This window comes from Cetorhinus maximus, chromosome 9 (genome assembly GCF_964194155.1).
Source record: "Cetorhinus maximus chromosome 9, sCetMax3.hap1.1, whole genome shotgun sequence".
Taxonomy (NCBI): Eukaryota; Metazoa; Chordata; class Chondrichthyes; order Lamniformes; family Cetorhinidae; genus Cetorhinus; species Cetorhinus maximus.
In genome coordinates this window covers 113,521,037-113,593,125 of record NC_135887.1, presented here as the reverse complement: position 1 = coordinate 113,593,125, position 72,089 = coordinate 113,521,037, and the positions used below count along the sequence as shown (strand labels likewise).

The window sequence follows — 72,089 nt, the reverse complement described above, 5'->3', positions numbered from 1 at the left end:
TATTTTTCCAACTGACTACTAATTCTATCCTGAATAATTGTTTCTAGAATCTTGCCCACCACTGAAGTTAAACTGACTGGTTTGTAATTGCTGGGCTTATCCTTACAACGTTTTTTGAACAAGGGCGTAATGTTTGCAATTCTCCAGTCCTCTGGCACCACCCCTGAGTCCAGGGAAGACTGAAAGATTATGGCCAGTGCCCCTACAATTTCTACTCTCACTTCCTTCAATATTCTCGGCTGCATCTCATCCAATCCCGGTGCTTTGTCAACTTTAGGTACCGACAGTCTATTCAACACTTCCTCCTTAACAGCAACTGAGAGGTGAGAGTGCTGAGTTTATCTTTTACTGGAAGAATTGTAATTCAATTTCAACAAGCCCATTTTTTTTGTTTCATGGAGAAAATAAATGGCAGGTTGATTAAATTCCAAAGCATCATTAAATAAAAAACATTCTCACATCTTCTGTGTTCACAAAATGATTCCAAAAGCTGTAAAAGTTGCAACATTTTTAAAATATTGTCCCATAAAATTGAGATATTAAATTAATAGCATCACACAGCAGATTCCTTCTGTAGAATATCAACCTTCTCAACTGTTAAATTCCAGTGCATTCAATATTTGTTCAGTCTTGGGACCAATAATTTTCTTTTTATTAAATTTACACTAATTTACATTAATTTGCCTGCTTCTGAGGTCTAACATTTGCAGGTTGATGGGCCATAGGATGAGTGCAGCTCCAAAGAGTTTGTGTGATGGCCTGTTTAATCAAGCTGCAGTCACAACCAGAAGATTTCAATAGGCACACTATGGCCAGAAAAAGATAAGTACGAAACAGGGTACCTGAGTGGCCTAGGATAATATTTCCAAGATGTTGCTGTGACAAATTTTCACTCGAGTAAAAAATGCTAGCTATTTCTAATGAATTGCACTTAGTTGTTCAGTGAGTAGCACTCTGGCCTTTGAGGCAGAAGGTTGTGGGTTCAAGCCCCATTCCAAAGACTAAAACATACACTGTATAATGTAGACTGACATTCCCAGTGCAGTACTGAGGGAGTGCTGCACTGTTGAAGGTGCTGTCTATCACTCTACAGCCATCCAAAGACTCTCTGTTCCTCCAATTCTGGCCTCTTGTGTATTTCTAGTTTTCATGGCTGCATCCTTGCTGGAATTCCCGTCTAAGTCCCTCTCTTCCTTCAGAAATTCCCTAAAACCCAATTCTTTGATGAAACTTTTAGGCACCTGTCATAATATCTCCTTACATGGCTTGGTATCAACTTCTCTCTGATAACGCTCCTGTAAAGCAGCTTAGGACATTTTATTATATTAAAGGTGCTTTATAAATTCAAGCTGTTGTTGTCTTTTGGATGATACATTGAACTAAGACAGCATCGAACTCTCAGGTAGATGTAAAAGATCCCATAATGCTATTTTAAAGATTAGCAGGGGAGTTCTCTCTGGTGTCTAGGCCAATATTTATCACTGCAACAAATTTACCTAAAAAAACAGCTTATCTATTTATTTCAAACAATCACAGAATCACACAGTGCAGAAGAGGCCCTTCGGCCCATTGGGTCTGCACCGACCCTTGAGAAACACCTGATCTATTTACCTAATCCCATTTACCAGCACTTGGCCCATAGCCTTGAATGTTATGATGTGCCAAGTGCTCATCCAGGTACTTTTTAAAGGATGTGAGGCAACCTGCCTCCACCACCCTCCCAGGCAGTGCATTCCAGACCGTCACCACCCTCTGGGTAAAAAAGTTTTTCCTCACATCCCCCCTAAACCTCCTGCCCCTCACCTGGAACTTATGTCCCCTCGTGACTGACCTTTCAATTAAGGGGAACAGCTGCTCCCTATCCTCCCTCTCCATGCCCCTCAAAATCTTGTACACCTCGATCAGGTCGCCCCTTAGTCTTCTCTGCTCCAATGAAAACAACCCAGGTCTATCCAACCTCTTTTCATAACTTAAATGTTTAATCCCAGGCAACATCCTGGTAAATCTCCTCTGCACCCTCTCCAGTGTAATCACATCCTTCCTATAATGTGGCGACCAGAACTGTGCACAGTTCAAGCTGTGGCCTCACCAAGGTTCTATACAACTCCAACATGATCTCCCTGCTTTTGTAATCTATGCCTCGATTGATAAAGGCAAGTGTCCAATATGCCTTTTTCACCACCCCACTAACATGCTCCTCTGCCTTCAGAGATCTATGGACATACACGCCAAGGTCCCTTTGTTCCTCAGAACTTCCTAGTGTCATGCCATTCATTGAATACTTCCTTGTCAAATTACTCCTGGTGTCCAAATCACCTCACACTTTTCTGGGTTAAATTCCATCTGCCACTTATCTGCCCATTTGACCATCCCGTCTATATCTTCCTGTAGCCCAAGTCACTCAACCTCACTGTTAACCACCCAGCCAATCTTTGTGTCATCCACAAACTTACTAATCCTACCCCCCACATAGTCACCTATGTGATTTCTATAAAAGACGAATAATAGGGGACCCAGCACAGATCCCTGTGGTACGCCACTGGACACTGGCTTCCAGTCACTAAAGCATCCTTCTGTCATCACCCTCTGTTTCCTACAACTAAGCCAATTTTGAATCCACCTTATCAAATTACCCTGTATCCCATGTGCATTTGCCTTCTTTATAAATCTCCCATGTGGGACCTTGTCAAAGGCTTTGCTGAAATCCATATAAACTACATTAACTGCACTACCCTTATCTACACACCTGGTCACCTCCTCAAAAAATTCAAACAAATTTGTTAGGCATGGCCTCCCTCTGACAAAGATATGCTGACTTTCCCTGATCAAACCTTGCCTCTCCAAGTGGAGATAGATTCTCTCTTCAGAATTTTCTCCAATAGTTTCCCTACCACTGACATGAGACTCACTGGCCTGTAGTTCCCTGGCTTATCTCTACAACCCTTCTTAAATAGCGGAACCACATTAGCTGTTCTCCAGTCCTCTGGCACCTCCCCCGTGGCCAGAGAGGGATTAAAAATTTGGGTCAGAGCCCCTGAGATCTCCTCCCTTGCCTCCTTCAGCAGTCTGGGACACAAATCATCCAGACCTGGAGATTTGTCCACTTTTAAGCCTGCCAACACCTCCAATACCTTGTCACTCCCTATATCGATTTGCTCAAGAACCTCGCAGTCTCTCTCCCTGAGTACGATACCTTCATTCTCATTCTCTTGGGTGAAGATGGATGTGAAGTATTCGTTCAACACTCTACCTATGTCCTCTGGCTCCACCCATAGATTGCCCCCTTGGTCCCTAATGGGCCCTACTCTTCTTCTGGTTATCCTCTTCCCATTGATATACTTATAGAATATCTTGGGATTTTCCCTACTTTTACCAGCCAGAGATTTCTCATATCCCCTTTTTGCTCTCCTAATTGCTTTCTTAAGCTCCACCCTGCACTTTCTGTACTCCACTAATGCCTCCACTGATTTGTTTCCCTTGCACCTGCTAAAAGCCTCTCTTTACTTCTCATCGTATCCTGAATATCTCTGGTCATCCATGGTTCTCTGGGCTTGTTACTCCTTCCTATCACCCTAGAGGGAACATGTTGAGCCTGTACCGTCCCCATTTCCTTTTTGAACACCCCTCACTGGCGTTATCTTATTTATCTTAATCCTGTTTGTGGGACCTTGCTGTGCACAAGTTGGCTGCTCCGTTTCTACAAGTGGCCACATTTCAAAAATGCTTCACTGGCTTTAAAGGGTTTTGGGACGTCCTGAGGTCGTGAAAGTCGCTCGAGAAATATAAGTTCTTTCTTTCTATTTGGTACCCCACCTAAACAGCCATTTTTCAACTGTAAACCCTAACAGTTAACATGAGCAGGCTACCCAATTATAATGGGCAGAACAGTCAACCCCATTCATGTTCTCACTCAAAGTGGAAGTTCCTGGGAAAGCAATCAGGTGTCGCAAGACTGCATGATTCCTCACTCTTACTTTCTCCATCCTGCACCTTCTCGACCTGGCCTCCAACTGCCTTGTATCCTTCTATGTTGCATTCATTCTCCGGCAATGTACTGCTGAGCTTTCAGTAAAAATCTTTCTTCGCACCGTCGGGGAGCTGTCAAAGCTTTGGGAGCTTTCCAAAAAAGTTAAGTCCGATATAAAAGGTGAGAAACAACATTTCTGAGTGTGGCTGATACTTTAAGAAGAGCGTGGTTGTTTTGTTAACGCGTGGGAGAAAGGAACATTTACCCGATTTTGCCAGATAGCAGCTAATAATGAACAAATTACAGCTGGCTAACTGGCACCACAGAGTCACACACTGACTGCAACACATGGACATGATAAGTATTAATGAAGTAAACAGCCTTCTGCTTCCGTGGCATATTGATGTGTTATATATATATTATATATATATATGTTAACGGTTTGGAGATAGGGATATTTGACAAGAACATCTTATTAAAATACAGTTATAAATAAATGCTTGGCCAACAGCCACAGATACTTACTGAGGGTGCGTGAAAGCCATTATATAACAACTCACATTTGTCTGGTTTTAGAAATATCTGATTGCCTTGGCAGTGGAGATCTCTTTCTGTACAGTTCTCATGATCCATGCGAAAGCACATTGTTACCAAATTGTGTTGGACTGCTTTTTTGATCTAATTCATCTTGTTACTTCAAACAGCAGAGTGCTCACACATCAAGTTATAACAATGTAGAATCAGGTCTTTAATGAGACATAATATTACATGACCCAGTATCTATACTGAGGTCTCACACTTCAAAATTCCAGTATGACTATTGTTACACCACACTCCACTATCCAGTAGGAGTACAATAGATGAAACCAAATTCATTTTTTTAATGTTAATGTTACTAGTTCTGCTTGATATAACATACGTTTCACCTTTTCTTCTACTGTTGCCACTTTCAATTAGTTTCAGCATCTGAAATAAAATGAAAACATATTACCACAAGATTATCACTAAAAAACCTTTATGAATTATGCTATTTATAGTTGCTTCTATGAATTCTTGTGGTACAATGGTAGTGTCCCTACCTCTAGACCTGAAGCTCTGGGTTCAAGTCTCACTTTAGAGCTTGATGGCTTGAAAGGCATGTTCATAATGTGACTAAACAGGTTGATTGTCAATCTGTAAATCCCTCTGATGTGCCGATGGCAGGCGGTAAGAGCAGGAGAGTTTCCTGGTCAGCTATCTGCAGAAGGCAATGGCAAAGGGGAGGCGATGGCGTAGTGGTATTGTTGCTGGACTAGTAATCCAGAGACCCAAGGTAATGCTCAGGGGACCCAGGTTCAGATGGTGGAATTTGGGGGAGAATTTTCCCTCCATTGGAGGGGTTGTGTGGGGGCGGGTGCAGACCCAATTGGGCCCGTGCCACCACTTTACGTGGGGGGGCCAATTAAGGCCTGCCCAGCGTGACGTGCGCCCTGAAGTGCTGAACTGAGTCGGGGCCTGTGAAAGTGCGCAGAAATCTCCCTGAGGGCACAGAGGTGCTTCAGGGAGATTAGTTTAAGTTTTAAAAATCTAAATAAAGAAAAGAAAAAAATTTAAGACATGTCTCCTCATGTGACAGTGTCACATGAGCTTGGACATGTCAATGAATTTTTCTAAAAATTTTTATTCAATTTATAAACACTTTATGAAACCTCACCCCGCCCGTGGATGAGGTTCCATGAAAATGCAAAGGCCGCCTGGGCTCTTCGCCTGCCCCCCCGCCAACCTTAAGGTTGGATGGGCAGCTCAGTTTATTAGTTTAATTAGTTTTTAAATGGGCTTAATAGGCCTTTGACAGTTCACCGAACTGAAAATCTAAATGACGCGGGGTGATGTCGGGACGCACGCCTGACGTCACCCCGTGTCATTTTGCGCCTCGGTGAACGGGCCCCGCCCCCGCTCGCCAAGCCAAAAATTCTGGCCTTGAATTCAATAAAAATCTGGAATGATCATGGAACCATCGTCGATTGTTGTAAAATGTCCTATAGGGCAGGAAATCTGTCGTCCTTACCTAGTCTGGCCTACATGTGACTCCAGACCCACAGCAATGCGTGGTCGACTCTAAAATGGCCTAGCAAGCCACTCGGTTGCAACAAACTGCTACATAGTCATAAAAAAGGAATGAAACCGGCATCAACCTGGGCACCGGAAACGACAACGGCAATCTCAGCCCAGTCGAGCCTGCAAAGTCCCCCTTACTAACATCTGGGTACTAGTGCCAAAATTGGGAGAGCTGTCTCACACTAGTCAAGAAACAACCTGACACAGTCATCCTCACGGAACCATACCTTACAGATAATGTCCCAGGCCACCATCACCATCCCTGGGTATGTTTTGTCCCACTGGTGGTGGCACAGTGGTACACACTCAGGAGGGAGTTGCCCTGGGAGTCCTCAACATTGACTCCAGACCTCATGAAGTCTCTTGGCATCAGGTCATGCTGATTACTACATACCGCCCTCCCTCAGCTGATGGATCAGTGCTCCTCCATGTTGAACACCACTTGGAGGAAGCACTGAGGGTGGCAAGGGCGCAAAATGCACTCTTGGTGGGGGATTTCAATGTCCATCACCAAGAGTGGCTCAGTAGCACCACTACTGACCGAGCTGGCTGAGTTCTAAAGGTAGCTAGACATAGCTGTTAGAGTGGGTCTGCAGCAGGTGGTGAGGGAACCAACAGGAGAGAAAAACATCCCTGACCTCATCCTCACCAACCTCCCTGCTGCAGATGCATCTGTCCATGACAGTATCAGTAGGAGTGACCACCGCACAATCTTTGTGGAGACGAAGTCCCACCTTCACATTGAGGGTACCCTCCATCGTGTTCTGTGGCACTACCTCCATGCTAAATGGGATAGATTTTGAACAGATCTAGCAACTCAAGACTGGGCGTCCATGAGGTGCTGTGGGCCATCAGCAGCAGTAGAATTGTACTCAAACACAATCTGTAACCTCATGGACCTGTATATCCCCGACTCTGCCATTACAATCAAGCCAGGGGATCAACCCTAGCTGAATGAAGAGTACAGGAGGGCATGCCAGGAGCAGCATCAAGCATGCCTAAAAATGAGGTGTCAACCTGGTGAAGCTATAACACAGGACTACTTGCGTGACAAACAGCATAAGCAGCAAGTGATAGACAGTGCTAAGCAATCCCACAGCCAATGGATCAGATCTAAGCTCTGCAGTCCTGCCACATCCAGTCGTGAATGGTGGTGGACAATTAAACAACTCACTGCAGGACGAGGCTCCACAAATATCCCCAGCCTCAATTAGGGAGGAGCCTAGCACATCAGTGCAAAAGATAAGGCTGAAACATTTGATGCAATCTTCAGCCAGAAGTGCCGAGTGGGTGATCCATCTCGGCCTCCTCCAGAGGTGTCCAGCATCACAGATGCCAGTCTTCAGCCAATTTGATTCACTCCATGTGATATCAAGAAACGGCTGAAGGCACTGGATACTGCAAAGGCTATGGGCCCTGACAATATTCTGGCAATAGTACTGAAGACTTGTGCTCCAGAACTTGCCAAGCCCCTAGCCAAGCTGTTCCAGTACAGCTACAACATTGGCATCTACCCAGCTATGTGGAAAATTGCCCAGCTATGTCCTGTACACAAAAAGCAGGACAAATCAGACCAGACCAATTACTGCCCTATCAGTCTACTCTCGATCATCAGTAAAGTAATGGAAGGGGTCATCAACAGTGCTATCAAGTGGCACATGCTTAGCTGCTTGCTGATGTCCAGTTTGTGTTTTGCCTGGGCCACTCAGCTCCTGACCTCATTACAGCCTTGATTCAAACATGGACAAAAGAGCTGAACTCCCGAGGTGAGGTGAGAGTGGCTGCTCTTGACATCAAGGCAGCATTTGACCAAGAGTGGCACCAAGGAGCCCTAGCAAAACTGGAGTAAATGGAAGTCAGGGGGAAAACTCTCCGCTGGTTGGAGTCATACCCAGCACACAAGAGGATGGCTGTGGTTGTTGGAGGTCAGTCATCTCAGCTCCAGGACATCACTGCAGGAGTTCCTCAAGGTAGTGTCCTCAGCCCAAACATCTTCAGCTGCTTCATCAATGACCTTCCTTCCATCATAACAAGTGTGGATGTTCACTGATGATTGCACAATGTTCAGCACCATTCTCGACTCCTCACATACTGAAGCTGTCCATGTCTAAATGCAACAAGATCTGGACAATATCCAGGCTTGGGCTGACAGGTGGCAAGTAACATTCGTGCCACACAAGTGTCAGGCAATGACCATCTCCAACAAGAGAGAATCCAATCATCGCCCCTTGGTGTTCAATGGCATTACCATCACTGAATTCCCCACTATCAACATCCTGGGGGTTACCATTGACCAGAAACTGAACTGGACTAGCCATATCAATGCTGTGGCTACAAGAGCAGGTCAGAAGCTAGGAATTGTGCAACGAGTAACTCACCTCCTGACTCCTCAAAGCTTTTCCACCATTTACAAGGCACAAGTCAAGAGTATGATGGAATACTTCACACTTGCCTGGATGAGTGCAGCTCCCACAACACTCAAGAAGCTTGACACCATCTAGGACAAAGCAGCCCACTTGATTGGCACATCCACAAACATTCAATCCCTCCACCACCGACACACAATAGCAGCAGTGCGTCCCATCTACAAGATGCACTGCAGGAATTCACCAAGGCTCCTTCGGCAGCACCTTCCAAACTCACGACCACTACTATCAAGGGCAGCAGATAGATGGGAACACCACCACCTAGAAGTTCCCCTCCAAATCACTCACCATCCTGACTTGGAAATATATTACCGTTCCTTAACTATCATTGGGTCAAAATCCTGGAACTCCCTTCCTAACAGCACTGTGGGTGTACCTACACCACATGGACTGCAGCGGTTCAAGAAGACAGCTCACCACCACCTTCTCAAGGGCAAGTAGGGATGGGCAATAAATGTTGGCCCAGCCAGTGAAGCCCACATCCCGTGAATGAATTTTTAAAAACCACGGAAGTATCTTGCCAAGCATAACCATGGACCAATCACAGAAGTCCATGGCTGCCAATGGCATGATGCCTGAAGAGAGAGAATTGGCTTCTGAAAGGCAGCAGGAGCAAGGGAACACCACTACCTCCAAGTTATACACCATCCTCAACCTCCTTCGCTCTTGCTGGGTCAAAATCCTTCCCGAACATCATGAATGCTGTATGGACTGCAGTGGTTCAACAAGATGGCTTACCACCACCTTCTCAAGAGCAATTAGAGTTGGGCAATAAATGCTGGCTTTGCCACTGATGCCCACATCCCATGAATGAATCTAAAAAAACAAGGACTTTATAAACACTTTGCACAGTTTTCACTCACAACTCTTACACTATTTCTCTCTTTGATCTCTACATTCCATGCATATGACCTTAAGCTCCCTGGTTCTACTGCCCTCACAAACTCTTCAGATAATTTTATTACTATCAACACAAGCAACCAGATTAACATCTACCAGATCATCAAAGACATGAATAAGTCAATTTCACACAGTCCATCAGTTTCTTTATCTGAGAGGACACCCCTGTCTTCCACAATGCATTTCATACTCAGCAGGAAGATATTTTAACTCTTTGTGTTGTGTGTTGATCCCACAAACAGCTCAGTGTATGTGCCAAAATTAGATTTATACAGGGAAGATTAGCATGACCACTGTGAAAGAATGAGTCACAGCATTCCACATTTTTATGTTCAAAACAGAGGCTGATAGGTTTTTGAGTACAGAGGAAATGAATGGATAGGGAGATGGAAGATATAGATGTAGAGTAGAGGAAAATGGGGTTTAGGTTGAAAATCAGTCATGATGGTATCGAATGGTGGAGCAGAATCAAATGAACAAATGATCTACTCCTATTTCTACTTCTTATGTTCTTATGACATCACGATATGCACCTCAAGAGCATTTATTGATAAACTGTAAATCTTTCCACTCTCTTTCCTCCTTTCAGATATTCATTAAAACCTACCTCTTTGACCAAGCTTTTGGTCACGTGTCCTAATATCACCTTACGTTCCTCAGCTTCAGCTTTTGTCTGATAATCACTCATGTGGAGTGCCTTCGGACAATTTGTTGCATGATAGGTACCATATAAATGCAAGTTGTTGTTGTAAATTACCTCCAAAGAAAAGAGGATGATTAGCAAAGCATTACAACACTTTCTGGGTTTCTGGGTCCATAACTGATGTCACTTCTGAGGTGATGATGTTACTACCTCCCAAAAATGTCAACTTTCATGAGCTCATTGCTTAGCTGCTTTTAAGAATCTGGGCGTTGGCTGCACACTTTACGTCCTGGCCAACATTTATCCCTCATTGAATATCACTAAAAACAGATTAGCTGGCTATTACTACATGACTGTTTGTGGGATCTTGCTTCTTTTTTTCATTTGCATGATGCAGGGCATCACTGATAAGGTCAGCATTTATTTCACTTGGACATGTGGTGATCATACAGCTATTACAGCACAAAAGAAAGTCATTCAACCCATCTTCTTAACTGACTAGCTCGTTGTTGCAGAGGATAATTAAGAGTGAACCACACTGCTATTGGGTTGGAGTCACATATAGGTCAGTCCAGGTAAGGATATCAATAAACCGAAGGACTTATATAACAATCCAGTAGTTTCATGGTCACCATTACTGATTCAAACCTTTTCCTCTAGCTGCTGTGATGGGTTATGAACTTGTAATCACTGGATCATTAGTCCAGGTACCAGATTACTGACCTAGTAACATAACGATCATGCTACCATACCTGTGCTGTGCACAAGTTGGCTAAAGCCTCTATCTTTTTTTAATTCATTCACAGGATGTGGGCCTTGAAGGAAAATTTCCCCTTCAAGCATTTATCCAATCCCCTTTAGAAAATTGCGATTGAATCTGCTTCCACTGCTCTTTCAGCCAGCCCATCCCTAGTTGCCCCCTACATTATAACAGTGCCTACACTGCAGAATTGACTGTTAAGTGCTTTGGGATGTTCTGAGATTGTGAAAGGTGCTGTGTGAATTCAAGTCTTCCTTTTTCTTTCCTTCAAATAAAATTAGTTCTGCACCCCATGTAGACAAGATAATCTAGTGATAAATGTATTGATAAATTACTTTTTTTTTAAAAAAATCATACGCCATAAGCAGCCAAAAATCACAAATCATCCTTGGCCAAGAGAGTGGGCAGTAGGCATGCAGCTCTGCAACTAACCACTAGGAGGCAGCAAGCATGGATCAGGATGACAAGCACAAAATTGGCTTTTCTCCTTTACAGGACCCGGTCACCTAGCATGACAGTCAAGCTCTACTCAAGAATGAAATGTATAGTGAGATGTTCACATAAACATGCCATGGTGCACTCAGCCACTAAGAGTGGTTATGATACAGGGTCAGTGTTCTAGTTACCTGGATTAACATTACTCAGCTAACATCACTAAAAACGCATTCTGCACCCACTTTACACTAATTTGAGTAATTTAAACTAGTCAAAGTATACAGAGACCTGGATTAATCATATGCACAACTTGCATTTATATAGCACCTTTAATAGAATTAAATGCCCCAAGGTGGTTCACAACAGTAATTATTAAGCAGAGTTTGACACCAAGCCAAATAAGGAGATATTAGACACTTAAACAAAAAGCTGGGTCAGAGAAGTAGATTTTAAGGAGTATCATAAGAGGAGAAGGGTAGGGAGAGGGAATTCCAGAGCCTAGGTTTTAGGTAGCTGAAAACTTGCGCCCAACTGGCGCCCCAGAGAATGTGAGTTCAAAACCTGCTGTGGGCAGTCTCAGGGTTCAAATTCAATTTTAAAAACTTGGAAATTAAAACCCGGTATCATAAAAGAGACCATGAAGTTGTAAAGGCCAACAAGTTCAGTAATGGTCTTTAGGGAAGGAAACCTGCCATCCTTACCTGATCTGGATTATACGTAACTCCTATCTCACACCAAAGTACTTGACCGTTTCGTGGCTGAGCGAGCATCTCAATTATATCAAACTGCTGCCTAGAAGTTGCTGCACCACCACCTTCTTTGGATAAATAGAAATGGGTAATAAATGCTGACCATTCCCAAGCCATGAGAATGTATTAAAAAAAAACATATTGCTTGCACCTATTGAACAGCTCATCCAAATGACTACATTAATGTTCTCAGAGCCAAATGAAATAGGTTGTTTCACAAGAGTCCCACTGCACCTTTGGCAGGAACCCAGCAGATTGGTTCAGAAGCTGCTTTAAGTCATTGCATTCCTAATCTAACGTGAGGAATCTCGCGGACCCTGTTAGAGGCAGTGCCTCCTGGCACCACTTAAATCCATGATGGAGGGGGGCAGGACAATGGGCGGAGACTCTGTACACAGGGAATGGCCACCTCCTCAGCCCTTGAAGATCCAGTAAGGAAATCCAGCCCAATAAGGAGCGTGGAGGTTGTCCACATTAAGGAGGGGCGAGATGTGATGGGGTGGTGGGTGGGTCGAGGTGAGGTCCGTGCGAGTGGTGATAGACTAGACAAATTGTCATTCTCACAGGGCCTGGCATTTCAAGCCACATGTTGCTTTGGCAGAATATCACTTGGAATCAAGGCATTTGCAGCCCATTCTGGGGGCTGAGCTTCCTCGCAACTTCTCGCAATCCTCCGCCATAACTTTGCCGTAAATATTACCTGTGTGAATCTGCTCCTGTGGCAGCTCACTGGCTTGTGGGACTAGGCTTTCTTTTTAAAAGGCTTCTACATCCACGGCTTCTTGCAATCCGTACACCCTTCATAGTAACTTGGGTAATTGAAATCATTCAAAGTATACTTGATCCTATGTTGCTAAGGCAGTTGATGAGTGGGTACCCTTAATTTGTCCCTCTGCAGAAGCTTCACGATCTTGTAGAAAGAAAGACGTGCATTTATATTGCGCTTTCTAGACTTCAGGATGACGCTTCACAGCTAACGCAGAGACACAGGGCAGCTAATTTGCACACAGCAAGATCTCACAAATGGCAATGGGATAAATTATCAATTAAATTGCTTTAATGGCGTTGGTCAAGGAATAAATATTGTTCAGGATACTGGGAAGAACTCCTCTGCTGTTCTCTGAAATAAATCCACTTTACATACGCCAGAGAGGGTGGACAAGGCCTCAGTTTAACATTTCATCCAAAAGGCAGTATCTCTGAGAGTGCAGCGCTCACTCAGTACTGCACTGAAGATTTTTTTTACTCATTTACAGGATGTGGGTGATGATGGCTAGGCCAGCATTTATTGCCCATCTCTAATTGCCCTTGAGAAGGTGCCAAACTGATATGTGCTCAATCTCTGGAGTTGGACTTAAACCCATGATCTTTTGACTCAGAACACTAGTCTCTGAGTCAATCCTGACAGCTAAAAAAAAATCAATACATGGGAATTGAGGGTACTAAGAAATATGGAGGTAAGACAGATATTGGTTAGCCCTCAGCTGCAGTATTGAGTCTAATTCTGAGCAACACACTTGAGGAAGACCTTGGAGATAGTGCACAGGAGATATACTAGAATTTACAAGGGATGGGGGACTTTAGTTATGCAGGGCGACTAGAGAAGCTGGGATTGTTCTTCAACAGAGAGGGTTAAAGGGAGATTTAACAATTGTGTTCAAAATTATGAAGGGTTTTGATAAAGTAGATGTGGAGAAACAGCTTCAACCATCAGGAGGGTCAGTAAATACAGGATACAGATTTAAGATAATTGGCATTAGAACTGTGGGAGGAGGGAGGTGGGCAGGGCACATAAGGAGAATTTATTTTATGCTGTGAGTTGTTGTGATCTGGAATGTGCTGACTGAAAGAGCAGTGGAAGCAGATTCAATCGCAATTTTCTAAAGGGGATTGGATAAATGCTTGAAGGGGAAATTTGCAGGGCAATGGGAAAGGACAGGGGGAGTGGGACTAATTGGAAAGCTCTTTCAAAGAGCTAGCATAGGTACAATGGGCCAAATGTCCTCTTGCTGTTCTGTATGGTTCTACAATTCAACTTGGGAAAGGGACCAGGGGTCCTCTGGACTATGCCAATATTTACAGGAGGTGCCCCACACAGAAAGCTTTGAAAACCATTGCCCAAGATATCCTCTGCCACAGATACAGAGCCTGATTGCTATCACTCATGAGCAGTGATCACATAATTTGAGATGTAATGCAGGCCAGACAAAAACTCCCCTTCTATTTAATAAGACTTTTAACATTCTAATCTGTACAGCTACAACTTGCATTTATATAATACATTTAACTTAGAAAAAGCCTCAAGACACTTCACAGGAGTAATTATCAAACAAAATTTGACACTGAGGCTCAACAGTTTTGATCTCCTTACTTAAAAAAGGATATAATTGCATTAGAAACCGTTCAGAGCACACAACTAATTGCTGGGATTGTGATTATTTTACCAGGAAAGGTTGAACAGGTGGGGCTTATACACTTGGGCCAGGGTTTTATGGCCCCTCCCACCCAACGGGATATTACAGTCCCACCAAACTAAATGGAGATTTAAATTGCTCGCTGCATCCTCTGGGGGAGACAAGCCACGACCAGGCTATAAAATCCTGGCCTAGGAGTTTAGAAGAATGAGAGGTGGATCTTGTTGAAACACGTTAAGATCCTGAGGAGATTTGACAGGGTGGATGCTGAGATGATGCTTCCCCGTGTCAGGGAGTCTAGAACTAGGGGACACGGTTTAAAAATTAGGGGTCACCCAATTGAGACTGAGATAAGGAGAATTGTTTCTCTCGGAGGGCAGTTAGTCTGTAGAATTCCCTTCCCCAGCGAGCAGTGGAGGCTGCATCATTGAATATATTCAAGGCTGAGTTAGACAGATTTTTGACCTACAAGGGAGTCAAGGGTTATGGGGGACAATTAGGAAAGTGGAGCTGAGGCCACAGTCAGATCAGCCATGATCTTATTGGATGGGGGAGCAGGCTTGAGGGGCCTACTCCTGCTCCTAATTCTTGTGTTCTTGTAAGGAGATATTAGGACAGGTAACTGAAAACTTGGTCAAAGAGGTAGAGCGTAAGGAGCATCTTAAAGGAGGAGAGAGAGGCAGAAAGGTTTACGGCGGGAATTCCAGAGTGTAGGGCCCAGGCAGCTAAAGGCATAGCTACCAGTGGCAAAGCAATTAAAATTGGGATGGGGACAAGAGGCCTGAATGGGAGGAGCGCAGATATCTCAGATTGTTGTGGGTCTGGAGGAGGTTACAAACGTGTGCAGTCAGGAACCATGGGTGATCTTAATTATTAGTCAAATTCAATTTGCAGGGTGCAGTTATAATACATGACTCGTAATATGTTGAACTGATGTGATAGGTCAGTTTACATGAAAGAAAATGGAACAGAAAGATATGCTTGAAAGGCTGAGACAGGGTAGATGGAATGGGAGGAGACTCGTTTGGAGTATAGACACTAGAACAGACCAGTGGGACCAAATTATTTTTTTCTGTGCTGTCTCTTCTATGTAACTGTATCCTATCATATTCATGTGTTTCAATTGCTGGAGGGAGTGCTGTGAGACTGCAGGTCCAACTTCTGGAATCATCTTTCCAATCCTACTGGGCTCATTTTCTTGAACTTGGCAGACTTGACTGTTCAGAAACTGTAATGATGTTTTACAGATTACCATGTTCCCCTGCAGAGAGAGAGTGAGTCACCAGAGCCTAGCAAACTTCTTTTTAACTCATTCTCAGGCTCTGGGCATCATTACCAATTTACTGTCTGTCACTGGTTGCCCCGAGAAGGTGGTGGTGGGCCTTCTTCTTGAACTGCCGCAGTTGTAATGGTTTGATCCAACTAAGAGGCTCGCTAGTCCACTTTCAAGGGCAGTCGCTGGACTGAAGTAACGCATGGGGAAGAGCAGGTAAGGAAGGCAGGTTTTCCTCTCTCATAGAAATAGGTTTCTAGAATAGTCTGACAGCTTTGTGGTCACTTACTGATGCCAGGCTTTTTTTTAAAAAATAATAAATTCGGATTCATAAACTGCCATGGTGCAATTTTTAATCACCTACTCTGGATTACCAGTCCAGTTACGTAACCAACATGAGCTTATGACTTTGACACCTAAGCTTAGCGTGGCCTATGACGGGCTATTTCTACCGCCAATCTACCCGATTTATGGGATCTTTTACATCCACCTGAAAGGGCAGACAGGATCTCAGTTTAACATCTCATCCGAAAGACGGCACCGCTGACAGTGCAGCACTCCCTCAGTGGTCTTCTAACTTCTAGCTGAAGATGACAGAGCCACCCACTGAGCTGCATCTGTCAACTTTTCCAAGAGCAGTCACTTGAACGAGGTACCAAAAAATGGGGCTGGGTTTAACGGGTTAACGGGGCACCATAGTCAACGTGACCCCCAACCCCCGTCCCACCCGCCCCCCACCCCCGACCCCGGCTAAAAGGTTGGGGAAGGGGTGGAGCACATCCACCATCCTGACAACTGCCCTGCCGCCATTTAATGCCGGGAGCTGGGGTTAGGTGGTTGGAGGCAGTAGTCCCACCCCTCCCTCAGGAGGAAGTCCTGCCTTAGAGAGATGCTGTCCAATCAATTGGTCAGCAGCTCTGTAGCCTCCGCAGTGCCACCGGGAGCAGTGGCCACTGTTGGGGCTACAGGCAGTCCCAACAAAGAGGATCCCAGGTAAACCTGAGGTATGGGGTCTCACCAGGGACAGGATGACAGGCCCCGGTGAGGGGTGGATGAGGGGTTTGAGGGGGCTAGATTCAAGAGGTCGGGGAGGGGAGGGTTAAGGGGTCATGATGATCTAGAAAGGGGGGTGCATTTGATGGGCCCACAAGGAGGGCTCCCCTTTGCCCAACACCAGCCTGCACAGCCAAAGCCAGAGGCCTCCCACATAACGAGTGTCTTCCACAGTGCCAGGATGGGGCTCTTAAGTGTCCATTAATTGGCCAGCTTAGGGCCTCAATAGGCCCAATGACTCCACTGTCTAATTGCAGTAGGGTTAGGGGCAGAAGCACGGTGGCCACTGGGTGTCGCATTCCCATTCTGTCTTCGAACCCACCGGCGGAGGAGCAAATAATCCAGCCCATGGAGTGAGATTTGAATTCACAACCTTCTGACTCAATGGGTTGCAATTTTACCAGCCCCTGGGTGGTGGGAGTGGAGGCAGGGGGGGTGGGGGGGACGCCAGCAAAATAGCGGGGAGCTTCGTCAGGATGGCTCCCCATTGCTGTCCCACCGCTGGAGAGGTTTCCCAGGGGGAGGGATAGGGATGGAAGGAGACAGGGTGTGAGGCAGATCGGCCGCACACACTGCAGAAGTGAACAGACGAGTCGAATAATTAAGAGCCCAGTTACAGGCCATATTAAAAACTTGAATAATTAAGGGTCCATTTACAGGCCATTTTACAAGCCCGATTTTGCCAATGGCGGAATGGCTTTGCCAGCTTCTTGAAGATGGCCTCACAGTGGCAGCCCAGCTGGGCAAGCAGATTCATAGCCCAAAGAAAGGGGCCACAGGAAAGGAAGGCATCATCAATAATCACCTGTTTCACCTCTGTCCCATGGGTCCCATCTCCCTCAGCCATCTGAATTTTAATTTCAAAACACCTAGCCTCCATTTTGTGGCGCTCTGAGGTCACCGCCCTGCCCCAACTTCTCCTGGTGGCACTGCGGAGGCTTCAGAGCTGCTGGGCCTGTGATTGGGTCTGCAGCATCAGGAACCTGCCCACCATCCTTAATTGGACGCTGAGCCACCATGCAGACAATTAGGAGACTAGCTGCTGTAAAATCATCAAGCCAGTCCTGCTGCTGGCAAATGGAAGCTTGGGACCGGCTTTTCAGCCCAATGTCAAGGTCCCAAAGCCCATGGTAAAATTCAGCCCAATAGGTGAGTATATTACCCAACGAGCTGAGGCTGACACTGAAGAAACCAGGACTCCTTTGCTTCACTGCTTCATCAAAACAAGGAGAGTATTGGTTTCGCACAGACATCAGCAGGCAGTCCGACAAGGAGCCAACTCTGTGTCTAGCTTAGCTTCCTAATTTAAAAAAAATGTTGATGTCAACGCCATAAGTATGTTTGGTTGTGAGATATGAGAATTGTGGCTCCCTATGTTACAACCCCCATTGGTACATACTCCTGTTAATCCGCTTTGCTTTTACACACAGGTGCTGTTTGGACATCCATAAAAGTCTTTGGGAGAAGGTAACACAGGATGGCTGAGTTTTTGCCCTCAAGTTCCTAGTTGTTTGAAATAATTGTACACCGTGAGCACAGACAGATTCAAAACTTGATGGCTCATTAGCTTGATGTGAACTCTTACACAATTCAAATTAAACAACATCGGCTTCTGTTTCACATTACCACCGCTTGGAATTTTTAAGGTTTGGTGAAATAAAAGCGCACGTGTTGTTAATTGAGAACTTATCAACAGGAGCTTGTTTTGTCTCAGCTCTTACCCTAATTAATGCTTTGGGATCAGATTGAAACGGCAACAACAGCAAAGAGGGCACAATCCAGCAGAACAGGGTGTTAGTGCATGACGGTACAGAAAGAGTATGAGCAATATCCACTTTGCGTTACTGTCCAAAACAAACGTTGCATCCAATAAGTTAATGATTTGCATTTCTATAAGGTACAACAATTCTTTAATCTTAGTTGAAAGTGGAGCTTGCTACCACAAGGAGTGGTTGAGGTGAATAGCATATTTAAGGGGAAGCTTGATAAATACATGAGGGAGAAATGAATAGAAGAATACGTTGACAAGATCAGATCAAATAGGAGGCGGGAAGGCTGAAGTGGAGCATAAACACCAGCACAGACCAGTTGTACCAAATGGCCTGTTCTGTGCTGTAGACCTATCTAATCCTACATAACTAATAAATATTTAACTTTATTCACAGTTCATCAGGAGGAAACAAAGGGCAGAAGTTTCCGTGCCCGTTGGTGGTGGGCATGTTTGGCAGCGTGAGCGGACAATATGGCGAGAAGGTCAAAAATTGGTTTCACAACGTCGTGAAACCAGTTTGCAATCATACGCTCTGCCCATCAATGGCGGGCCGCGTTCCCCACCATTGAACATCGGGAACTTCATTGTAATACACCAGCATATCATCATAAGCCCAGGTCGCCGGAATCAACCCCCTATGCTGGATCATCCAGGCACATTGGCATGATTGCACGCCAATGTGTTTCACAGCTGCACAGCAGTGACGTGCGCCTGGCAAGCTGCACTTTGCTCAGGGCTTGGCGGTTTGTTTGCCCACCTTGCTTTGGGCAGCACTCACAGTCATCAGTGCCAGGCTTTGCAGACAGCACCACATCACTTTTAGGAGGGCTCACGGGCAGATCTCTACCTACCAGACCAGCTATAAGGTGGGGGTGGCTCTTCAACAGCTGCAGGGCTAGGACTTGCTTGGGGAAGGGGGAGAAGTGGCTCAGGCAAGGGAAGAAGCTGCTGAGTGAGTGCTATACTGGGGAAGGGGGGTATCCTAGGGTGTGTGTGGGGGGCACACGTTAATCTGTGCAAGTGGCCTCAAGATGATGAGGGATGAGGAGGTAGTTCCCAGAGGAGATGAGGCCAGATGGAGATGTGAGGGAATGTGTGTGAGAGAGTGAGTGGTGATGTCCCTTGAGCTGGCAGTGAGTGAGATGCCAGTGAATGTGTGATAGGCTTGTGAGTGTGTGAGTTTAGAGGGATGAGATGGTTGCTTTACCCTGGCGGTATGGATGAGATCATTCATCCTCTTTCTGCACTGGATGGCCAACCTCTTCTGTGCAGCATTGGCACTGATCACCACTGCCATCACCCTCCAAGCCAAAGTGGTGAGATTGCTCGACTTCCTGCGGCCAGGGTGGAGGTAGAGGACATCACAGCGGGCCTCCATGGCATCTAAAAGATGTTCCAGGGATGCATCACTGAATCGGGGGGGGGGGTTGGGGGAGATGTTGCAGTCTTCTTGCCTTTTGGAGCCTTGTCTTCTGTGCAGCAATCCTGGGTTGGAAACACTGAGAAGTATGCATGCGGCTGCAATTTAAATATGGCACTTGGCGTGAGAAAGCGGCAAGGTGATGGCGTGGCGGGTGAATGAAAGCCCGTCCCCATCAATACCTCATGTTTCCCAGGAATGCATGATTAATGAGGCGGGATTGTGACGATACAGCATGAAAAGCCGCCATTGCAGTCGGCGGGTAAATGTTCTTTTCCCCGGCCACTACCACACAGTGCAAATCTGGGACGATTCCGCCCTAAATCTCTACATTTAGGGGGGATTTTATGGAGACCGCAAGAGTGGGAAACATGGCGAAGTCTCAATTTCCTGACAGCAGAGCATTTGCGGCATGTTGAGCCTCATCCCATCACTCTAGCCTGTGGCGGGTTCATGCTTGTAATACATTTACACGTAATGAATGTTCATTAGCATGAATGGAATGGGTGGGGTGTCTTATGAGGAAAGGTCAGACAGGCTAGGCTTCTATCCGCTAGGGTTTGGAAAAGAAAGAGTTGTCTTGATTGAAATATCCTGAGGGGTGTTGACAAGGCTGATGTGGAGTGGATGTTTCCTTTTGTGGGAGAATCTAATACAAGGGGCCACTGTTTAAAAATAAGGTGTCACCCATTTAGGACATAGATGAGGAGAACTTTTCTTTCTCTCAGTGGGTCATGAGTCTTTGGAACTCTTCCTCAAAAGGCAGTGCAAGCAGAGTCCTTGAATATTTTTAAGGCAGAGGTAGATAGATCCTTAATAAGAAAGGGGGTGAAAGGTTATCAGGGGTAGGCAGGAATGTGGAGTTGAGGTTGAAATCAGATCAGCCATGATCTTATTGAATGGCAGAGCAGGCTCAAAGGGCCTAATGGCCTACTCTTGGTCCTCATTCGTGTGTTCATATGTAAACAGTTTTCATAAAGTCTTAACCTCAGGAGAAAGTCAGCAACGCAAGAGAATCTCGGTCATTTTAAGGTGGCATGCAGCAGTCAGCTTTGTATAATTGTGTGTAAGGTCAGTGGTCAGCAGTTTTTCTTTTTTAACTCCATGGCACAAGGGATGAGGGCAGGAGAATGGTAGCTTGCATGGAGACTTGGAACAAGGAAGGGTTAGACAGTGGTGAGGGGGTGGTTGTGGAGTGGGTTGGGGACATGGAGGAGTGGAAGTGGAATCCAGGGGAAGACAGGAGTGCAGGCGGAGGCATGGAGAAGTGAAGTAGGAAGGGCCTGGTGTCCTGTGTGTGGTGGGGGTGGTGGTGGGAACGGTTAGTTAAGGTAAGAAAATTAATGACCTAAAAGGCAGTGTCAGTACTGTCCAAATATCTGTCCATCTCAGGGTGTTGGCTGGCAGAGTCCTCACAGGGCTTTGAGATCAAGTACAACATTTCAGTTATCCCTACTGAGAGTGATCTTGGACAATGTCCTTTACAATGCATAAAAGGGAAGTCCAGCCGAGCCTGCAGGTTCAACCGTGTCCCACAGAGTGACAGGTACAACACTGGACACTAACATGAACATTTAATAAAGAGTGAACAAAAAAAAAAACACAACATTATTTCTTCCATCATAAAGGAAATGTCCCTAAGTCCCCTGTAACCATCAATGCATGCCAACCATGAGGCATGCCAGTACATTTAGCTATCTGACTAAGCTAATATCAACAAATAATGATGATGCACACATGAATAAAGTGAAACAAATGTAATGTAAAATATTTACAGGTGAAATTTAATTTGAGAGACACTCGTTACGCCTTTGTGCTCTCGTGTCTAATGTTAATGGTAATGGAGTTGGGCAGGAAAGTTTTGGCCATGATGGAGAGCCTTCCCGTCTGACCAGGAGGCACTGTTATAACCCACCTGTGCTTGCTGTATTGTCAGCTGAAGGTGGGTTTCCCCTGCTGCTGAATCACGCCTGTTCCCCATGCGCACCACCGGCATTTTAAATTTCAATTGTAACCGCATGGAAAATGAGAAACAGCAAGAGAGCATAAGTGGCGCACAGATCCAGTTCCGCCATCAGGAATGGTACACCACTGACAAAATCCCAGCCTAATTTCTTTTGGCTGGATGCCAGTCTGGAAAGCGCAGGCCAGTGGCAGGTGTGAAGGCAGGTGAGATGGGAGAAGGAGTGGAACCCACAGGGCAGCATGGGAAGAATGGGGGGCAATGGGGAAGACTGGGGAGATCAGGGGAGCATGTGGAGAGACCTGGGGCAAATGGGGAGAATGGGGGAGCACAGAAGAACATAGAGGTGTCTGGGGAGTGCGGGTGAACATGGGGAGAAGAGAGGGAGTACAAGGGGTGTTAGGGAAGGGTGGGGAGGCAGGAGGAAGTGCAGAGGCAAGTAGAGGAGCAGGCAAAGGTTGGAGGATTGCAGACAAGCATGGGGAGGGTTAGAAGGGCAGAAGAAATGTAAAGGATGCTGGGGAGGAATACAGAGGAGGGCAAGAGAGGGTAGGGGGAAATGGGTAGCTAAGGGAGGGCAGAGGAGTGTGGGAGAGGCAGGGAAGCACAAAATCATTGATTAAGATGATGAAGGACAAGAGTCTTAACAAAAATCCCTGTGGGACTCCACTAGTGACTGGCTGATGTTGAGCTGCTACCATCAATAACTACCCTTTAGCCCAAATAGACACAGTGTCACCATCCAGTTTAAAATTTATGTGATTCTTTGTTTAAAGAGTTTGGAAATCTAGATGAACAATATCAAACTCAAAGATCGTTCTTCAGTACAGACCATTCTCATTGAATGACAGAACAGCCTTGAGAGGCTAAATGGCCTCCTCCTGCTCCTATTCTTTATGAATAAAGCCTCTTTAATTATAGAGTCCCTACTGTCCAATGTAAAGAGTCCAGCCCTTAATTAACGATTAAATATATGAATCAACATCTCACAAATGTGTCCTGTCCAACATGCATCCCTCTAGCAACACTAACGGAGTTCAACATGGAGAAGTGTGAAGGAACAAGGAAAGACAGTATATTATAAACTGCAGGGTTTTTGAAAATGCAAATGAGCAGAGAGACCTCGGTATCCATATTCTCAAATCTTTGAAGGTGGCCGGGCAAGTTGATAAGGCGGTTAAAAATCATCTGAGCCACTTGCATTTAGACGACTAAAGTACAAAAGCGAAGAGATCAAGCTGGAAATTCATAAATCACTGGTTAGGGCTCAGCTGAAGCACTGCAGCTAACTCTGGGCACCACACTTCAGGAAAGATGCAAAGGCCTTAGAAAGTAGGTGGAAAATTCTCCCCATGCCCCTTTCCACGGTTTAATGTATAGTGTTCAGTCCCCATCCCCCTCTAAGAATATAAGAAATAGTTTAGATGTAGGCCATAGGGCACCTCGAGGCTGTTGCACCACTCAATAAGATTAAGGCTCATGGAATAGGAGGGCCAGTGTCCAACTGGATAAAAAAAATGTGGTTTAAGGACTGAAAACAGGGAGTCACAGTAAATGGTCATTTTTCAGACTGGAGAATGGTAGACAGTGGTGCTCCCCAAGGGTCAGTGCTAGGACCACTGCTTTTTTTGCTATGTCTAAATGAATTGTATCTTTGAATACTGAGTAGAATTTCAAAATTTGCTGATGATACCAAACTTGGAGAAATGGCAAACAGTAAGGATATTACAAATCGCCTGCAACAGAACATAGATAAGCTAGCACAATGGGAAGGCAAATGGCAGACGAAATTTAATACAGGGAAGTGTGAGCTGATGCATTTTGGCAGAAGGGGTATTGAGAGGCAATATAGACTTAATGGCACAGTGCTAAAGTGTATGCTGGAACAGAGAAACTTGGGAGTGCATGGGTATCAATCTTTGAAGGTGGCAAGACATATTGAAAGCATAGTTAACAAAGCATACGGGATCTTGGGCTTCATAAATAGAGGTATTGAGTACAAAAGCAGGGAAGTTATGCTGAGCCTTAATAAAGTTCTGGTTAGGCCCCAACAATTGTATCCAGTTCTGGTCACCACACTTTAGGAAAGATGTGAGGGCCTTGAGAGGCTTGCAAAGACATTTGGCAGCATGGTTCCAGGGAAGAGGGATTATAGCTACAAGGTTAGGTTGGAGAAGTTGGGATTTTTCTCGTTGGAGCAAAGGATGTTGAGAGAAAATTGAAAAAAGGTTAGGACAGGATTAGATAAGGTAGAGAAGGAAAAACTGTTCCCATTAGCTAATGGCACAAGGACTAGGGGACAAATATTTAAGGTTTTGGACAAGAGATGCAGGAGGGATGTGAGGAAGAACATTTCCACTAGCGACTGATAATGACTTGGAACTCGCTGCCCACAAGTGTGATGATGTGGAAGCAATCAACGATTTCTAAAGGAAATTCGATGGGCACGAAGAAAATAAACTTGTAGAGCTACAGAGTTGATCAGGGGAGTGGAACTGACTGGATTTCTTCGCAAAGAGCCACCATGGACTCGATGGGCTGAATGGCCTCCTTCTGAGCTGTAAGTGACTCTATGACTCTGTGAAAGGGCACAGTGGAGGTTTACCAGGGTGTTACCAGTGATGAGGGACTTAAGTTATGAGGAGGCATTGGAAAAGTTAGGGCTGTTCCCCTTGGAACAGAGACGGGTAAGAGATTTTCAAGATGATGAGAGGTTTTGAAAGAGAAAAACTATTCCCTCTGGCACGTGGGTCAATAACCAGAGGTAATTGACTTTAAAATACTGACAACCAATCTAGAGTAGAGATGAGGAGAATTGTTTTCACTCAAAGATTTGTCAGAGACTGGAACACTCTACCTGAAAAGGTAATGGAAGCTGATTCCATTAAATAATTTTAGAAAAGAGTTGAACAGGTATTTGAGGATAAGGAGTTTACAAGGGGTAGAGACAAAAAGCGGGGATGTGGGATTAAGCACCATTGCTCTTTCAAAGAACCAGGAATTGCTCAATAGGCTAAATGGCCCCTCTCTGTGCTGTAATTTTCCAAGAAAACCACCACAAAAACTGGTTATCCCTCTCAAGCACCTTGCCCACAAGACAAATGTGACTGTATGTCGAAGTCTATTGATTGGCTATGAAACACTTTGGGGCCCTGTGAACAGCAACTGTATACCTATCAGGAGAAGATGAATAGGCTGCGTCTATTTTGTCTCAAAATAGAAAGCTGAGGGGTGACCTAAAAGAGGTTTTTAAAACTCTTAGAAGTATTGAGAGAGTGGAAATAAGAGAGAATGTTTCTTCTTGTGAGGAAGACTAAAACTAGAGATCACCAATATAAGATAGTCACCAAGAAATCCAATAGGGAATTCAGAGCAAAAACTACTTTACCCCAGGACAGTTTTTTATATTCTTTCACCGCTGGCAAAGACAGCATTTGTTGCCCTTCCTAACTGCCCTTGAACTGAGAGGCTAGCTCAACCAGTTCAGAGGGCAGCTAAGAGTCAACCACACTACTGTAGATCTAGAGTCACATGTAGTCCATACCAGGTCAGGATGGCAGATTTCCTTTGCTGAAAGACAATAGTGAACCCAGGGGCAGGGAGAGAAGAAATGGGCCCCTGTGCTGCTCCTGTTTCCGGGCCACTTATTCCCCCCACTTTAACCCTCCCCCTTAACTATGCATGATATTTTTTCTGCTTTCAAGATCCAACAATCAATTTACCAAACAATCACAGAAATGTCCTATTAAACGCCCATTCTTGACAGCTGATTACAAATATCATATGATATATATGCAGTATGTGTCATTAATATTAAGAGCAGTGTTAGTTTGTTTGTACCCTAGAGGTGATCCCACCGTGACTATTAAACAAACTAGAAAGTACAAATTTTACTTTAACAGCATCGTGAAATATTGTTAATTTGACAGGAAAATATCCCATTAGTTAGCTAATACACTGTGCAGACAATAACACTGATCTCAGTGACTGCCTCAGCCCTCATTAACATGAACTACACATTGTGCCATGTGGTCATGGTGACAGTAAATTCATATTTGGGGCAAAGATCCAATACTTGCAACCCAGATAATTCTGTAGAAGTAGAAGAAGACTTTCTTTTGCCTGGGTGCATTATATTATTCAATATAGTTATTTCATACAAGGGGTGTAATTGAGTTCTATTTTATCAGTAACCTCGCAGGGTAGAAAGATCAAATGACTCCTAAGCAACAAAGCGGAATGATTGAACAACATAGGTCTTCACTGTCAGTGAGAAGCATTGGAGCCCTCAGGTATCTCTCTGCAGCACAATTTTCGAGAGGCCAGAGGACAAAGGCTGAATGTGTCACAATTGAATCTATGTTTTCTTGATCAGAAAGTCTAAAGACTGCTGATTGCTGCTTCTCACTACAATACATTTTCAATATCTATATGCAATGCAACTTTATCACAATATTTTAATACCTCAAAAAACTCATAAAAAAACAAAAAAACACCAAGATAGAGTGGGATAATAGGTAAGTAGAAAAAAAGAACAAGATTGAAGTCAATGTAAAAGATTCTTGAGAATCATGCGCAGTGTAAAACAGGTTACTGATTCACTATGAGCCTATTATGCACTCCTGGCCTGGCAATCTCACCCCACAAAGCCTGCTCACAGTAAACTTTCATTAACAACAAAACAAACAGAACTCCAGCCATGATTCCACCCTCTATTCGCAAGATAATTATAGGTGACAAAGGCCGTCTAGCCAAGTTGATTTCATCCATCCCAGAATGACATACAAACATACGTATTATGAGCAGAAGTAGGCCATTGGGTCCCTCGAGCCTGCTCCACCATTTGATAACATTGCCTATATTATGCCACTGAATACAGCACAAAAGTATTTAATTGGCTATAAAAATTTGGGACATTGAGAAAGGTGCTGTATAAATGTAGCTTTTGTCTTTCATTCATTACACCTGCATGCAGTAGGCAGAGTGACTGTAACAATGGTGAAATTGGAGGCCCAATGCTGGTTCTCTAAAGATAATTAATCACAGAGCAATCAACTGATGTTAGGAAAGTGGCTACAAAGAAATCACTACATTTAGAAAACAATTCAACTCTGTAGCTAACCTCTCCTCCCCAACACGCTCCAACCACCACCCACCCCCCCACCCATTCTAACCTCCCCCAACCCCCAAAAATCTCTCACTATCAGTTTTGAAATTTTTAATTTTTAGGGGGAAGAGAGTTCCACCACCCTTTGTGTGAAGAAATGCTTCCTGGCATCACCCTGAAAGACCTAGCTCAAATTTTAAGGTTACAGTTCCTTGATCTGGACTCTCCCACCAGAGAAAATCATTTCTTTCTATCTACCCTATCAAATTGTTCAATTAGATCACCTCTTAATCTTTGACACTCAAGGGAATACAAATGTTGAGAACAGAGCAATGTTAAAAGCCCTATTTTGCCATTCCAGAAAATTTGGTGCAGCTGAAAACAGGACAGATCGTCAAAGCAATTACCTGATGTTGATCGCTTACTGTATTCTGAGATTTAATTTGTGCAATGTTTAATTATTTTGCTCGAGGTTTCCTCAATGTAAGCACAGAGTAGGATTTGCAGTGTAATTAAAATAGCTTTATTTCTTTTCATTGCCTTTTGCTGTTTTATTTGGCTGGTTCTGAGCCTGCATGAGTCATTCCGATGCACATGGAAACAATTATGATCTGGGAAAAAAAATCCTGACTCCACGCACAAATGCGTGTCCTTCAGACACAGCCAGAGACTTCTGTCTGTTTAAGCTATCAAGTACTGACCTACCAGCTCTTGGCATCGAGCGTTTTAAAAGCATATGCTTTCTTAATCTCTCTACCGAAATTTCAAACGATTGTATGTCGTTACCTATTTCCAGGACAAGTGAAACTGAAGACCTCGAACAAAAAAAAACAGCAGGGCTTGGGGCTTGGTATTTCATTCTGTCCCATTGAACTTCTGGGATAAGATTCCCAATCATGGTAGATTGGGTCCTGTTACCAAGGCTGTTGACGTTACTCCTTTTAACCCAAACCTTTGGACAAGCCCAGCGGATGACTCAAGATGCTTTACTCATGCAATACATTGAGAGACGCATCATGCTACTCGAGGTAAGTGCTACAGTCAACACCATGTATGCCTCACATACCTTTGAACTTTGACTGAAAGAAAACCTATATAATTGCTAACATAAATTACTTGCATCAATATTGCACTGTTAATTTGTGCCTGGGCATTCCTTATTTGATTATTTAACTGTGATATTCAATGCCGATAAAATATTTCAGTGTTGACATTTATTATAATCAGCAAAGCAGAACAATAGCCTGTTTTTAAAAACTATGAGTGGATTTGATAGAACAAATAAGATAAAACTGTTTCCACTGGTCAGAGAGTCAGCCACCAGAGGATATTGATTGGAAAAAGAACCAGAGGTAAGGTAAAGAGAAATAATTTTGCTCCATGAGTTTTGTCTCTCAGAATTCCTAAAAGGATGGTGGATGCACGTTGAATAGTAATTTTCAAAAGGGAATTAAATAAATACTTTAAAAATTACAGGGCCATAGGAAAAGAACAAGTGGGATTTAACTGGATAGCTCTTTCAAAGAGCTGACACAGACACAATGGACCGAATGGCCTCCTATTGTAGAAATGTACTCCAAGATCCCTGTGTTCCTCTACATTTCTCAGTTTGTCCTCCCCAGATGCATTACCACACACTTCTCCAGATTGAACTCCATTTGCCACTTTTCTGCCCACCTGACCAGTCCCTTGATACCTTCTTGCAGTCTACAGCTTTCTTCCTCACTATCAACCACATGGCCAATTTTTATATCATCTGAAAACTTCTCCATCATGCCCCCTACAATTAAGTTCAATCATTGGTATATACCATGGGACCCAGCACTGAGCTCAGCGGAGGTCATTGGAAACAGCCTTCCAATAACACAAATGACTATTACCCTTTGCTTCTTGCCACTGCTAGGACTACTAGAAAGAATACAGACCACAGCAGTTAGAAACATATAAAGATTTACAGCACAGAAGGAGGCCATTTGGCACAACATGTTCTGCAGGCCAATAGAGTTATCCAGCCTAGTTCCACTTTCCAGCTCCTGGTTCATGGCCCTGTTGGTTACAGCACCGCACGTGCATATCCAAGAGTTTTCTTTAATATGATGAGGGTTTCTAGCTCTACCACTCTTTCAGGTAGTGAGTTATCCACCCCTGCCACCCTCTGGGTGAAAAAATATTCAAATAAGGCAGTTCGCCACCTCCTCCTCAGGGCTCCAAGGGATGAACAAAAAATCGCACATTTTTAGTATGAATAATGATTGGAAATAAATTCTCTTCAATGTAAAGACTGCATCTGTGGCACTGAATACTAAGTATTTACAGCATAGAAACAGACCATTCAGCCCAACAGATCCATGCTGGTCCTTCTGCTCCATGTGAGCCACCATACCCCTTGTCTAATAGATGGAAGAAACCACAGGTATGTTGCATCCTCATGTGGTATGTGTAAATGGGGGACCTAAGCAATAGCCTGGACAGAAGTGGCATTGTTTCTCTGTGGGCAGCAGTTCCAGCCAAAGCCTTCGCTCATTTCTCCTCCTGTAATCAGTTCTTGGCTTGACTGGTGTTGGAAAAATCATTTCCAACTTTATGGCTGACACAGCAATAACACAGAACAGCCAGGCCATATTCATCCTACAAAGTAATACACTGTGAGCAAATCCAGGTCTACCATCAGGAATGATCATGAATATACCACTCTTAAAACTTTCAACCATACCTAATGAAGTGAACGCAGTTGTAAAAAGAGCCAAAACTGTGGGGAAACCATTAGCAAATGGTCACAACAGCTATGAAGTTTTTATCCCATGTGAATGCTGCAAGAAGCTAAGTGTTTCCTGTTATTTATTCAAGTAATATTGAAGTATCAGAATGCTCTCACCAGAGGGCTATTTTTTTAATTAACTTTTTTAATTAATATGTCAGGTTCAGAGCAGCAGAACCCTTATAATAATAGCTTACTAAATTATTTGTTGGAGCAAGGTTTTGAAGCTGGGTCTCGCCGACATTCCTCAATGATTTACTTCTTAGTTTCTAGCTGAGAAAGGGTTAACTTACGAAGACAGGTTGCAAAGACTGAGCCTTAATTCTTTGTGTATAGAAGATTCAGTAATGATATAATTGAGGTCTTTGCGATGATTAAAGGATTTGATAGGAAAGAGAGAAACCATTTCCTCTGGTGGATTAGTTCAGAACGAAGGGAAACAAACTTAAATTCAGACTGAGGCTGTTCGGGGGCAATGTCAGGAAACACGCCTTTGCACGAAGGGTTGTGGAAATCTGGAACACAGTCTGCCAAAAAAGCTATAAAAACAAAAAACTGCGGATGCTGGAAATCCAGAACAAAAACAGAAATACCTAGAAAAACTCAGCAGGTCTGGCAGCATCGGCGGAGAAGAGCAAAGTTGACGTTTCGAGTCCTCATGACCCTTTCAACAGAACTAAGTAGAAATAGGAAAGGGGTGAAATATAAGCTGGTTTAAGTGGTGGGGGGGTGCGGGGAAGAAGGGGGAGTTTGTTGGGACAAGCAAGCAGTGATAGGTGGAGATAACCAAAAGATGTCACAGACAAAAGAACAAAGAGGTGTTGAAGGTGGTGATATTATCTAAAAGAGTGTGCTAATTAAGAGTGGAGAGCAGGACAAGCAAGTTAGCTCTAGTGGGGGTGCGGTGAAATAAGCGATGGGTGAAATACATTTAAAAATAAAGGAAATAGGTGGGAAAAAGAAAAATCTATATAAATTATTGGAAAAAACAAAAGGGAGGGGGAAGAAACGGAAAGGGGGTGGGGATGGAAGAGGGAGTTCAAGATCTAAAGTTGTTGAACTCAATATTCAGTCTGGAAGGCTGTAAAGTGCCTAGTCGGAAGATGAGGTGCTGTTCCTCCAGTTTGCGTTGATTTTCACTGGAACAATGCAGTAAGCCAAGGACGGACATGTGCGCAAGAGAGCAGGGTGGAGTGTTAAAATGGCAAGCGACAGGGAGGTCTGGGTAATGCTTGCGGACAGACCGAAGGTGTTCTGCAAAGTGGTCACCCAGTCTGCGTTGGGTCTCTCCAATGTAGAGGAAACCGCATTGGGAGCAACGGATGTAGTAGACTAAGTTGGGGGAAATGCAAGTGAAATGCTGCTTCACTTGAAAGGAGTGTTTGGGCCCTTGGACGGTGAGGAGAGAGGAAGTGAAGAGGCAGGTGTTGCATATTTTGCGTTTGCATGGGGAGGTGCTGTAGGTGGGGGTTGAGGAGTAGGGGGTGATGGAGGAGTGGACCAGGATGTCACGGAGGGAACGATCCCTACGGAATGCCGCCAGGGGGGTGAAGGGAAGATGTGTTTGGTGGTGGCATCAATTTCCGCCAACTCCAGCATGATGAACAGCACCTCATCTTCCGACTAGGCACTTTACAGCCTTCCGGACTGAATGTTGAGTTCAACAACTTTAGACCTTGAACTCCCTCCTCCATCCCCACCCCTTTTCCGTTTCTTCCCCCTCCCTTTTGTTTTTTCCAATAATTTATATAGATTTTTCTTTTCCCACCTATTTCCATTGTTTCTAAATGTATTCCACCCATCGCTTATTTCACCGCACCCCCACTAGAGCTACCTTGCTTGTCCTGCTCTCCACTCTTAATTAGCACATTCTTTTAGATAATATCACCACCTTCAACACCTCTTTGTTCTTTTGTCTGTGACACCTTTTGGTTATCTCCTCCTATCACTGCTTGCTCGTCCCAACAATCCCCGCCCCCCCCCACTTCTTCCCCGCCCCCCCTCCCCCCCCCCCACCGCCAAAAAAGCTGTTGAGGCTGGGGGGAGGGGCAGGTCAATTGAAAATTTCAAAATCGAGATTGATAAGTTTTTGTTAGGCATGGTCCTTAAGGGTTACAGAACCAAGGCAGGGAGATGGAGTTGGTACAGATCAGCCATGGTCTAACTGAATGGTGGAACAGGCTCAGAGATGAATGACCTATCCTGTTCTTATGTTCTTATGAAAGTTCCAGATGTGGAGACATCTGCTAAAAATAGCATGTATGGAATGCAAATAACAAATGTCAATGTACTAGGCACGCAGTTATATAACTCCCAGTATTACAATTGTAAGCAAGGTATCAGAGACCAGAAGACATCCATAATGCCTCTTCATAATACATAGAATTCTAGAATCCTGCAGCACAGGAGGCCATTCCACCATCATGCCTGTGCCAGCTCTTTGTAAGAGCGATCCAATTAGTTTCACTCCCCCCGCTCTTTCCTCATAGCCCTGTAATTTTCTCTCATTTAAGCAATTAGCCAATTACTTAAATGAGTTGCTATTGAAGTTGTTATTGAATCTGCTTCCACCAAGCTTTCAGGCAGTGCATTCCAGATCATATCAACTCGCTGCGTTAAAAAAATTCTCCTCATCTGGTTCTTTTGGCAGTTCTCTTAAATCTGATTCCTCTGGTTACTGACCCTCCATCCACTGGCAGTGTTTTCAAATCATTCTTCCTGCTTTTATTTGGGTAACGTTTAATTAGTGGCATGTTTAATACCAATTCTTAATTCTTGCATTTGTATGTTAGCAACCTCATCTAATCCTTTCGATAGGAAGTCTTAAACACTTAACACCAAGGTTATCTCTTCGCTAATTCACCTTAATAACAGGACCGGCTGGAAAAATGTAACCAAGACATGAACAAGTACGTCAGGGAGTTTAGAGACTTCCGGAAAGAAATCACAGTCCGCTTGGATGGGTTGAACATTTACAAAACTGAATTCAAGAATGGGGTGGAGAATCTTGGATCCAGAATTGAGAGGATTGAAAAAGACATTGATTATCTGGAGGCACAGCAGCCAACTCAGCCATGCGTGGAGGTGGATGACAAATTGATTGAAGAGCAGATCCAGCAAGCAGAAGAAAAGAAAAAGGCCAAGCTCCGGATGGCTTCAGGTGAAAGCTCTTCATTTACTTCTCTCATGGCAACACTTTGCCCCATTTTCCCCCTGAAGAGACAGCCTCTTTCCTTTCAACTTGTTAGAGTGTGGGTGACCCTGAAAAGACCCCAGATGTCACCCAATTTCCTTGTCCCAATGAAGTACTGGTGGGCCACCTCCTTTCGCCGCTGGTCTTACTATTACACTTAGTGGTAAATTAATTTACGCAGTGAAATAAATGGCCACTTCAGAGGTTTGTTAAGGAGGGCTAATCAAGTCATTAGATGGTCAGAAGAGGTTAGAGTAGGAGGTTCCCCTCCTTGAAGGGCATGGTTGAGTTTTGCCGTTTTCGTGGTCGCCATTTTGTCCGCAGCCTTCAAGTTTATTGAATGGAATTTTACAACCTGCCCTTGAGGCATTTAAGTTTGTGACCATTGAGTTGCTAGCCCAGTAACATAACAGTGTCTCTCACACACTGCCATATGCAGGCTACATTGCTGCTAGGTCACGCTTTCAGGGTGTCATTGCCTTACAATGCAGAAAGAAAGATTTGCATTCATCCAGTGCTTTTCGCCGCCTCAGGACATCCCAGAGTATTAAGTCCTTTTCTGAAGTGTAATTATTGTGGTGATGTAGGAAGTCGCACCATTGTAATGGAGTGAATTCCTCACCTAATGCCAATGTGTTAACTAGAATGGTGAGAGTCAGCAGTCTATTCAGGTGTTTAGGAATATTGCAGTGGCAACAACCACTTGCTTTTATGTCACATTTTTAAAGCAGCAAAGCTCAGTCCCATCCAATCTGCCACAAGGGCAAAATTCACATGCGATTGATCTCCCTCAGAAAGCACTTGTTGTAACACCCACCAGAGTCTGATTCACATTTCAGCATCCCACCAAAAACAGCAACAATGACTTGCTTTCATATAGCACCTTTAATGCAATAAACAGTCCAAAGGTGCTTGAATGAGCATTATCAAACAAAACCTGACACTAAGGCAATGTTAAGGCAGGTGGCCAAAGGCTTGGTCAAGAGAGATGGGTTTTAAGGAGTGTCTTAAAGGAGTAAAGTGAGGTTCAGAGGCAGGGAGGTGTAGGGAGGATATTCCAGAGCTTAGGTTCTTGGCAACTGAAGGCATGGCCACCAATGATAGAACAATTAAAATCGGGGACGCTCAAGGGGCCTGAACTAGAGAAGTGCAGAGATCTGAGGGTTGTGGAGCTGGAGGAGATTACAGAGAAAGGAAGAGGTGAGACCATGGAGGGATTTGAAAATGAGGTGAGAATTTTAAAATTGAGGTGACTGGGAGACAAAGTATTATTATTTATTTTAAGAATAAATTAGATAGATACATGGATGGGAGAGGTCTGGAGAGTTATGGACTAGGTGCAGGTCAATGGGACTAGTGAAATAATATTTCAGCACAGACTAGAAGGGCCGAATGTCCTGTTTTCTGTGCTGTAGTGTTCTATGGTTCTATGGTTCTAAAGTAGGTTAGCAAGCACAGGATGATAAGGGAACAGGACTTGTTGTGAGTAAGGACACGGACAGCAGATGTTTGGATGACCTCAAATTTACAGAGGGCAGACTGTGGGAGGCTGGTCAGGAGTGTATTTGAATAGTCAATTCTGGAAATAACAAAGGCATGGATGAGGATTACAGCAGCAGATGAACTGAGACAGGGGTGAAGTCCAGCAATGTTACAACAGTGGAAGTTGGTGGTCTTAACGATGTCACAGATATGTGTTCGGAAGCTCACCTTGAGATCAAATATGACACCAAGGGTGTCATGTCTGGCTCAGCCCCAGACAGTCACCAGAGAATCAGTAGCTAGGGAACAGATTTTGTAGTGGGGGACGAAAATGGCTTCCGTCTTCTCACTATTTAATTGAGGGAAATTTTTGCTTATCCAGTACCGAATGTTGGACATCAGTCTGATAATTTAGCAGCAGGGGAGGAGTTGAGAGAGATGGTGGTGAGGTAGAGCATGGGTGTCATTAGCATTCATGTGAAAACTGACTCTGTGTTTTCAGATGATATTGCCAAGGGGCAGCATGTCGATGAGAGATAGGATCAAGTCCAACAAGTAATAATTAACTCTCCACTTAGACTTCTGCTTGGAAACAAAACTCTACCCTACAAGTCTTGTCTGGGATAGAGTTCTCTAGGCAGTCGTAAAGCTTAAGCATTGATATTATAAATGGACCTTTGGATTGCCAGTTGAGGTGAAACTGTGGATCGTTTGAGCTTTCCTGTGGTCAAAATTGACCAATTTGCCAAAGATCTCTTAGATGTTAAAAAGGTAATTTTATGGAGCGTTGAGCGGGGGCGGTATTAAACCCTTCCTTCTGCTACTTTAACAGAGGTTTTAACCTGTTGACATTAAAAGGCTTAACATCTGTTGGTTCAACAGTCATTTGTACCTTTTATCAGTATTTACTGTTTTCTACCTCACACTCTCATCTTTCCCAACCTCTGTAATCTCCCCTCACCACACATGCGCCCAAGGTTAGACCACAGGTTTAGCAAAAGAACTAGAGGGAAAATTAGGAGAATTTTGGATGGTTAAGGTCTGGAACACACTACCTGAAAGGGTGGTGGAAGCAGATTCCAAAAGGCAACTGGCCATGTACTTAGAGGGAAGCCATTTGAATGGCTATGGGGCAAAGGCTTGGGTGTAGGATAGCTCTTCAAAGAACTGGCAAATGCAATGGACTGAATGGCCTCTTTCTTTGCTGCAAGGTTCTATGACCTATGGCTCTAGCTTGGAGCTCATTCCCTCTGTGTTCTTCTTCTGCTGGACACTAAGAGGTGCAGTAGTGCAGCTGACAAATTGAGGAGAGGCTGAGAGGAGGTGGGGTTGACATGTACTCTGGTTTTACCCTTCTGTCCGTAGGGAAGCACCCAGACTCTATATAGCACCTCCCAACATTTCCTAAAGGCAAAGATGAGAGACACTGAGATACAGTAGAGGTTATGGTGCTGGATTAGTAACCTTGAAATCTATGGCTTGACTCCTCCCATGTCAAGTTGTGAAATTGAATTCAATAAAGTTGATAATTTGTGGGTTAAGTTCAGCTGAAAAAATAACCAACGAAAGCTACTGAACAAATCCAGCTCGTTTTCCAATGTTCTCCGGGCAAGGGAACATGCCTTCCTTACCCTTTAAGACAGAAAGGGTAGAGAGATAAAAGAACTTGCAGTTCTATTGTGCCTTTCATGACCTCAGGACATCCCAAGGCGCTTTACAGCCAATTAAGTACTTTGAAGTGTGATCACTGTTGTAACGCAGAAATGCAGCAGCCAATTTATGCATCGCAAGCTCCCACAACAGCAATGTGATAATGACCAGATAATCTGTTTTTATGATGGTGGTTAAGGAATAAATATTGTTCAGAGCCTTGGGGGGAGCTTCCCAGTTCTTCTTTGAATAATATCATGAACCTTTCACAGCCTCCCGAGAGGGCAGACAAGGCATTAGCTTAATTTCTCATCTAAAAGGTGGCATTGCTTAGAGTGCAGCACTCCTGCACTGAAAGGGTCAGTCTAGATTTTGTGCTGAAGACTCTGGAGAAGGACTTTGGACCCACAACCTTGCAACTCAGGGAGGAGAATGCAACCCACCAAGCCACTGCTAACATCTAACTCTTAATGCCATATGAAGTGGCTTAGCCAGCCAGTTAAATTTCAGGGCTCCAAGTGATGGGGAATAAATGCATCTTCTTTTGTGTTGTCTAAATAATGTACCGCATGAACAGGCATGTATCCTACCATATACTGGTGTACTCGATCGTTGGTAGCTATAGCTCAGTAGCACTCTTGCCTCTTCAATGGCCATGGTTTCAAATCCTACTCTAGGGACTTGAGCACATGAGAGTTGCCTGACACTCCCAGTGCAGTACTGAGGGAGTGTTTCACTGTTGGAGGTGACACCCTTTGGATGACAGGTTAAACCGAGCCCCTCGACAGGAGGTAAAAGATCCCATGACACTAATTTGAAGGAGAACAGTGAAGATGTAAAAACAGAAAGTGCTGGAAACGCTAAGCAGTTCAGGCAGCAGCTGTGGAGGGAGAAACAGAGTTCACCATTTCAGGTAGATGGCCTTTCATCAGAACTGGAAAACGTTAGAGATATAACAGATACTCAGCAAGCACAAAGTCTACCTCCAGTCTCTGTGAAAGGAGGGAGGAAAGGAAAAAACAAAAGGGAAGGTTTGTGATCAGATGGAATGCAGAGAGATTTAATGAAAAATGGATGGCAGTAGAAGGTAGAAGTTCTCCCCAGTGTCCTGGGAAATATTTATCCCTCAACCAACATCAATATTGTTACTGGTCATTAGCTCATTGTTGTTTGTGGGAGCTTGCTGTGCACAAATTGGCTGCCACGTTTCCTGCATTACAGCAGTATCTACACTTCAAAAGTGCTTCAATGGTTGTAAAGTGCTTTAAGAGCTTCTTAAGGTCGTGACAGGCACTATATAAATTCAAGCCTTCCTTTCTTAGAATCCCGACCTTTATTTTCATCTGGTTTTGCATCAAACTTTAAAGATTTGCCAAAGCATCTTTAACTGGTGACATTACGATGCAATCGAATCACCAGGACCACATTCTGCACACCTCTATGATCCCAGGTACATTATCAACCCACAGTCTCTTTTTTTAAGCCTTTAGTCAGCAGGCATTGTGCCCACGCAGAGAGAACTAGGCCAGATTGTCTAGCTGCAACAGAATTAATGAGACATGCCGACATATACTTCACCAATACCAGCTTTAAAACTGGACCCCCTGTCTAGTTTCCAGGTTTAACTCCAGCAACACTTTCTGAGCACACATCACGATATTCTGATGTAGCAAGTCTTCGACAAAGTCAAACTGGCAAGGAGGTAAGTGAAGACTAAAACCAAAGGCGCGCTTTCCTCATTTAGATGTGTGACCTCCTGTTAAACAATTCATCAACATTTTCGTCAGAAGAGCTGAACTCGTTCTGTTGACTTTCTCATCCGGTTTACAGGAAAATAACACATGCATTTAGGTGTCAGCTGTGGCTCTGTGGGTAACACTCTCGCCGCTAAGTCAGAGGGTTGAGTTCAAGTTCCACTCCAGAGTTGTGAGCACATAATCTAGGCTGACACTCCCAAAGCAGTGCTGAGGAAGTGTTATACTTTTGGAGGAGGAGAGCTGCACTGATATAGGTCCTGTCTTTCGGATGAATTGTTAAACTGAAGCCCTACCTGCTCTGTCAGGTATAAAATCCCAAGGTAACTTTTGAAGAAAAGCAGGGATTTCTTCCCCTGTGTCCTGGGCCTATATCAACATCAATAAAATAGGTTATCTGGTCATTATCTCCTTGCTGTTTGTGGGAGCTTGCTGTGTGGAAATTTGGCTGCCGCATTTCCTATATTACAACAGTGGTTACACTTCAAAAGTGCTTCATTGGTTGCAAAGCACTTTGGGATATTCCAAGGTCATGAAAGGTACTATAGAAATGCAAATGGCCAAGATGAGCTTCCGACCTCATACTCTCAAGGTCACTAAGACCACCTATTTGTACCTTCATAACACTGCTTCTGTCTCAGATCATCTGCTGCTGAAACCCTCAATCAAGCCTTTGTTACCTCCAGACTTCACAATTCCAATGCACTCCTGGCTGTCTCCCACATTCTACCCTCTATAAACTTGAGGTCATCCAAAACTCAGTTGCCTGTGTCTAAGTTCACACCAAGTCCTGTTCATCCATCACCCCTGTGCTCGCTGACCTCCACGATTCCCAGTCAAGCAACATCTTGATTTTAAAATTCTCATCCTTGCTTTCAAATCCCTCCATTGCCTCGCCACTCCCTATCTCTGTGATCTCATCCAGCCTTCGAGATACCTCTTGAGCATCCCTGATTTTAATCTTTCCATCAATGGCAGTCGCGCCTTCAGTTTCCTCGGCTCTAAGCTTTGGAATTCCCTCCCTATATCTCTCCGCCTCTCTAATTTGCTCTCCACTTTTAAGATATTCCTTAAAACCTACCTCTTTGGTCAATCTGTTGGTCACCTAGCCTAATGGGTGGGATTTTCCAGACCCACCCGCCACCGGGATCTTCCGGTCCCGCCGCAAGTCAATGGTCTTCTGGCCAGGGCGCTGCCTCACCCGTGGTGGGTCCCGCCCATGACAGTGCCAGAAAATCCCCGCCAATATCTCCTTATCTGTCTCAGTGTCATGTTTTATTTTAAAAAGCTCCTGTGAAGCGCTTTGAGAGGTTTATTACGTTAAAGGCGCTCTAAAAATATAAGTTGTTGTTGATTTTGTTATAGCGCCTTTTTATGATGAAACATCACAAAGTGCTTCCCACACAATGAATTGGCCTGAATTACACACTGACTGTTCTTATCCAGGATAACAACAACAAACCTAATACTTTGCATTGGTAAAAACCTGTCATATACTGTGATTTTTCTTGACCAGTTTCCATAAAGGCGATTTAGAAGCAAAAGTTGAATATTAAGGAATGTGTTGTAAAAAAAAATTGTATTTCAGTTTAAGAGAAATGCAATGCTAATATGTTACCCCCTACACCATGTTTCTTGTCTTGTGTAGTAACTAAGCATTTGAAATTTGGCATCGTTGCTTTTATCCTGATGAGCACAAGATGAAAATCTTTGGCAACGTGTCTCTCTTTTCATCAAGATTCAAATTGCTAACAGAATTATAAAATATAAGAACAAATTATTCAGGATATACGTCTTTGAATTTGGGACTCAATTGCGGCTAATCCGCTTCACTTAGCCTTCGCTCTTTGGGGGCTAATCTTGACTTTAGACAGTGTGTGAAATGGAGATCAGCCACCTGCTATACACCTCCCCTGATTTTCCTTAAGGAAACTGAGGAGGTCTTCAATCTAGCCTCACTATAAAGTAGGAGTTGACCTTTAATTGTCTTGTGTAGATCATTGGAGATTGACTTGTACATGGATGCCTTTATCACAAGGAGGCTGAAATACAAAGGGTTGGTAGTTATGCTACAATTGTATAAGGCTTTGGTTAGGCCTCATCTGACCTACCTTGTGCAGTTGTACACACACACCTCAAAAGGATTATAGTGTTGTTGAAAAGGGTGCAGCACAGATTCATCGCAATGATACCGGGGCCAAAGGAGTTGAATTACGAGTTCAGGTTACATAAACTAGGTTTGTATTCTTGTTTTTTTTATTATTTATTTGTTTCAGGATGTGGGTGTCGCTCGCTAGGCCAGCATTTATTGGCCATCCGTAATTGCCCTTGAGAAGTTGCAGTCCATTTGGTGTAGGTACACTCACAGAGCTGTTAGGGAGGGAGTTCCAGTAATGTCAAGGGGTTGGAAGGTGCAGTCGAAGGAACCTTGGTGAGTTTCTTCAGTCCATCTTGTAGATGATACACACTGCTGCAACTGTGCATCAGCGTTGGAGGGAATGAGCATATAAGGTGGTGGATGGGGTGTCAATCACACAAGCTGCTTTGACCTGGATGGTGTCGAGATTTTTGAGTGTTGTTGGAGCTGCACTCATCCAGGCAAGTGAATTGTATTCCATCGCACTCCTGACTTGTGCCTTGTAGATGGTGGACAAGCTTTGGGCGTCAGGAGGTGAGTTACTCGCCACAGAATTCCTGGCTTCTGACCTGCTCTTGTAGCCACAATATTTATATGACTGGTCCAGTTCAGTGTCTGGTCAATGGTAACCCCATGATGTTGATGGTGAGGAATTCAGTGATGGCAATGCCTTTGAATGTCAAAGGGAGATGGTTTGATTCTCTCTGGTTGGAGATGGACTTTGCCTGGCACTTGTGTGGTGCGAATGTTAATTGCACTTATCAGACCAAGCCTGGATGTTGTCCAGGTCCTGCTGCATATGGGCACAGACTGCTTCATTATCTGCAGAATCACAAAAGGTGCTGAACATTGTGCAATCATCAGTGAACCTCCCCATTTCTGATCTTATGATGGAAGGAAGATCATTGATGAAGCAGCTTGAGTATAGGAGATTAAGGAGTGATGTAATTGAAGTCATTAAGATGAGTAATGGACTTGGTAGGTTTCATAGAAAGATACTATTTCCTCTAATGGGGGAATCCAAAACAAGAAGGCATACCTAGCACAAAATCTTCAACAGCACCTTCCAAACCTGCGACCTCTACCACCTAGAAGAACAAAGACAACAGAGACATGGGAACAGCACCACCTAGAAGATTCCCTTCAAGCCACACACCAACCTGACTTGGAACTATTTCATCGTTCCTTCACTGTCACTGGGTCAAAATCCTGGCACTCCGTCCCTAACAGCACTACACCAGACGGACTGCAGTAATTCAGGAAGGTGGCTTACCGCCACCTTCTCAAGGGCAATTATGGATGGGCAACAAATACTGGCCCAGCCAGTGACACCCACCTCCTGTGAGAGAATATATATTCTTTAAATAACCTTAAAATTAGAGCTAGACCATTCAAGGGTGATGTCAGGAAGCACTTTTTCTCACAAAGAATAATGGAAATCTGGAAGTCTCTCTCCCCTAAAAAAAGTTGTTGAAGCTGGAGGTCATTTGAAAATTGCAAAATTGAGATTAATAGGTTTTTGCTGGGTAAGCGTATTAAGAGTTACGGAAACAAGGTAGGTCGATGGAGCTAAGATACAGATTAGCCGTGATCTCACTGAATGTTAGAACAGGTTTGATGGACTGAATGGCCTCCTCCTGCTTCTATGTAGAAAAACATCTCTAAAGTTCATCATTAGATATGCAGAGAACTGGGAATAGTTGCAACTCGTACGGTTCAAGGTTACTTACCCAAATGTAATCCTTGTTGCAGTCTGTTTCTAATTCCCAGTCCCAGTCAAACATTCAGGACACGGTTCCAGCTATTGCTAACAGCTGGAGTCCATAGCATTTCGTGGAAATGAAGCACAAGCTCATCCAACATACTGTAAACAGTACATCTGCTTTGCAAAATATTTCCATCAATCACTAGGATAACAATCCTTGTGTTATACTGATTTTCAAACATTGATATTATTTGTTAGGTTTTAATGAAATGGATTTTGATGAAGTGGCATATTCTACCTTGCCCCATTAATTAAACTTTTTCCTATACCCTTCAACTCAAAAGGTTTTGCCCACCAGGTTGCTGGGAGTGCAAGCTGATTCAGTGCAGCGAGGGCAATAAGATTTCAGTGAACAGTGGGACCAAAAGTCTATCCCCTTAACAAATTAGATTTTAGGATTGAGAAGGAAACAGAGCAATGACAGAAAAGGAAATTGGGTGAATTGGCATCAAATTAGATCCAGAAAGAGAAATAAAAAGAGGGAAAAACAGAATGGATTAAGATAGAGAGAAAAAGAGACAGATTGGAAAAATGCAATTTATTTTCTTTTTAAGTTTAAATTTGGCATTTTCAAAATCTCCCAACAACAATTCACTACATGAAGGAATGAGACTCCACATTTTTAGCTGTTCACTTCTGATGGTCATTGACAATAACCACATAGTTAACAGGATATTTATGTTGTTAATTACTAGACTGATCTTTCCATGGCCAATTTAATGAGCAACTGATGCACAAATCTAGCAATTTAATGAAACTCATGGAGGTTTTAAGACGCCATGTCTTTGAAGCTAACGGTAGAGCAATGGAAATCTTGTGACAATTCATGGGATATCTCTTCCTCGCCACAAGTGGCTGGGCTATTTATTCATTAAAACCAGCGACATTGGACTTTGTGAACAACTTACGGTCCAAAATGTTATCATTAGGTGACAACCTTGGCACAGTGGGTAACACTCAATTAGTGATTTGTGAGTTCCAGTTCCAATCCAGGGATTTGAGTACATAATCTAGACCAACACTCACAGTGCATTACTCTTGATCTTTGATCATGTTCCATATCTTCCACTCCTCTCCCACGCTTCGTACATGGAAACAGGAGGAGGCCGTTCAACCCCTCACTTCTATTCTGCCTTTCACTGAGATCATGGCTGATCTGCATCTTAACTTCATGCACCTGCCTTGGTTCCGTATTCTTTTATACTCTTGATGAGAAAAAATCTATCAATCTCAGATTTAAAATTATTAATTGAGAATCCACTGCATTTTGTAGGAGGGTATTACACACTCTGGCTACACTTTTCATGAAGAAGTATGATTATCTTCTCTACTGAATGACCTGACTCTGATTAAAGGTTACGTCTCCTTGTCCGAGACTCCAACACCAATGGAAAAAATTTCTAACTACCCTATCCAAAATCGTACAAACCTCAATCATATCATCCGTAAACCTTCAACCTTCGAGGGGAAAGAATCCTAGTTTATGCAACAAAAACAGAAAATGCTGGGAAAGCTCAGCAGGTCTTGCAGCATCTGTGGAGAGAGAAACAGAGTTAATATTTTGAGTCCATATGAACCTTCTTCAGAGCTGAAGAGAAGTGGAAATGTGATCAAATCTATACTGTTTAAGGAGGGGTGGAACAGGTGATGCTGGATAGAAAGCCAGCGATAGGTAGGGACAAAGGAGAGATTGACAAAGATGTCATGAACTAAAGGACAAAGGGAGTGTTAATGGTAGTGGTAAGGGCTAAGAAAGGTGCTGATAGTGGCAAAGGTAAGAAAGCAGAATGTGATAATAGGGTAGCATTGTATGAAAGAACAACATGAAACAAATAACAGGTGGCCCTTTTGGCAATGGGGTGGGGGGATGGGGCGATGGTGGGGACAAAAGGATAGAAAATGGGATAGAAAATGGGATAGAAGGGGGTATAAAAAAAGGGCATAAAACCATGGATAAATGAATGAAAATAAAAATAAGTGGATAAAAAATAAAAATGAATGCAGAAAAAATGGGATTAAAAAAGGTGGGGATAGAGGAGTTTATGCAATCTGTACTCATAATCTAACTCTTGAAGCTCTGGTGGGATTCTGGTGACACTGTGCTGCACATCTTCCAAGGACAATATATTCTTTCTAAGGACCAGTGCCCAGAACTGTACACAGTACTTCAGATGTAGTCTAACTATAGCCTTGCATAACTGTAGCCTTTATATTGCTCAGTGACTCACTAGAAATGATCAGAGGGACTGACTCTGTGATTTGCCTACCTCTGAGGTGGTGGGGTTATGGGGAGGTGATGCCCAGCTCTTCAGTCATCAATTTCTCAAGCTTGACACCATCCAGGACAAAACAGCCACCTTGATCAGCGCCCCATCCACAACCTTAAACATTCACTCCCTCCACCACCAGTGCACAGTGGCAGCAGCATGTACAATCTACAAGATACATTGTAGCAACTCGCTAAGGCTCCTTCAACAGCATCACCCAAACACACGGACTCTATCACCTAGAAGAACAATGGCAACAGGCACATGGGAACACCATCACCTGCAAGATCCCCTCCAAGTCACACACCATCCTGACTTGGATGGTGTCTCCTATCATCTATAAGATCCACTGCAGCTATCCACCAAGGATCCTCTAACAACACCTTCCAAACCTGCAACCTCTACCATCCAAAAGAACAAGGGCAGCTGTCATAGAAACATCACCAACTGCAGGTTCCTCTCCAAGTCACACACTATCTTGATTTGGAAATATATCGCTGGGTCAAAATCCTGGAACATTCTCCCTAACAGCACTGTGGGTGCACCTATACTACATAGACTGCAGTGGCACAAAAAGGCAGTTCACCAGCTTCTGAAAAACAACATTAGGACATTAAATGCTAGACTAGAAGTGACACCCACATCCCATCAAATGAATAAATTTAAAAAATTAAGAATTCTGCTTTGGTGACACGAAGTCCTGATTTTTCATGAGCATAAGACTATAAATTAATATAAAGTAGTGAATGACAAACATTATGTTCAATTGACAATCCTCGGTCAACTATCTATCAATCACTACAACAAGAATGAAGCATTTGCTCAAAGATTTTGCATGTTACTGCCCTTTTTTAAATCTTTCTTGGGATGTTGGCATTGGAGACAAGGCCAGCATTTATTGCCCATCACTTGTTGCCCTTAGGCGGTGGTGAGCTGCCTTCTGGTGTAAATACTTCCACAGTGCTGCTAGGGAAAGAGTTCTAGGATTTTGACCCAGAGACAATGAAGGAACAGCGATATATTTCCAAATCAAGATAGTGTGTGACTTGGAGAGGAACCTGCAGTTGGTGATGTTTCTATGACAGCTGCCCTTGTTCTTTTGGATGGTAGAGGTTGCAGGTTTGGACCGTGTTGTTAGAGGATCCTTGGTGGATTGCTGCAGTGGATCTTATAGATGATAGGAGACATCTTATTGTAACCACAGTATTTATACGGGTGGTCCAGTTAAGTTTCTGGGCAATGGTGAGGTCCAGGATGTTGATGCTCATAATGGTCTTTCCATCAAATATCAAGGGGCCTGAGTATTGCTAAAAAAAGAAACATGCTTTTGAAGCTTTGCATCATGCATTCATCAGGACAGATGCAAGAATGCCAAGTTTCAAAGGGGACAACAATTTATACTGAATGAGAAAAAGGATGCTGATTGGTTGGCAAGTCAGCTCTGATTGGTCGATTGTTGCCTTGGCGAAAGCTATTTGATTTGGTCCAGTGGATCGGACCGCACGTCCCTCCAGCTGTTCATAATAGACAGAGTACTGGCTGTACTGAACCAATCCGTGCAAGCAAAACTCAGAACATAGGGGACAATTTTCTGCATGTCGGGTGGGCCGGTCGAGAGTGGGCGCGGAGTCAATCACTGCCTGCAATCGGCTCCGTGTCGCCATTTTATGTAACGTGCTGCCAGTAGTGCTCAATGCTACCTGTGCAGGCAGGGGGAGGAGGCAGAGTCGGAGCCTCCGCCCTTTTGCGCAAGCACGCGAAAGAGCGCAGAAATCTCCCTGAGGCACGGAGCTGCCTCGGGGAGATTAAGTACATGTTGAATTTTTTTAATAAAGAAAGATAAAAATTATTTACACATGTCCCCTCATATGACAGCGTCACATGAGCTGGAACATGTTTGTCAATTTAGCAGAGTTTATTTATTGATTTTATTAAACCTTCAGGAAACCTCATCCCACTCATGGCCACTTGGGCTCTTTGCCTACCCGCCAACCTTAAGGTTGGACAAGCAGCACTGTTAATTATCTAAATTACTTCCCTAATGGCCTTAACAGGTCTTTGACAATTCAGTGGGCGTGCAGCCGCCTCCAGCGTATGCCCGCCTAACGAAAGATCTAAATGATGCGTGATGACGTCGGGACACACGCCCGACGTCATCACGCGTCGTTTTATGGGTCAGCGTGTCGGGCCCGGCCCTGCTTGCAGACTTCAAAATTCTGGCCATAATGTCTAACATTAGTTGTAATTCTGCATTTGGGGTGAACAATCCTGAGTATGCTAAGAATTACACTAACAACCAATTTAAGATTATCAGTCGGGGTCACAATGTAGCTTACTTACGCTTGCTAGAAGCTACATATATTCATATGCAGGGACCTGTCTTCTTCAGGCAAAAGGAACATGTCCAGACATTGTACCTTTTTGAATAAACAAAAGCATGGGGGATAATAGCTCCCTGATGCATTTGCTATGGTAATATCTCAACAAATCAGAGCTGACTTGCCAACTAATCAGCAGCCCTTTTCCCAGGGAGTATAAATTGTTGCTCCCTTTGAAAACTGGCATTCTTGCATCTCTCCTAATGAGTGCAAGATGAAAAGCTTCGACAACGTATCTCCCTTTTCATCAATGGACCTCTTTAATTCAATTCTGGTATATAAGCTTCATTCTTAGAAAAGTGGTTCAATTTCTATTGGTGTTTTTGTAGCCAAACTCAATCCTTGTTGTTGAATTTTGTTCCCAGAGAGGAAACAAGCCCTTCTACTGGGATACAAACATCTTCCATTCATGATTCCAGCTCCTTTCTGAATTTCAGAAAGAAAAGACTTATATTTATATCGTACCCTTCACAACCTCAGGATATCATAAAGTATCAGGTGTCCTAGGCCCAACCAACTTCAGCTGCTTCATCAATGACCTTCCTTCCTTCATAAGGTCAAAAGTGGAGATGTTCGCTGATGATTGCACAATGTTCAGCACCATTCACAGCTTCTCAGATACTGAAACAGTCCATGTCCAGCATGACCTGGACTATATCCAGGCTTGGGCTGACAAGTGGCAAGTAACAAATGCCAGGCAATGACCATTTCCAACAAGAGAGAATCTAACCATCGCCCCTTTACATTCAATGGCATTACCATCACTGAATCTCCCACTATCAACATCCTGGGGGTTACTATTGACCAGAAACTCAACTGGACTAGCCATATAAATACTGTGGCTACAAGGGCAGGTCAGAGGCTAGGAATCCTGCAGTGAGTAACTCACCTCCTGACTCCCCAAAGCCTGTCCACCATCTACAAGGCATTAGTCAGGAGTGTGATGGAATACTCTGCACTTGCCTGGATGAGTGCAACTCCAACACTGTTCAGAAAGCTTGACACCGTCCAGGATAAAGCAGCCCGTTTGATTGACAGCACATCCACAAACATTCCAGCACCGGAGAACAGTAGGAGCAGTGTGTATCATCTACAAGATGCACTGCAGCAACTCACCAAGCCTCCTTAGACAGCACCTTCCAAACCCACAACCACTACCATCTAGAAGGAGAGGGCAGTGGCCCATGATAACACCACCACCTGGAAGTTCCCCTCCAAGCCACTCACCTTCCAGACTTAGAAATTTCTCGTCATTCCTTCACTGTCACTAGGTCAAAATCCTGGAACTCCCTCCCTAACAGCACTGTGGGTGTACCTACACCACATGGACTGCAGTGGTTCAAGAAGACAGCTCACCACCACCTTCTCAAGGATAATTAGGAATGGGCAATTTATGCTGGCCTAGTCAGCAACACCCACATCCCGTGAATGATTTAAAAAAATTACAAGTGATGAAATACTTATGTAATGTTGTAATGCAGGAAACGCAGCAACAAATCTGAGCGCAGCAAGCCTCCATAAACAGCAATATGATAATGGTTGGATGACCTGTTTATATTATTGTATCATTGGCACCTATGCCTTTAGCTGCTGTTGGATCCAGTGCCCTTGGTTTGTTGGGGCTGGAGGATCTGGGTTTCACGCTTATTTCGGGGTGACCGAGTTGGTACCAAGACAGAGAAGATCAGTAGACCGTTCTTAGAAGAAACACATTCTGTTTATTTACTAAAGGAACTCAGCAGCTACACGTATGTGTTTACTACTCAAAACTCTCTCTTTACACTTCAGACTCTAGCTAAAGACTTCTCTACAGAGGTAGCCTGTGCTACTCTGCTATTGGGTATCAAGACCATGTGATCTTACATTGCAACACTTGTCTTAAAGCTGTATTACACATCAGATTACTACAGCTACCCAGGCCCTAACCTCTGGAATTCCTTCCCTAAACTTCTCTCCATCATTGTTTCCCTTTAAAGTGTTACTTAAAACATACCCCTTTGGCCAAGCTTTTGACCATCTTCCCTAATGCCTTTTGTGACTCAGTGTCAAATTTTGCTTTATAACACTAGCACCTTGCAATTTTTGTTATGTTACAGGTACTGTATAAATTTAAGTGGTTTTCTTTTGATGTAGGTTAAGTATTGACCTAGGGCATACCTGGCAGAACTCTTCTGCTCTTCATTGTAATGGTGGATGCTGGATCTTTTGCATCCCCCTGAGAGGGAAGACATCTCATCTGAAAAACAGCATCTCTGATGGCTGTTCCAGCCTGAAGGACGTGTTCAAATTTCTGGAGTAGAACTTGAAGACATAACCTCTGCCTTTAAATTAATTTTGATGATTTAATTTCATTGTGATGATTTTTATCAACCTGTCTTTTACAATTCAGTAATCTGTCTGGAAACTTCAAAGAGGTAGTCAGGCCAGATGGCTTCCTCAGAGGGTGAGAAGAGAGAAAGAACTATTATATAAAGATATTATTTATAGTTTGACAAAGCACTTGCAAGCCATTATTTATTTTTACTACATGAGGACATTCTGAGGTTTTAATGATGACTGCAAAAATACACATGGTCAAAACCTGTGCTCTGTTGCCTTTTGATAAATGTGTTTGGCAGTTAAAGTTTGAGTCAATGGAAAGCGAGGAGTTATTCTGCTACTTTACACTAACAACGAGCCTCATATGACAGCAGAGGATGTAATCAGTAGCTGGGAAAATCTTAATACAGATAGCCACATTGTTACCCATGCTGAGCATGACCAGGGCAGCAACAAGTTAAAATATTGCATTCATATGTCATTGCTTCAGGTCCATGTTATCCTGTAGGAAGTTCCTAACTTTATTTCCAAGGAAGAAAATAATAGAGGGACGATAGGGGAGGAAGTCAATTTACAGGCATCTGTTTTGCGCCTGAATAACTCATGGCCAGTAGATGGCAATTGTTTGCAGGGGGAAAGCCCCTCAGCTAGTCCATTGATGCCCTTGGTCTGTCTGATCTATATTGGCTTCCAGTTAAACAATGCCTTGATTTTAAAATTCCCATCCTTGTTTTCAAATCCCTCCTTGGCCTTCTCCTCCAGCCCTACAATCCTCTGAGACCTCTCGCTCCTCCAAGTCTAGCCTCTTGCACCACCGCCTCTCCCTGACCCCAGTTTCCATTGCCCCACCATTGGTGGCCTTGTTCTCAGCCGCCTGCGCCCAAAACTCCGAAATTCCCTCACTCAGTCTCTCCAACTCTCTCTCCTCCTTTAAGACACTCCTTGAAAACTATCTCTGACCTGTCCTTGTATCTTCTTTCGTAGCTCGGTATCAAATTTTGTTTGATAACTGGCAAGTCGGGATGTTTTACTGCATTAAAGGAGCTTTATAAATACAAGTCGTTGTTGTTGAAAGCATAGTCATGTGGGCTTGTAAATGGGTGCTGCAGTCTCTCTGCCGATAACAGATGAGGCACCTTTACTCTACAGTGTTGTGTAACACTGAAGTCAGAACACTTAATGCATTCAGCAAAATTCTCTCTGGCTTATTTCAGCAGACATGTTAACGTATTTCAAGAGGGAGGTGGTGGTGTAGTGGTATTGTCACGGAACAGGTAATCCAGAGACCCAGGGTAATGACCTGGGTTCAAATCCCACCATGGCAGATGGTGAATTTAAATTAAATAAAAGTCTGAACATGAAACCATTGTCATAAAAACCCATTTGTTTCACTAATGGCCTCTGAAATGGCCTAGCAAGCCACTCAGCTGTATCAATGACAACCTCAGCCCTATTGACCATGCAAAGACCTCCTTACAAATATCTGGTGGCTTGTGTTAAAATTGGGAGAGCTCACAGACCAGTCAAGCAACAGCCTGACATAGTCATCCTCATGGAACCATACCTTACAGATAATGTTGCAGACATCACCATCCCTGGGTATGTCCTGTCCCACTGGCAGGACATTGCTGCTAGACTGGGTCTGTGGCAGGTGGTGAGGGAAAAACATACTTGACCTCCTCCTCACCAACCTGCCTGCTGCAGATGCAACTGTCCATGACAGTACCTTTAGGGTTGGCTTTGTGGAGACAAAGTCCCATCTTCACATCTTCCATCATGTTGTGCGGTACTACCACTGTGCTAAATGGGATAGATTTTGAACAGATCTATCAGCTCAAGACTGAGCAACCATGAGGCGCTGTGGGCTATTAGCAGCAGCAGAACTGTACTCAGCCATAATCTGTAATCTCATGGCCCAGCCAGGTATATCCCCCGCTCTACCATTACCACCAAGCCACGGCATCAACATTGGTTTGATGAAAAGTGCAGGAAGGCATGCTAGGAGCAGCACCAGGCATACTTAAAAATGAGGTGTCAATCTGGAGAAGCTACAACGCAGGACTACTTGCATGCCAAGCAGCATAAGCAGCATAAACAGAGCAAAGTGATTCCACAGCCAATGGATCAGATCTAAGCTCTGCAGTTCTGCCACATCCAGTCCTGAATGGTGATGGACAATTAAGCAACTACAGGGGAAGGAGGCTCCAAAAATATGATAGAGGAGCCCAGCACATCAGCGCAAAAGATAAGGCTGAAGCATTCACAATGAGTGGATGATCCAGAGGTCCCCAACATCACAGATTCCAACCATCAGCCAATTCAATTCACTCCACGTGATATCAAGAACTGGCTGAAGATACTGCAAATGCTATGGGCCCTGACAATATTCCAGCAATAGTACTGAAGACTTGCGCTCCAGAACTTGCCGCGCCCCTAGCCAAGCTGTTCCAGTACAGCTACAGCACAGGCATCTACCCGGCAATGTGCAAAATTGCCCAGCTTTATCCTGTCCACGGAAAGCAGGACAAATCCAACCTGACCATTTACCGCCCAATCAGCCTACTCTCCGTTATCAGTAAACTGATGGAAGGGGTCATCGATAGTGCTATCAAGCGGCACTTGCTTAGCAATAACCTACTCGCTGATGCTCAATTTGAGTTCCACCAGGGTCATTCAGCTTCTGACCTCATTACAGCCTTGGTTCAAACATGGACAAAAGAGCTGAATTCCAGAGGTGAGGTGAGAGTGACTGTCCTTGACATCAAGGCAGCATTTGGCTGAGTGCGGTATCAAGAAGCCTTAGCAAAATTGGAGTCAATGGGAATCAGGGGAAAACTCTCTGCTGGTTGGAGTCAAACCTAGCACAAACGGAGATGGTTGTGGTTATTGGAGGTCAATCACTTCAGTTCCATGACATCACTGCAGGAGTTCCTCTGGGTAGTGTCCTAGGCCCAACCATCTTCAGCTGCTTCAGCAATGACCTTCCTTCCAACATAAGGTCAGAAGTGGGGATGTTCGCTGATGATTGCACAATTTTCAGCACAATTCGCAACTCCTCAGATACTGAAGCAGTCCATGTCCAAATGCAACAAGACTTGGCCAACATCCATGGGCTGACAAGTGGCAAGTAACAGTCGCGCCATACAAGTACCAGGCAATGACCATCTCCAACAAGAGAGAAATGAACCATCACCCCTTGATATTCAATAGCATTACCACCGCTGAATCCCTCACAATCAACATCCTGGGGGCTACCATTGACCAGAAACTGAACTGGACTAGCCATATAAATACTGTGGCTACAAGAGCAGGTCAAAGGCTAGGAATCCTGCAGTGAGTAACTCACCTCCTGACTCCCCAAAGCCTGTCCACCATCTACAAGGGACAAGCCAGGAGTGTGAAGGAATACTCCCCACTTGCCTGAATGAGTGCAGCTCCTACAACACTCCAGGACAAAGCAGCCCGCTTGACTGACACTCCATCCACAAACATTCACTCCCTCCACCACCTAAGCACAGTAGCAGCAGTGTGTACCATCTACAAGATGCACTGCAGGAACTCACCAAACCTCCTTAGACAGCACCTTCCAAACCCACGACCATTACCATCTAGAAGGACAATGGCAGCAGATACATGGGAACACCACCACCTGGAAGTTCCCCGCCAAGCCACTCACCAACCTGACATGAAAATATATTGCCATTCTTTCACTGTTGCAAGAACAAAATCCTGGAACTCCCTCCCCAGCAGCACTGTGGGTGTACCTAAACCACATGGGCTGCAGCAGTTCAAGCAGGCAGCTCACCACCACCTTCTCAAGGGCAATTAGGAATGGCCAAGAAATGCTGGCCCAGCCAGTGATGCCCACATCCCGTAAATGAATAAAAAACACAGTATAAATTCATGGCCTATACATTTCAGCAATTTTGTTAGGGGGGGTATCCTTTTATGTCTAGCTGATGTGTTAGCTGTAGCTCAGTGGGTATATTTCTCACTTCTGAATCAATAGGTCCTGGGTTCAATACTCACTTCAGAGATTTGAACACATAATCCAGGTTGACAGCCCCCGGTGCAGTACTGTGATGCCATCTTTCAGTTGAGATGTTAAAATAAGGACTCTCAGTAGATGCATAAACCTCCAAGCCCACTCCTTCAAAGAAGAGCTGGGGAATTCTAAACACTGCCCAATAACCATTCTCCAATAGGCATCACTAAATCAGATTATTTATTGCTTCATTGTTGTTTGTGAGAGCTTGCTGTTCTCAAGTTCTCTGCTTTGTTTCCTACATTACAACAGTGACTACATCTCAATGATATTTCATTGACTCTAAAGCGCTTTGGGATGTCCTGAAGTCAGGAACTGTGCTATGTACTAGAATTGACAGCACAGAAACAGGTCATTCAGCCCACCTGATCTATACCAAGATAAAGGCAAAATACTGTGGATGCTGGAAATCTGAAACAAAAATAAAAAATGCTGGAAAAACTCGGCAGATCTGACAGCATCTGTGGAGAGAAAGACAGAGTTAACGTTTCGAGTCCATATGACTCTTCTTCAGAGCTTGCCAATGTTTATACTCCACGGGAGCCTCCTCCCGCCACTCCTCATCTCATTTTACCAGCATATCCTTCTACTCTTTTCTTGTCCCTTGAGAAGGTGGTGGTGAGCTGCCTGCTTGAACTGCTGCAGCCCATGTGGTTTAGGTACACCCACAGTGCTGCTGGGGAGGGAGTTGCAGGATTTTGTTCCTGCAACAGTGAAAGAATGGCAATATATTTTCATGTCAGGATGGTGAGTGGCTTGGAGGGGAACTTCCAGGTGGTGGTGTTCCCATGTATCTGCTGCCATTGTCCTTCTAGATGGTAGTGGTCGTGGGTTTGGAAGGTGCTGTCTAACTTCCTCATAAATACATCTTTGTTGTTCACCTCAACTACTTTCCTGGTGCCATCACAACCACTCACACTTCCCCAGCTGAAGTCATTGAATGGATTGTTAACCTCGGTATCAAACAAAGTGGTATTGTCACTGGACTAGCAATCCAGAGACCCAGGGTAATGCTCTGGGGACCCGGGTTCAAATCCCACCACAGAAAATGGTGAAATTTGAATTTGATTTTAAAAAATCTGGAATTTAAAGTCTAACGATGATGATGAAACCATTGCCAATTGTCATATATATAGTTTACTAATGTCCTTTGAGGAAGGAAATCTACCGTCCTTACCTAGTCTGGCCTACATGTGACTCCAGACCCATTGCAATGTGGTTGACTCTTAAATGCCCTCTGAACAAGGGATGGGCAATAAATGCTGGCCTAGCCAATGACTCCCACATACCATGAACAACTTTAAAAAAATAACTGCTTCCCCAGCCATACCAATAAAAAAAACTTCAACAATCTTTGTGGTAGCAAGTTTTATGTTCTAACCGTTCCCTGGGTAAAGAGGTTACCCCTGAGTTCCCTATTCAACTCATTAGTGAGTACCTGAGGTTAATGTTCCCTAGTTTTGATGGTCCGTAATTTAGGACACTTTAGATCAGCAAGTGGAAACATCTTATCCTTAATTACAGTCTCAAAGCCCCTTGATAATTTTGAAAACTTCCATCAGGTCATCCCTCACTCTTTTCTCTTCCTCTTTTCTGTACAAATACAAGCCTTTCTTATTTCCCAGTTAAGTTACAAAATTGGCGAAAGCTCGAATATTTTATTTGCATTGGTTTTGCAGTAAACTTGTTTTTTTCAAACTTCACTGCAATAAAAACCTCCCGCTGTTCCCAAAAGATAACTTGCTCAATGCGTTTGCTCTCAGTGGGAGGCAAATGTATTCACAATTGCTTAAGCCATTACTAGCCATCCTAAACTGCGTCCAGCTTTGCTCTCAGTACCTAAGAAAGGATTTACTTGTCTTAGGCGGGATGCAATGAAGATTCACAAGATTGATTCCTGGGATGAGAGAATTGTTCTATGAGAAGAGATTTAGGAGTCTAGACCTATAAGCCCTGAAGTTTTGAAGAATGAGTGGTGATTTCACTGAAATGTAGGCTTAGCAGAGGTAATGCTGCAAGACTGTTTTCCCTGGCTGGAGAGCTTAGAACTAGGGGACATGGTTTCAGGTTAAGGGGTCAGCCATTTAGGACTGAGATGAGGAGAATTTCTTCCCATAGAGGGCTATGAATCTCTGGAATTCTGTATCTGAGAGAGTTGAGGATGCTCAGGCATTGAGTAAAGTCAGGACAGGGATTGATTGATTTTTGGGCACTGAGGGAATTAAGGGATACAGCGATAATGCAAAAAAGCGGAGTTAAAGTAGAAGGTCCATCGTAAACATTTTGAATGGTGGAGCAGGATTGAAGGGTAGTAAAGCCTACTCCAGCTCTTACTTCTTATGTTCTTATATTTTTAAACTGGATGCGTACTAATGCAAAGAAGGCGTACTGCTGTCAGAACCTGAGTATTGCTGAAAAAAGAGACATGCTGTCGAAGTCTTTTGTCCTGAATTCATCAGGACAGATGCAAGAATGTTAAAACTCAGAACATAATGTCAAACATTAGATGGGATTCCACGATTGGGCAGCATTTGCTGAGCAATCCCAAGTCTGCTACGAATTATACTAACAAGCAATTTACGATTATCAGTCAGGCTCATAATGTGGCTCACTTACGCTTGCTAGAAGCTACATTCATATATTCACATGCAGGGACCTGTTCTCTGCAGGCAAAAGGAAATGTGCAGACATTACAGCTTTTTTGAATGAACAAAAGCATGGGGGACAATAGTTCTGTAGTGCATTTGCCATGGCAACATCACGACCAATCAGCACCCCTCTTCTCATGCAGTATAAATTGTTGTTCCCTTTGAAATCTGGTATCCTTGCATCTGTCACCCTATGAGTGCAAGACAAAAAGCTTAAGCAGCATGTATCTTTTTCCAGCAATACTTACTGGTGTCAAATGTGTCAAAGTTTTCAAGATATTAAAGGGAATTGATAGGGTAGAGAGAGAGAACATATTTCTTCTATTTGGGGAGTCTAAGGCTTGTGGGGCATAGTCTAAATATTAGAAACAGACCTTTCATGAGTGAAATATAAAACAGAACACGTTGGGAATACTTGGCAGGATCTGGCAGCATCTGTGGAGAGAGAAAAAGAGTTAATGTTTTAGGTTAAGCTCCATTCATAAAGTTCTTGACCTGGAACATTAACTCTGTTGCTCTTTCTACAGATGCTGCCAGACCTCCTGAGTGTTTCCAGTATTTCCCATTTTTGTTTCAGATTTCCAGCTTTTGTGGTATTTTGCTTTTCTTTCAGGAATGGTCAGGGAAGGGTGATAGAAGTTTGGAGCTCTCTTTTGCAAATGGCAGTTGGTGCTAGATCGATTGTCACAGGGTCATAGTGTCTTCACAGCACAGAGGGAGGCCATCCAGCCTATCGAGTCCATGCCAGCTTCCTGAAGAGCAATCCAGTCAGCCCCATTCCCCCATTCTATCCCTGTAGCCCTTCAAGTTTATTTCCACCCAAGTTCCTACCAATTTCCTTCTGAAATCATTGACCAGCTCCACTTCCATTCCTCTCGGAAGCAGTGAGCTCCAAGTCATTACCACCTGCTGATTCAAAAAGTTCTTCCTAAGATCCCTCCTGTATCTCTGCTCAAAGTCCTTAAACCTGTGTCCCCTAAACCTTGTACCATCAGCTAATGAGAACAGTTTTTCTTTGTCGGCCTTATACAAACCTGTCAAGATCTTGTACGCCTTAATCAGATCTCCCCTTAATCTCCTTTGGTCCAAGGAGAACAATGTCAGGTCTCCAATCTAACATTGTAGCTAAATTCCCTCAGCTCTGGAGCCATTCTGGTAAATCTCTTCTGCAGCCTCCCAGGGACCTTCACATCCTTCCTGAAGTGTGGTGACCAGAACTCAAAACAATACTCTCGTTGTAACTTAACCAGGGCTTTATAAAGGTTCAGCATAACTTCTCCGCTTTTGTACTCTCTTTATAAAGCCCAAGATCTCATATTCTTTGCTAACTACTCTCCAAGTATGTCCTACCACCTTCAAAAAGATTTATGCACATGAACCCCCAGGTCCCTCTGTCCCTGTACACTCTTAAGAACTGTGCCATTAAATATATACTGCCTCTCTCTCTCTCTCTCTCTTCTGCCTAAATGTATCACCTCACAGTTCCCTGTATTAAATTCCATCTGCCAAATTCTGCTAGTCAAACATGTCCTGTGCAGTCAATTGGTACCATTTTCACTGTCAGTCACACATCCAAGTTTTGTATCATCAGCAAAATTTGAAATTGTACCCTCTGATCCAATATCCATGCATTTATAAAAATGAAAAACGCAGTGGTTCTAACACTAACCCTTGGGGAACACCACTGCCTACATCCTCCAGTCTGAAAAACAATGATTTACCATGACTCGCTTCTTTCTATCCATAAGCCAAATTTTTATCCAAGCTGACTCTGACACCATCCTATTCCATGAGCATCTATTTTCTTAACCAGCCTTTTATGTGGTCCTTTGTCAAACTCTTTCTCAAAATCCTTAAATCTTTAAATCGTAATATATATATCACCTGCTCGCATTCCCTTCATTAACCTTTTCTGTTCATCAAAAAATTCAATTAGACTAGTCAAACAGAATCTGCCTTTTACAGATTGGCTCCCTTTGATTTACTCAAACCTCTCCAAGTTCCTGTTAATTTCTTCCCTGATTATTATTTCTAAAACCTTACCCACACTGAACAGTCTTAGTAACTACACTGTTCGTATACACGTTCTTGCATAACGGTATCACATTTGCCACTCTCCAAAGCTCTGGCACCTTTGCCATATCAAGGGAAGGTTGGAAGATTATGGCAAGGCCTTTTTTATCTTCACCCCCCCACTTACCTTAGCAAGGCATCCAGACCAGGAAATTTATTTACTCTAAACAAAGTCAGCCAATTTTCACACTATCCATTACCTCTACCATCTTAAATCCTAGATTCATATGCTTTTGTTAACCAAAGGTATTAAGGGGTATGGTGCAAAGGCAGGTAAATGGAGAGATATCACCAATCAGCCATAATTTCATTAAATGGCAGGTTAGGGTTAAGGGGTTAAATGGCCTATTCCTGTTCTTCTGTTTTTATATGGTCTTACTAAAAAACATGTTTGCATCCGTGATCTCCACAAAATAAATTTTTCGGATGCTTAATTTTGTTTTTACAGAAGAGTTATCTCTATTTTCTTTTATTTTCCCCTGCCCCCACGCCTCTCCTGCAGATTGCGACCTCTTGCTTGCTGGCATCAAATCGCTGAAAATTGTTAAGAAAGCGGGTGACACCCAGGGCTCTTGGATAAAGGACCCTGTCCGAGATTCTCAGAAGATTTATTTCTTGAGTGGAACCAGCGGCAATGTTCTCACCGAGTTTGGGGGCATCAAGGCTTTCACAGAGGGTACAGGCAGGCAAGTGGCTAAAAGAGTGGTCCTCCCCTTCGCCTGGCAGGGGACGGGTCATGTGGCATACAATGGATTCCTGTACTTTCACCGCAATGGCACCTTCAACCAGATCATCAAGTTTGACATCCGGAATGGGACTATCAAAGACCGCATGCTCCTGCAGGGGGCAGGCCATGCGCCGGTCTACCAACTCTCACCGTACACCTTCATTGACATGGCCGTGGATGAGCAGGGCCTCTGGGCCATCCACGCTGAGCCGGACGATGGTGGTGGCATCATTGTGGTCACCAAGATTGACCATGGCAGCCTAGCGGTAGAACATTCCTGGGCTACCTCCTGCTCCAGCAAGGGGGCTGAGGCGGCCTTCATGATCTGTGGCACCCTTTACGTTGTCTACAACACCCATCATGGCAGTCGCTCTCGTGTCCAGTGCCTCTACGATGTCACCGACATGGTCACCAGTGCTGATTTGCCAGTCCTGTACTTCCCCAAACGCTATAGCAAACACTCTATGATCCACTACAACCCCCGGGAGCATCAACTCTATGCCTGGGATGAAGGTTATCAGACAATCTACAAACTCATCACAAAAAGGAAACTGGAAAGTCGACCTGCTTTCCAATAATTTCCATCTTCTTTTTATTTTTACACGCGCTATTATAAAGTGGCCTAAATTGCTGACCAATGGTTATCAATCCTGTAGCTCAGCCAATATAACCCATCCCACACCTAAACTGAATGACTGGCTTTTTATTTTGATTCACCCAAAGCCTTTTCCCCACCGATATAGCACAAGTCAGGAATCTCATAGAATACTCTCCATTTGCCTGGATGAGTGGAACTCCAACAACACTCAAGAGGCTTGACACCATTCAGAACAAAGTAGCCTTCTTGTTTGGCATCCCATCCAGCACCTTAAACATTCACTCCCTCCAACGCTGATACATGTGGCAGCAGTGTATACCATCTACAAAATGCATTGCAGAACACACCAAGGCTTCATATGTAGTACCTTCTAAACCCAACTAGAACTATCTACCAACTAGAAGAACATGGGCAGCAGACACTTGGGAATACCACCACCTGCAAGTTTCCCTCTAAGTCACACATCATGATGACTTGGAATATATCACTGTTCCTTCATCATCCCTGCCTAACAGTACTGTGGGTGTATCTACACCATAGGGACTGTAGCAGTTCAAGAAGGTGGCTCAGCACCACCTTCTCAAGGGCAACTAGGGAATAACAATAAATGCAGGCCCTTGCCAGAGATGTTCACTTCCCCGATATGTTGCTATTTAGTTCTGATGAAACAAAAAAGGGCAGGCAAAAAACTGAAAATGCTAATAATACACAGCAGGACTGACAATATCTGTAGACCATAAGACCATAAGACATAGGAGCAGATATTAGGTCATTCAGCCCATCGAGTCTGCTCCGCCATTCAATCATGGCTGATAAGTTTCTCAACCCCATTCTCCCGCCTTCTCCCCATAACCTTTGATCCCCTTACCAATCAAGAACCTATCTATCTCGGTCTTAAATACACTCAATGACCTGGCCTCCACAGCCTTCTGTGGCAATGAATTCCATAGATTCACCACTCTCTGGCTAAAGAAGGTTCTCCTCATCTCTGTTCTAAAAGGTCTTCCCTTTACTCTGAGGCTGTGGCCTCAGGTCCTAGTCTCTCCTGCTAATGGAAACATCTTCCCCACGTCCACTCTATCCAGGCCTTTCAGTATTCTGTAAGTTTCAATCAGATCCCCCCTCATCCTTCTAAACTCCATCGAGTATAGACCCAGAGTCCTCAAACATTCCTTATATGTTAAGCCTTTCATTCCTGGGATCATTCTCGTGAACCTCCTCTGGACCCTCTCCAGGGCCAGCACATCCTTCCTGAGATACGGGGCCCAAAATTGCTCACAATATCCTAAATGCGGTCTGACCAGAGCTTTATAAAGCCTCAGCAGCACATCCCTGCTTTTATATTCTAGTCCTCTCGAAATAAATGCCAACATTGCATTTGCCTTCCTAACTACCGCATCAACCTGCAAGTTAACCTTAAGAGAATCCTGGACTAGGACTCCCAAGTCCCTTTGCACTCCAGGTTTCTGAATTCTCTCCCCATTTAGAAAATAGTCTATGCCTCTATTCTTCCTACCAAAGTGCATGACCTCAAACTTGCCCACGTTGTATTCCATCTGCCACTTCTTTGCCCATTCTCCTAACCTGTCCAAATCCTTCTGCAGCCTCCCCGCCTCCTCAATACTACCTGTCCCTCCACCTATCTTTGTATCATCTGCAAACTTAGCCAGGATGCCCTCAGTTCCTTCATCTAGATCATTAATGTATAAAGTGAAAAGTTGTGGTCCCAACACTGACCCCTGCGGAACTCCACTAGTCACCGGTCGCCATCCTGAGAAGGACCCCCTTATCCCCACTTTCTGCCTCCTGCCAGACAGCCAATCTTCTATCCTTGCCTCTAACACCATGGGCTCTTATCTTACTGAGCAGCCTCCTATGCGGCACCTTGTCAAAGGCCTTCTGGAAGTCCAAGTAGATAACATCCATTGGCTCTCCTTTGTCTAACTTACTTGTTACCTCCTCAAAGAATTCTAACAGATTTGTCAGGCATGACCTCCCCTTGATGAAACCATGCTGACTTTGCCCGATTTTACCATGCACTTCCAAGTATTCTGAAATCTCATCCTTAATAATGGACTCTAAAATCTTACCAACAACCGACGACAGGCTAATCGGCCTGTAATTTCCCGTCTTTTGCCTCACTCCCTTCTTAAACAGGGGGGTTACATTAGCGATTTTCCAGTCCTCTGGGACCCTCCCTGACTCCAGTGATTCCTGAAAGATCGCCACTAACGCCTCCACTATCTCTTCAGCTATCTCCTTCAGAACTCTAGGGTGTAATCCATCTGGTCCAGGTGATTTATCCACCTTCAGACCTTTCAGTTTTCCTAGCACCTTCTCCTTGGTAATGGCCACCATACTCACCTCTGCCCCCCGAAACTTGAACTTTGGGGATGTCACTCGTGTCTTCCACTGCGAAGACTGACGCAAAGTACCTATTCAGTTCCTCCGCCATTTCTTTGTTCCCCACTACTACTTCTCCAGCGTCATTTTCCAGCGGCTCAATGTCCACTTTTGCCTCTCTCTTACCCTTTATATTTCTAAAAAAACTCTTGCAATCTTCTTTTCTATTACTGGCTAGTTTACCCTCATATTTAATCTTCTCCCTCCTTATTTCTTTTTTAGTTGTCCTCTGTTGGTCTTTGTAGGCTTCCCAATCCCCTGGTTTTTCACTGCTCTTTGCCGCATTGTATGCTTTCTCTTTAGCTTTTATGCTGTCCCTGACTTCCCTTGTCAGCCATGGTTGCCTCGTCCTCCCTTTAGTATGCTTCTTCTTCCTAGGGATCAATTTTTGCTGTGTCTCCCAAATTACTCCCAGAAACTCCTGCCATTGCTGTTCCGCTGTCTTTCCTGCTAGGCTCATCTCCCAGTCAATTTTGGCCAGCTCCTCCCTCATGCCTCTGTAGTTGCCTTTATTCAACTGTAATACCATTACATCTGATTCCAGCTTTTTCCTCTCAAATTGCAGGCTAAATTCTATCATATTATGGTTACCTCCTCCTAAGGGTTCCTTCACCTTAAGCTCCCTTATCAAATCTGCCTCATTACACATCAGTAAATCTAGAATTGCCTGTTCCCTAGTGGGCTCCACCACAAGCTGCTCAAAAAGCCATCTCGTAGATATTCCACAAATTCCTTTTCTTGGGATCCACTACCAACCTGATTTTCCCAGTCTACCTGCAAATTGAAATCCCCCATGATCACTGTAACCCTGCCTTTCTTACATACCTTTTCTATCTCCTGATGTATCTTGTGCCCCGCATCCTGACTACTGTTCGGAGGCCTGTACATAACTCCCATTATGGTTTTTTTACCTTTGCGGTTCCTCAACTCTACCCACACAGATTCTACATCATCTGACCCTACATCATTTCTTGCTATCGATTTAATTTCATTTCTTACTAACAAAGCAACCCCACCCCCTCTGCCAACCTGCCTATCTTGTCAATAGGATGTATATCCTTGGATATTTAGCTCCCAGTCCTGATCCCCTTGCAGCCATGTCTCCGTGATGCCCACCACATCATACCTGCTAATTTCAATCTGCACCACAAGCTCATTTACCTTATTTCGTATACTGCGTGCATTCAGATACAACACCTTCAGTCCTGTATTTCCCGTCCCCTTTCTCATTGTCGTCCCTTTATCTGATGTGCTTGAAGTTAGATTCCTAGCCCTTTCCAAACACTCTGTCCTATTTTGTGTTCTGGATACTTTAATAGCCTCTCCTGGGCTCTCCTTTCTTTTCAGTTTTTTCATAATTTTCCATGAAGTTGAATCCACCCCCCCACACGCTAACCTGCTACTTTGTTTCCCATTAGTCATACTTCTTGGAGTTTTACCCTTCCTTCCCCCCCACTTTCTAGTTTAAAGTCCTGTTGACCACCCTATTTACCCTTTTCGCTAGAACATTGGTCCCAGATCGGTTCAGGTGGAGACCATCCCAACAGTACAGATCCCTCCTGTTCCAATACTGATGCCAGTGCCCCAAGAAATGGAACCCCTCTTTCCCGCACCACTCCTTTAGCCACGTGTTTACTTCCCTTATTCTAGCGTCCCTATGCCAATTTGCACATGGCTCGGGTAGTAATCCAGAGATTATAACCCTTGAGGACCTGTTCTTTAATTTAGTTCCTAGTTCTGATAACCCCCAAACAGGTCCTCTTTCCTAGTCTTACCTATGTTATTTGTCCTGACGTGGACCACAAGAACTGGATCCTCCCCCTACCTCTCCAATATCCTTTCAAGCTGGTCAGAGATGTCCCTCACCCTGGCACCGGGCAGGCAACATACCATGCGGGACTCTCAATTCTGCTTGCAAAGGAAGCTATCAATTCCCCTAATTATAGAATCCCCTACAACTACCATTTGTCTTTTTGCTCCCCCCTCTTGAATGGCCTCCTGTGCCACGGTGCAGTGGTCAGCTGGCTCATCCACCCTACAGCCGTCTTCCTCATCCACACAGGGAGCAAGTATCTCGTACCTGTTGGACAAGGTCAAGAGCTGAGGCTCCTCTGTTCCTGAACACAGGATCCCTATACCTGCCTCACTTGCTGTCACACCCTGCTGACCCTGACCACTGACCGGACTTGAGGTACTTAATCTACCGGGTGTGACCGCCTCCTGATACAAAGCGTCCAGGTAACTCTCCCCCTCCCGGATGTGCCGCAGCGTCCGGAGCTCGGACTCCAGCTCATCAATTCTGAGCTGGAGTTCCTCCAGCAACCAACACTTGCTGCAGATGTGGTCACTGCGGCTCGCAATGGGATCTGCCAGCTCCCACATCATACAGCTACAGCACATCTCCTGCCCAGCCATCTCTATTTAGATAATTAATTTATTAATTAGCTTTGCAGTGTGTTTTTTTTTCAAATTTGGTGCAGATTTCCTACCAACCAATCAGGTCACAGGGAGAAAAGAGAGGTGTTGACAGTTGGGATCAGGATGCTGTTCAGGTAAAGAGTGTCCTTGCTGTTTCCAAACATTGACATATCTGCTGTTTATCATTCACATTTCTACAAGAGACTATCCTAATCTGCTGTAATTTCTAACTACATTGCCCTCCACACACAAGGAAGGACCTCCCATCACGAGATACAGGGGATGATCATCCTGGGGTCTATACTCATTAAATTTCAGTTGTTTTGTGGCTCTGTTGTACATTTTCTGCTCCATAGTCAAGAGCAGACAGATGCCTCCAGTTTCAGAGGGCAGCTACTGGGTAAAATGGCCAGGAAACAGGCTTGGAAATGCTGGAAAGTGGTGATGAGGACTGGGCATGTCAACAAGGCAGTGAGAGTGCACTAAAAGAGCAGATTCTTATTTTGTGAATGTTACCCACTGCGCTCCCCATCACTTCTTCCTAAAATAATTCCATCCTATTAAGGGACTTGCTGACCACCCAGTGTCTGGTCCTGAGGAAGGTACAACAGCTTCCTTTTCCTTTACCAGCTGCTTTTCATTTCCATTTTCTAGGGGCTGATTTTTCTTTAGGTCCCTGCATTTTCGTACTTTAAAATCTTGTGAAATTGCTTCTCATTTACAAAGATGATGAAAGTCTCCAGAATGTTTATAACAGGTAACCATCTATACCAGATTATTAACCATAACTATTTCCCATTACCAAAGGATTAAATGACAAAGGCATCGCTTTCAATACAGTGAGTGAGCTGGCTTTTTCAGGCAATTCAATAAGCTTTTCATACCCCATCAAAGTGCAATTAATTCCATTGCTTAATCCTCCACATTCACCATTTTCAAAGTTTCATCTGATTTCAAGCAAATTAAAGTGCCTTTTAAATCAGGGGTTTATCTCATCCGTTTTACTTCCATGTTCTAAAAATTCAAGGAACCCACTGGAAAACAAGTATTTTTTTCTGCATAAAAATTAGTTATACAATTAAACATATATATTTATCTTTAATTTTGTTTTGCTTACACCTTGGCTGCTATCCTCCAGGCTTTCCCCCTCATGAGTTGAGATTCTCTTTTTTCCTCCACACTCCAAAAGGCCAGAGCCATCTCACATATTTTTCCTCCCAATTTGCAAGTTCTTTGAGGCTTAATTAAGCATTTTTTTTGAATGCATATGCTGAATAAATATGGGGCTGGCCTGAATTCCAATTCCCAATGGTACGACAGACAAAAGCACGATTGCAACTTTCCCACTCTTGTAAGAGGGGAGGCAGTGGTGCAGAGGTATTGTTACTGGACTAGTAATCCAGAGACCCAGGGTAATACTCTGCGCACCAGGGTTCAAATCCCACCATGGCAGATTGCAATGTCGATTGTGTTTAAAAACCCATCTGATTCACTAATGCCCTTTAGGGAAGGAAATCTGCCATCCTTAACTGGTCTGGCCTAAATGTGACTCCAGACCCACAGCTCTTAGCTGCCCTCTGAAATGGCCTAGCAAGCTACTCAGTTGTATCAAACCGCTATGAAGTCTATAAGGAATGAAACCGGAGGGACCATTCAGCGTCAACTTAGGCACCTGAAATGACAATGGTAAACTCAACCCTGTCAACCCTGCAAAGTCGTCCTTACTAACATCATGTGCCAAACTTGCAACAGCCTGACATAGTCATACTCACAGAGATGGTTGTGTCACAATCCCTGGATATGTCTTATCCCACCGGCTGGACAGACCCAACAGAGATGTTGTGTGGCACCATCACCATGCTAAGTGGGATAGATTTCAAACAGATCTAGCAACTCAAGACTGGACATCTATGAGGCGCTGAGGGCCATCATCAGTACAATCTGTAACCTCATAGCCTGGCATATCCTCCACAACACCATCCTCCACAACACCTTCCAAACCCACAACCACTACCATCTAGAAGCACAAGGGTAGCAGATATATGGGAACACCACCACCTGGAAGTTCCCCACCAGGATGGTTACACCATCCTGACTTGGAAATATATCGCCGTTCCTTCACTGTCGCTGGGTCAAAATCCTGGAACTCCCTCCCTACCAGCACTGTGGGTGTACCTACTGCAGCCGTTCAAGGAGGCAGCTCACCACCACCTTCTCAAGGACAATTAGGGATGGGCAATAAATGCTGGCCTAGCCACTCGCATCGCATGAATGAACAAAAAAATAATTCAGTTATGGAATTACAAAATCAAAATATACATCCACAAAAACTGCATTAATGATTTTGTTGAATACAATTTATTAGCACAGTCATTGTAACAAGCCCTGTCATGACCAGTGCTTTTCCACTCAAATAGCACATGCAAACACTGACTTCAAAGATATATAAATACTTTTCCAAATGTTGGGCTTTTGTACAATACCAGCCATGTAGTTTAGAACGTTATGGATTCAAGTCCAGCTTCAGGACTTGAGCACAAAAATCAAGGCTGACACACCAGTGCAATATTGAGGGAGTGCTGAGCTGTTGGAGATGCTGCTTTTTGGATGAGACATTAAACCAAGGCCCTGACTGTCATTCTCAGATGGACATAAACAATCTCATGGGACTATTTCAATCAATATCACACAAACAGATGATCTTGTCACGAATTCAATACCGTTTGTGGGAACGTGCTGTGTACAAATTGGGTGCTATGTTTTCTGCATTACTACAGTGACTACACTTCATTAGATGTGAAATGCTTTGACACATCCAGGGTCATGAAAGGTGCTACACAAATGCAAGTCTCTCTACTTCATGGCTGCAACCATCCATTACAGGCCTAGCTTTTGCCAGCTGCTGCTTTACAAATAATATAAAAATAAACATTTTACAACAAGGAAAAGATTTGTTAAATGCCCTAATGCCTTCCCTCCCTCCACGTGTTGCATCCAAACACCTATCTCACTCATGGGCTCACTCCAACGCTGCCTCACTCACGGGTCAGCTTGATGTTTTCTCTCTCTCTCCACACATCAACCAAAGCCTGTGCAAACACAGAGAGACACCAGCTTTGATTCACCCTCACTGGATGGCATCACTTTATTGACCAGACGTCTTGGCCGGTGCTTGTCCTGACTTCAATTTTGATTGTTCTATCATCTCCTCAGTCTTTTTTGTTTTTGGTCGACCCCTTGAAATCTTTTCTTGAAGCCCTAGAGCCCCAGGGGGCAGTGGGGAACCCTTGTATTAAGTGTGTTTCAGCTTGCACTGTTAAGTATTCACCTGAGGAGCTGAGTGCCTCAGTGCTGCGGTATTGCTGATTATATTCCCCACTTCACTGTGTTCCTCCCATTGTACTGTTTTACACTTTACTTTACCACTAGAATTAGTGAACAATGACAAATAAACTCCACAAGAGTCAAATATCAACACTGTGGTGCATTCTATTAATTTGCTCTTGGAATGTGGCAAGCCAAACATTAGCTAGCCAATATTTATTGCCCGTTCCTAATTGCCTCTAGAGCATTAAGAGCCAACCTTGGAGCATGAGATTGGAGTGACATGTAGGGCTGACTCAGTAGGAGTCACAGATTATCTTCCCTGAAGGATATCTGTGAGACATTTGTGGTTTTACAATAATCCAGGAACTTTTATGCTCATTTTTTTTCCTGGTGTCGACTACAAATCATAAATATATCGAATCCTACTTTACAATACTCCATTTTGACACTTTAAATCTGGTGTCAGATTCCTGAAAACTAAATATGGGAAGCAGGATGGATTCTCAGCCTAGTGTTGCCAGACCTAACTGTAGTGTCCCTGGTTAACTCGATATGTGATAAGTTTTTCTTTCCGATCTAAAGAGTCTCATTTTGTTTTGCACAACCAGCCAAAATCAGAAACTCACTCTTAGGGGAAATCAGACATTTGAAAAGGACAAGACCAACAGATGCCACAACCAACTATAATATTTCAAAAAAAAATTGTACCTCTGCTCACTTCCACATCTTCAATGTGGAATGCCTACACAAATATATCACATTATAATTATACCCTCCTGCCAATGGTGGCACTATAGCACATCCAGTGTGCATCTCCCAGTTCACCAGCCTGTACTGTAGACAATATCGTATCCTGTGACCGAACTCTATTTTTCAGATTTCTGTAAGTCATGCTATGTAAGTATAAATAAATTACAGAACACCAAAATATATTGCTTTTTTCCAATTTGTTCTTGGGCGTTTATTGTCCTTCACTATTGGGCTCCAGTAATTCTTTATGAATATGAATGGCTTGTTAGCCAATTCAGCGGACATTCACTAAGAATGAAGGGCGTAGTGTGCGACTGGAGTCTCGTGTAGGCTACAAAAGGAAACTCTCCCACAAAAAACAATAGATGTCACCTCAATTAATAATTTTAAATCAGTGATTGATAGATTCTTATGAGCTAAGGGATGTGGAGCCTGGGAGGACTGGGTGGAGTTAGAATTCAGATCATTCATGATTTCATTGAATGGATAAACAGGTTCGAGGGACTGAATGGCCTACTCCTGTCACATGGACATATTAGTGGAACATCAAGACAGCGGCAGACAGATAGAACTAATGTGGAAAAAGATATTCCCTCTGGTTGGGAAGCCTGTGGTGAGTATTCATCAATTTAAAATTATGCTAAGAGGAAGGGAAGAAGTTAGTAGAAATTTCTTTGCACAGTCGGTTTTTGGAACATGATATAATTTGTCATAGGGAATACTTAAGGCAGTGACCACTGTGTCCTTTAAAGGACAATTGGATAATCATTGGAAGTAGTGGGCTGTGGGGAGACAGTTGTATAATGGAATTAGTTTTTGATTTCTCCGGCAATGAGCCAGTACAAACGAAATAGGCTTAAATGTCCATTTATAAACCTCTGTGGTCCTATGAAGAGATTCACCCAAGTTCCACTGTAGGCCTCACCTCAATCACTTACCATACTTGGCAGCACTTGCCTTTGAATTAGAATATTATGGGTTCAAGCACTACTTCACAATATCAATTCTGACATTCCAGGTGGATGACCTTCTACCTCAACCCCACTTTCCCATCCAATCCTTTAATCCCTTTAGTAACCAATAATCTGTCCATCTCTGACATGAATTTACTCAATGATTGTGCATCCACAGCTCTCTGGGGTAGAGAATTCCAATGATTCACAACCTTTTGACCGGAGAATTTCTCCCCCTCCTCTGTCCTAAATGCTTGACCTCTTATTCTGAGGCCGTGTTCAAAATTCTCCAGCGGGGAGAAACAGCCTCTCAGAATCGACCCTTAACCTGTCAAGCCCTCAACAATTATATATGTTTCAGTGAGATCACCTCTCATTCTTCTAAACTTAAGGGAATATAGGCCTTGTCTACTCAATCTCTCCTCATAGGACAATCCCCTCAGCCAAGGGGTCAATCAAGTGCTGTGCCCTCTCTAGGGCAAGTATGTCTTTCATTAGGCAAAGAGACCAAAACTGTACAGTGCTCAGGTGTTGTTTCAAGACCCTATCCAATGTAGTAAGACTTATTTATTATTATGCTCTAATCCCTTTATAATAAAGGCTAATATTTGCTTTCCTCAATTGTTTGTTGCACCTGCATGTTAACCTTCTGTTATTCATATACACCCCCATCACCATCCCTGGAAATGTCCGGTCCCACCAGCAGGACAGAACTAGCAGAGGTGGTGGCACAATGGTATGCAGTCAGGACGGAGTTGCCCTGGGAGTCCTCAACATTGACTCCAGACCCCATGAAGGCTCATGGCATCAGATCAAACATGGGCAAGGAAACCGCTCACTGATTAGCACGTACTGCCCTCCCTCAGCTGATGAATCTGTGCTCCTCCATGTTGAACACCACTTGGAGAAAGCACTGAGGGTGCCAAGGGGACAGAATGTACTCTGGGCGGGGGACTTCATTGTCCATCACCAAGAGTGGCTTGGTTACACCACTACTGACTGAGCTGGCTGAGTCCTAAATGACATAGTTGCTGGACTGGGTCTGCGGCAGGTGGTGAGAGAACCAATAAGAGGGAAAAACATTCTTGACATCATCCTCATCAACCTGCCTGCTGCAGATGCATCTGTCCATGACAATATCAGTAGGAGTGAGCACCGTACAGTCGTTGTGGAGACAAAGTCCCACCTTCACAGTGAGGATAACCTCCATCATGTTGTGTGGCACGACCACCATGCTAAATGGGATAGATTCCGAATAGATCTAACAGCTCAAGACTGAGCATCCATGAGGCACTGTGGGCCATCACCAGTAGCAGGATTGTGCTCGAACACAATCATGGCCCAGCATATTCTCCCACTCTACCATTACCATCAAGCCAGGGGATCAACACTGGATCAATGAAGAGCACAGGAGGGCATGCCAAGCACAGCACCAGGCATACCTAAAAATGAAGTGTCAACTTGGTGAAGCTATAACACAGGACTGCTTGTGTGCCAAACAGCATAAGCAGCAAGTAATAGACAGAGCTAAATGACCCCACAACCAACGGATCAGATCTAAGTTCTGCAGTCCTGCCACATCCAGTTGTGAATGTTGGTAGACAATTAAACAACTCACTGGAGGAGGAGGCTCCACAAATGATGGGGGAGATCAGCACATCAGTGCAAAAGATAAGGCCAAAGCATTTGCTACAATCTTCAGCAAGCAGTGCCGAGTGGACGATCCATCTCGGCTTCCTGCAGAGGTCCCCAGCATCACAGATGCCGGTCTTCAGCCAATTCGATTCACTCCGCGTGATATCAAGAAACAGCTGGAGGTACTGGATACTGCAAAGGTTATGGGCCCTGACATTTTTTCCGGCAATAGTACTGAAGACTTGTGCTCCAGAACTTGCCAAGCTGTTCCAGTACAGCTACAACACTGGCATCTACCTGGCTATATGGTAAATTACCCAGCTACGTCCTGTACACAAAAATCAGGACAAATACAACCTGGCCAATTACCGCAGCATCAGTCTACTCTCCATCATCAGTAAAGTAATGGAAGAGGTCATAAACAGTGCTATCAAGCGGCACTTGCTTAGCAATAACCTGCTCACTGATGCCCAGTTTGGGTCCCATCAGGGCCACTCAGCTCCTGACCTCATTACAGCCTTGGTTCAAACATGGACAAAAGAGCTGAACTCCCAAGGTGAGGTTAGAGTGACTGCCCTTGACATCAAAGCAGCATTTGACCGAGTGTGGCCTCAAGAAGCCCTAGCAAAACTGGAGTCAATGGGAATCAGGAGGAAAACTCTCCACTGGTTGGAGTCCTAGCACAAAGGAAAATGGTTGTGGTTGTTAGAGGCCAGTCATCTCAGTTCCAGGAGATCACTGCAGGAGTTCGTCAGGATAGAGTCCTCGTCCCAACTATCTTCAACTGTTTCATCAATTACCTTCCTTCCATCATAAGGTCAGAAGTGGGGGGTGTTCATTGATGACTGCACAATGTTCAGCACACCATTCGTGACTCCTCCAATACTGAAGCAATCCATGTCCAAATACAGCAAGATCTGGATAATATCCAGGCTTGGGCTGACAAGCGGCAAGTAACATTCGTGCCATACAAGTGCCAAGCAATGACCATCTCTAACAAGAGAGAATCTAACCATTGCCCCTTTATGCTAAATGGCATTTCCTTCACTGAATTCCCCACTATCAACTTCCTGGAGGTTACCATTGACCAGAAACTGAACTAGACTATCCATATAGAAACATAGAAACATAGAAAATAGGAGCAGGAGTAAGCCATTCGGCCCTTCGAGCCTGCTCCGCCATTCGTTATGATCATGACTGATCATCCAACTCAATAGTCTGCTCCCGCTTTCTCCCCATATCCTTTGATCTCTTTCGCCCCAAGAGCTATATCTAACTCCTTCTTGAAAACATACAATGTTTTGGCCTCAACTACTTTCTGTGGTAGCGAATTCCACAGGCTCACCACTCTCCGGGTGAAGACATTTCTCCTCATCTCAGTCCCAAATGGTCTACCCTGTATCATCAGACTGTGACCCCTGGTTCTGGACTCCCCCATCATCGGAACATCATTCCTGCATCCACCCTGTCTAGTCCTGTTAGAATTTTATAGGTTTCTATGAGATCCCCCCTCATTCTTCTGAACTCCAGCGAATATAATCCTAACCGACTCAATCTCTCCTCATATGTCAGTCCTGTCATCCCAGGAATCGGTCTGGTAAATCGTCACTGCTCTCCCTCTATAGCAAGAACATCCTTCCTCAGATAAGGAGACCAAAACTGCACACAATATTCCAAGTGTGGTCTCACCAAGGCCCTGTATAATTGCAGCAAGACATCCCTGCTCCTGTACTCAAAGCCTCTCGCTATGAAGGCCAACATACCATTTGCCTTCTTTACTGCCTGCTGCACCTGCATGCTTACCTTCAGCGACTGGTGTACGAGGATACCC

At 44.1% G+C, this 72,089-nt stretch overlaps 1 protein-coding gene and 1 pseudogene across 1 annotated transcript; both read left to right on the top strand.

Moving 5' to 3' along the window:
• Positions 1 to 9,624: 9,624 nt before the first annotated feature.
• LOC144685098 (U6 spliceosomal RNA) lies at positions 9,625 to 9,718 on the top strand (annotated as a pseudogene).
• Positions 9,719 to 27,606: 17,888 nt separating this feature from the next.
• Positions 27,607 to 58,861, top strand: olfml1 (olfactomedin-like 1). Its single transcript, XM_078549399.1, has 3 exons — positions 27,607 to 28,006; positions 32,611 to 32,896; positions 57,950 to 58,861. Exons 1-3 carry the CDS (start codon positions 27,875 to 27,877, stop codon positions 58,750 to 58,752), a joined length of 1,221 nt encoding a protein of 406 aa, XP_078405525.1. The 5' UTR covers positions 27,607 to 27,874; the 3' UTR covers positions 58,753 to 58,861.
• The last annotated feature ends 13,228 nt before the right edge of the window (positions 58,862 to 72,089 follow it).

What these genes read in the sequence shown, in the direction of transcription:
- olfml1 (XM_078549399.1), top strand. Translation starts at nt 27,875, where the DNA reads ATGGTAGATTGGGTCCTGTTACCAAGGCTGTTGACGTTACTCCTTTTA. An exon ending in GACGCATCATGCTACTCGAG is followed by an intron (nt 28,007 to 32,610) that starts GTAAGTGCTACA and finishes CCTTAATAACAG; the next exon opens with GACCGGCTGGAAAAATGTAA. An exon ending in CAAGCTCCGGATGGCTTCAG is followed by an intron (nt 32,897 to 57,949) that starts GTGAAAGCTCTT and finishes CCTCTCCTGCAG; the next exon opens with ATTGCGACCTCTTGCTTGCT.